Source organism: Choloepus didactylus, chromosome 18 (genome assembly GCF_015220235.1).
Source record: "Choloepus didactylus isolate mChoDid1 chromosome 18, mChoDid1.pri, whole genome shotgun sequence".
Lineage (NCBI taxonomy): Eukaryota > Metazoa > Chordata > Mammalia > Pilosa > Megalonychidae > Choloepus > Choloepus didactylus.
Window position 1 is genome coordinate 45,936,669 of NC_051324.1, and position 70,922 is coordinate 46,007,590.

Here is a 70,922-nt window from a genome sequence, read left to right on the forward strand (position 1 = left end):
CTTCCAGGTCGTTTAATTTAATGGAGACGAGGGAGGAAACCCCCAAATCCATCAGGTTGTTGAAGTTTAACCTCTTCGTTGCCTAGTTGGCTAAAGACGTGTCCGTTTAGCATATGAACTCAAAGTTGAGAAGGGGTATTTTGAACAGGAAACTGTTTTAAGAACCATCCTGTGTCTCGATAAGGGAGGGAATGCTTGTAAAAAGAACGAAAGGGTAGCCTCCATCCACAGGAAGTTTCCTGTTTGGTAGAGGAGACGTTGTCCTTGCCCTTGGCGAACAGCCCGTAAGTTCGTCTTTCGTGTCGCAGAAGGAGACACAGTTATTCTCCAGAAGCTGTAGCTCCAAATAATTCTCACTTTAGCTCTGTGGTCAACGGCGTCCTCCTTCCCCATTATATATGGGTTTGAGAATGTGGAGGCACAGTTCCAGGGTCGGAGAAGCATTGAACCCATTTAGCCCACGTGACCTTTGGAAATCCAGATGCATGAGCCGGGAGTTGGGAGAGGGCAGGAGAGGAAAGGATATTTTTGTTGAAGGTGGAGTTTAAAAAGGCATGGATATTTAAATACTAATGATGGTGATAGGGTCTGCTTTGAGAGAGCTTAGGAAGAAGTTGGTCAAGGGTATAACCTTGCTGGGGGAAAAGCCTTGAGAGGACCAAGACATGGCTAAGAGCAGCTGGGTAGAAAACAGTCAGGCCCAGTCATTAAGTTAGGTCCTGGACCCGGGTTCCAACCTGAGGCCGGCTAAAAATGGATTTCCTGCAAGGAGCAGAGCTCAAGAACAAAGCAGCAGAAGGCAACATCTGACTGGTGTGCTAAACAGAGGACTCTATATAGAGTTAAAGTTCCAGACCCTAGGCCAGTACTCTCGTTGGAGACATCCTGGGCCAGTGTCGACACAGGCAACTTTTAGTATTTATTAACTTAGTGTTTAGCTTTTAGTATTTAGTATAAATACTTTTGAATAATCTACTTAGGTTAACTGCATAGAAGAACTTATTTGAAAATAGCTCACATTTCTTCTTTTGTATCCTCTCAGCAATCGAGCCTTCTTTTTCACACTAGAACTCTGTTATTTTGCACTTAATATTATGTACTGAGTTCACTTTTGGATGTTCTGGCTTCCCAACTAATGGTAAAGACCTCTTGTGTTAAAAGCATACCTCAATTCTTTTGTAACATCCCCTCTAATAATGTCCAGAGTGTGCTCTGCCCACACTGAATGCTTGCTGATTGAAGTACCATCTCCGTTCTCCAGTCTCTGAATGTGCAGCACTTAGACAGTCAAGTCTCCCTCACTGGAAATTGGTATTTGAGAATAAGATCTTATCCCGACTTAACCACTCATAATACAAATACTAGCACTACAAATGTTAAACATTAGTTAAGCTCTTTCTAACACTGCAGCTGACACTAAAGAGATTACAGTTTCATTTAGACATGTGTCTTGTCCTTGGAAAGTGTACACTCTGGAAGAAAGATGAAAAACCTAACACCAGTAGGATAGAAATAATATTCCTAAGGGAAAAAAATGTATACTTAACATTTTCAATTAATATATACACAGCTAGGTATATTTAAAATGGGGGAGGAGGAATCTTAAAACATTTTTCTTTTTTTTTTTTAAACCACATTTAAACTTGACTTTGTGTGTCATTTTTATCATGACATAATTAGCTCTCGCTTGGTTTCAAATCCTTTGACCAGTTGCTCCCTGCCCATCTTCACCTGCCAGACTTCACTCTCCATGGTACTCTCCACGGTCCTGCCTTCCTTTACCCTTTCACACAGGCTTTTCTTCCTGCCTGGATGCATCTCCCAACCCTCTTTAAAACTCACTTTCTTCAGAAAGTTTTTCCTAATTTATTCTTTCTAAGGTAATAGGGCCTAGTGATATGTTGTTTTGCAGTTACTCCTATGTTTATACTTTTCCTATACAATTTGGTAGATGATCTATTCCTCACTGCCCCTCTCAAACATAATAAAAACATTAACTCCTATTTATTCATCAGCTTTACTAGTGTCCAGTACAGGGCTTTGATGTCAGCTCTGGATTTGAATTTCAGGTCTGCCGCTTTGTCTCTGCATTGATCTTGGACAAGTTTTTAAATTGATCTGTGCCTCATTTTCTCATCTGTGAAGCCGGAACATTAATCCCCACCTCACAGGGCTGTTGTGAGCATTAAAAGAGATGGTTGTTGTAAGGCACTTAGCACAGTTCCTGCTCAGTAAATGACTGTTGTTATTGATATTTATAATTCATGGCTATAACATCTTACTGTTTGTGAATATATCTTTTCGTGGTCTCAGTGGTTGTTTGCTTTTGTCTGTTCAACCTCAGTTCAGTTCAGCAGACCTGGAGTGATTACCCAGGCATTACACCATCTTTCCCCTAAAAGGACTTAGAATCCAGTAGGAAAGACAGATCAATAAACTCATAGTTCCAAAACACTATAGAGTATTACCTGGGAAAAGAGAAGGATGGGCAAAGTTTAGAAGTGCTACAGAGGAGGAAAATGGATGGGTTTGTCTGGAAGGTACAGGAAAAGATTCATAGATGAAACAAGAGTGGAATTTCATAGGATGAATAAGTTTACAAGTGGACAAAGAGAAGGTGGGCTTGCCAGTGCAAAAGTGCAGAGATGTGGAACAGCTTGGGGGATGAGGGTGACTAACTTGGCATGCTCGACTTGGGGTGGCTGCCAAAAGAAGCAAGAATGGTTTTGGAAACCAGTTCATGAAGAGCCTTGAACACTCTGCCAAGGAGCTTTGACTCTTTAGGAAGTGATGGGAACCTCTGAAGAACTCTAAGCACAGGAGTCACACGATCAGATTTGCATTTAAGAGATCTCTTCAGTCAGCTGTGAGGGGGGCTGATTAGTGTCAGAGAGGCAGAGGCAGGGCCACCAGTTAGAACACTACTGTAATAACCTTGGCCAGAGATGAGGAGAAAGTGAACAGGACAGAGGTCACGGAACTGTCTATTATGTATGTCCTAGTCTGTTGTCTTAGTTGTATCTGTGTTTTCTCTCCCCAATTAACATTTGTAAGGTCCATAAAAGATCCCCCAGTTTCCTTTAAAACACTCCCTTTGTAAGTAAAAAGATAGGTAACATATTTGAAATACAAACTTTTGTTCAGTTGTTTGTCTCAAAGGCCTGGGAACTCTTTAGAGGTTGGGAGCCTTGCTTGGCTGGCCACCACCGTCTCTAGCTTCTCTCTTGCTGCTTGGAACCTAAAAGGGCTCAATAAATGGGTGGTACTGCATTGAATATCCCTGACCCCACTGCTAAGTGATGGCTCAGTTAGAAAAGACTTGCACAGAACTAGCCATTCTCTCTACTCTGACTCTCTTTTTGCTCCGTGATGTGCCCAGGAGTGGTTAAGGGAAAGCAGTTTCCTCAGTGTACAAATAATTGGCCCGTGAGGTGAGAGAAGCATGCTTTGACCTTTTCAAGGCAATGCTTGTGTAGCCAGCTCAATCTCACCCATAATTTCTGACTAAAAGTATTGGCCTAGTCTCTATTCCTTTGGGAGAATCTAAGAGATTGCTGATGGGACCATAATTCATATTAAAATCGTTTCATTTACAGCTGCCTTAAAAATAGAGTCGACACAGCCTCCAATGACCCCTTGTTTCTTTTTCTTGCTGGAGATGGGCTGCAGCTTCTCATACCTTCCCAGCCACTTGTTGTTAATTTGGTTCTTGAAATCACCCTTATCACTCACCCCCAGCCCCACCTTGGGGGAAGTTATTGGAAAGATCCCAGCCAGCTCAGGCACAGCTCCCCGCCTCTGCAGCTGGGGTTATAAATAACCACCAAAGCTAAACAGTCAAATAACAGCATTTTGAAAATTGCTTAGAAAATCACTCTGATCCTGATTGTTCTTCTCCCACCCTGCCCTTTATCTCCCACTCTTCCCGCTTATCAACTTCCCTTCCCTGATCCAAGCTCCCCAGGGAAGTCAATCTGAGCACAAAGCCATCTTATGATGAAGACATCCTTTTCCATATGTGATGGGGTCAGAACCCTCCGGGGCTGTAGTTATAGTTGCATGATGTTGTTATGGCAGAAGAGGCCTCAGAGCAACATATGTTCCTCTGTAGTAATTGGGTTTGCTTTAACAGACTGTGTCTCCCTGGGTTCTCCAAGCCCACATTCACCTATGAAGAAGACCAGGAAATTGCCGTTTTGGATGGGGCTTCGTTTTCTGATTCCAGCAAAATCTTAATTTCTCCTTATTCCCTAGGATAGAATGTACCCAGTAGCCATGGGTTTAGACTTTTAGAATGAAGACATTTTCATTTATTTACTCAAGAAATATTTATTGAGCATCTGATATGTGCTAGGCAAGTGGGTGCTAGTAGCTGAGATGTGGACCTTCCGCTCCTGGAGCTGATGATTTAGTACAAGTGTGTACAGGAAAGGTAGGGGAGTATGACTTTCACCTACTTCCAACTCCCTCCACCTTTTCAAAAGCTATTAACCCAGTGTAATGACACTAGATAAATTTTTGAGGAAACAAAAGCTGTTCTTAATCTCATTGCTGCCACAAAGCTATTTTTATTTTTTGCTTATTGCCTTCCCATTTTCCTCCACATGCATCCATTTTACCATGTGTACACTTTTATTAAGATGCACTCATTGTTTACCTAAAGTTTTATATTTTTTACGTATTCTCAACATTTTCCATGTTCTCTATAGTCTTCATGGTTGTAATTAAATGGCTGTGTGACATTGCATTGCAGCACTGTGGTATAATGTGTTCTCATTCCCCTAGTGTGGGAAAATTGAGGGTTTTTTTTTTGTCAGATCTGTCAGATAATGCTGCATGAGTGTCTGCATGCATCCATAGCTCGCTCCTGTTGGATTTTATATCTGCCTCTTATTACATACTGCTTTATTTGTGCAAATTTACAGTGTCACCAGCAATGTGTGAGGGTGCCAGTTTTAAGACATTCTTTCTAGAGCTGTGTTACCATTTTTTATAATTTTGCAATTTAATAAAAGTGAAACCTGCGCCTCAAATGTGCGTTTGATTTTTATTTCTAGTGAGGATGTATGTCAGTCTTCCTTGCATTTATTTACTAATTTGGTTCCCTCTTCTGTGAAATCTTCATTACTAAATTTCTCTACTAGGGTCATGATGATTTTCTTTTAAGTTTGAATGAGCGATAGATAGATGCTTTGTCTGAGCTACATTCACTTACAGTGTCAGTGTTATAAAGAAGGCAGAAAATTTGCCTTTTATTTCTCTAGTATTTTATCCTCATGTTACCCTCTCACTCCAGTTTCCCAAGTAAATCTACTGGTGAATTCTGTCATGTATACATGCTATTGAGAAAGAGAGTGGACTCGTGAACAGAATGTCTGGATGACATGGATGAAAGCAGGGAGGAGGCAGGTCATGCCTCACCTCGGCAAGTGTTGAGAGGCCATTTTAAAAGCCATAGTAGGCCTCCTGGGATGACCTTTCCCGCCCCCTACGGAAAGTGCGGCCAGATACAATGGCACAAAGAACCAGAGAAGACAATTTTTACAAATAATGGCACAAAAAAACAAGAGAAGACAATCTGTCCAAGTTAACATAGCTACAAATAACAAAATATCTGTATGATTATTATTTAACTAAGCAGAGCATTACTTTGGGCTACACTTGAAAGTCTACCTGTTCAAGTATAACAATGAACCAGGAAGCCGGTGGGAGAGTATGTGCTAATACAACATACCTAAAACTCCGATCTGGAATATCATGAAAAGTGAGGCATGGAAGATAAAATGGATCACTGAATGGGAAGTCTTCCTGTATCCACTGGCCCAACATTGAAGGAGGAAATAGGGAATTGAAAGTGTGGACAAGAACATGGCCCACCAGGTCCAAACAACAATAGGAAATTTGCCAAAAGCATAAGACAAGAGACAGAACTCAAGTACCAGCCTGGGGGAAAAAAGCAGAGAGAAAGAATACAGAAGTGAATTTTATATATATATTGTATTCCCAAACTTTCAACGTTATCAAACATCATAACATTGAACCCAATGATGTAATGATTCTGCTAGATAGAGACCCACTTCTAACTCTTAAGGTTTAGCCTTCTGTTTCACAATTGCCCTCAACAACAAATTTTCTAAAAGCCCTAAGATTCTATGATCAAAGAGTCTGAACTTCTCAACTTTTCATATTAATAAAAATTTTAAAACTCTTAAAAAAAAAAAAAAAAAAGCCGTAGTAACTCTGGCCCACTATAGGAGCCATGAAGATTTCTCTGTAGACACTATTTTCCTGGTGACCTGAATGAAATTGAATACCAGAAAAAAAATGTTTCCCAAACTAATTGACCTCAGGAGGATGATAAATGACCCTGCATTCTGTCATCTGTAAAATGAGGACCATTTTATTTGTTGAAAGATGCATTCCCAGGAATAAGGGCTAGGAATGGGTCTACTCTGAATCACTTATCCATGGTTACCAATCTCCCTTGTGACTAACTGTACCCAAGTGTGAATCATCTGGCCAAGGAGAGGGATGCAAGCTACTACCAGGAAAGACATTTCCTCTATTTAAGGCAAATATACATGATCCAAACCTACAACGTTGGACTTCTTAGCACCATGCTCTATCTGACTGAGGTTCCTGACCTTAACCAAAGCACAGGGGTGAATGGTGAGTTTCTTGCTAGTCTGGAAATTTCATGGGGATGAATGGGCATTTGGTCATTTCCTTCCCTGCCTAGCCTTGCCAGCAGATGTCACTACACCAAATCCAAAGATATGACTAGAAGGAAAGAGAGGGCTTCAGGAAGGCCGCATTTGACCCTCATCTGTCCCTCATCTTTCTCTTTCCTCCCATGGCTTCCATTACTACCTGTGGAAAACAATCAGAAACATATGTATATACACATGGTTCCATTTAGTACTGAGGCTTGAGCTCAGCAAGTCAAGACCCAAGAGTCAGAGTTCTTATCCAGAGGACCTTCCTGGATTGGGTGGGGAGCACAGCTGTTGTAGAAAGGGTGGCAGGGTAAGCAGGCCATTGAAATGGGGGTATTTATGATAGAGTTATCTAAGAACAAGAGTCATAGTCTTGGGGCCATTCCAAATGTCACGGTGAAGCTGATACTTCACACAAAGCACTCCACCCACCCTCCACCCCTATCCCCACTGTCCACACTGGCAGGGACCATCCCTTCCCTGCAACAGGCTGGGACAGATCCATCAGTTTAGGGCCTCCCCAGGGCCAGCCAGGCATGGCAACACCAAGCCAGGTCACTAGGAAAAGTTCTTAGCAGTTCAGACCACTGTTGCTGATTTCCTTCAATACAAGTTTAAGCAGCATTAGTAACCTGGGGAAAAAAGCCATTGTCAGCTTCTCTGCAGACTTTAGTTTCATGTGCTGCTGTAGGATAAAGACTGAAATCCTTACCTGGCCTGCAGTGTCCTGCATGGTCTGTTCTCTGGCAAACTCTCCAGTCCCATCCCACACTGCCTCATTCTCTGTGCTGCAGCCTCATTGGTCTTCCTACAGTTCCTTAGGAGTGCACTGGTTCATTCAACTCCAGGACCTTTACACATGCTCTTTATTCTTCTTGGAATGTTCTTCCCCATCCTCTTTTTCACCTACTTCCATGAAACCTTCCAATCTCAGCTCAAATGCCATTTCCTTGGGGAAGCCTTCCCTGAGCCTCCTGGACTAGATTAGGATCTCCACTTATATACTCTTACAGCACCCTGTATTTTACATCATTGCACTTTTCTCGGTTTGTAATTATATGTTTATTTGTGTACTGTTTGGATTCTTTATCACCTGTCTCCCCAACGCATACCCAGACTGTAGGTTCCACAAGGGCAATGTCCATTTGACTTAACATTGCATCCTCAGCACCTAGCAGAGTAAGTGGCACTTAGTAGCCACTCAATAACTTGGAAGTATGAATAAATGAATGGTGGGTGGATAAATGGAAGAAGTTAGAAAACATAGTGCTACTCTTGTACACATTCATATAGCATTCACATTTGAAATATACTACCTAATTCTGATCATTTGACCCCCAAGAAGGCAAATCAGAGTCCAGAGAGAGAGTTATCTAAATTCACCAAGGGAAAAATGGAATGTTACCGTATGAGGCAAGATTAAAAAGACCGTGGGAAGATGGAGGTTGAGGATATGATCCATGTATATGAAAATATAAAGGGAATAGAGGTAGATTTGTTTACCAAACCCCAAACTGTTAGTGCTAAGAGAAATCTTTTGAAAACTAGACTCTGGACTGCCTAGAGAAGGGACCATGTGTTATTCAGTTCTATAGCCCCAGCATCTAGCATAATGCCTGGCACATAGGAGGGGCTCAAGAAATGTATATTGAACTGCCCTGTTGTTGAAGCTTAAAGGAGATATACTTGGGTGTTGGGATAGGTATTATGTAATTATTCACTTGGGAAACCCCAGAGACAAAACAAATAAAAAATAAAAAATAAATGAATAAGAAAAAAGCATGAATAGGGTCAAGAAAGTTTCCTTTATATGTATGGACAATAGCTATACAATGGACTGTTTCAGGGACATTAGGGCTATTCAAGGCCCATCCCTTGACCTTTGAGATCACCCTTGTGAAGGGCAATTACCATGTACTCTCCAAAAATGCATCTTCTTTCCACTCGCAGGGACCAAATTCCAAACTGCATAAAGCTTTGGTCTCACCCTACCTCACATTGTCATCTCCCTCAGTGCCTTCCTGACTCATGGACGCATGCCCTTTTAGTCCCCTGAGCATATTCCACTCTGTTTCCCACCAAAGAAGGGAAAATCCCAGAAGGTGGTGCCCTTCAATCAACAGTAAAAATGGCTGCATCTCTAAGGGCAACCAGGGCCTAAGCCTGGTATTCCTGAGCCCACAGCAGGGAGGCCATTAGCCCCAGGCCCAAGAATCCCTGCAACCAGCATCCCTTGCAGTTAGCCTTCCATCCCTGGCACTTAACCCCCTGGCCCCATAAGCAGCGACATTTCAAATAGTTTTTCTTGGAGACATGGAGGGTTCAAAAGAATTCTTGCACATTAAAAAAAATAATAAATCCTCCAAAAACTGCTATGGAACTGCTCGACCTCACTTATTTCTCCCCCCTCCTAGCATTGTGGAGCTTGAAGAAAGGTTGAGGTCTTGGACGTCATTTCCGTCAGCCTCATCCCAGGCTTATCTGAGCCAGCTCCAGGGTTTCACCATAGGTGGTATCAGAGTCTCCAGCCCCCAGAGATGTGAGAGCTGCATCTTGTCCCAAAGCTGGGCGTGAAGACACAAAGCATTAAGGAAATAGATACCTGGACGCTTGTCAATGGTGTGGTGATGCTTCGCGGAAACTAGGTTTCCTCCCTTAGGCTTCCCACCCCTCCCCTTCTAGCAGCCTATAAATCACTAAGTATTAAAGACTGTCTGAGGACCCTGCTCTCCCACTCCTCTCCTGGGGCGCCCTGCCAGGCAGAAGGCTGAAGACTGAACTGGGAGAAAAGAGAGAATGGGCAGCAGGCAGGGATGCCCATCATTCATCAGCCAAACACAGTGGCCAGTCACTCTTTCTAGCAGTGTTCTGGTGGGCTGGGTGGGCAACACAGCCAGCGTTTTCTGGCAGTGCAGAGCACAGTCCAGCAAGAGTTCCCCTTATTTGACTGCCCACCCCTAGAGGTAGAGAGACAGAGGCAAGGGGTAAGTCCCTTTCTCTTTTGATTTAGGTAGTTTCAGAGTTATAGCACATTTTCCGCTATGGGTGGATTCTTAGCTCCTCTCTCACCCTCTTCTGTCTAGTACCCCCTAAGGCTTCCTCTCATAGCTTCTCTTTTGACCCACAAAGGGCTTTATCCCTTTACCTGGCACACTTCAGAAGTTTCTTAAGAGTCCCTGTCTCCTGAGGGCTGGCAGGCTTTCTTAAAGGGCAGCACCACCCTTCTACCTCCATTAATCTTTCTCTGCTTTCTCTTTAATGGAAATCCCCAGCTCCCCCCCTCCCTTTCCCCTCCTCCCTCCGAGGTAGGGAAGCTTGGAGAAGGGGTATGGATTTGGTCCTAGGCTAGCCCACTGGAGACAGAGACATAAATAGTAATGCTTTCGCCCAGGGGAAGTTCCAAGAAATGTTCAGCTCCCACACCAGGAGCAGCTAGAACCCACCAGACTCAACTTCATAATTCTGAGTACCTGCTTCCCCTACAATATAAATAAAATCAGAGTTTAGGGAGTTTAGAGCTGGGAGAGGTGATAGAGGCAGAGGAGCAGGGTATGGCATGGCTGGTTTGGCCTGTATTCCTAACTCTGACCTTCAACCCCTGGGTCAGAAGTGGACTTCTAGGGCTGGGTCCTTCTGACCTAGTCCACTGAGTACCCTAGTAGTGGTTACAAACCCAGGCTTTGGAAGCAGGTGGACCAGAGCTCTGTTGCTTATAGCTATAAAACCTTCAACAGGTTTCCTAACCTCTCTGAGCTTCTGTTTCCTCACCTGTAAAATGAGGATAATTATATCTACTGTATCGGGCAGTTGTAAGGTATTAAATGAGATGATGTGTGCAAATTGCCTTAACCTGTAGAAAGCAGTCAATAAGTGGAAGCTTTCTTCTCTGTGTCCCATGTAGTGGGGACACATGGCTTGTAACATTCTGGCTAGGTTGCTTCCTTCCTGGGGCCCTGATATCTTCACCAGCGGTGGGGACTTCTTTGGCACTGATTCAGGGATCCCAAGGTCTCTAACTTGTTCAGGGAAGCATTCATAATTGGGTGTACGGGGTCAAGAAATTGACAGGGTTGGTATCTAAACCCTGACTCAACTTTCTGGGCAAACACCCAGGAGGCCAGAGAATTGGATGGAGTGTCTGGGTTGGGACTTCCAGGGAAGGTGCCAAATTGTGTGATATTATCAGAGTGGCATGGAGGAAGCAAGGCCAAGCTACTTCCTACCCCAGCAGAATACAGGCTACTTTGTACATTACCAGGCCTTTACCCAAACTGAATGGAAGCAGGGGTCACAGAGGTCACTGGTGGAATGTGCTGGAACATTCCAGGCCCTTCCACTGCATAACACAACTCCTGGAGGCATTGAGCCATCAGGGGCTTCCCAAAGTGGTTATAAGATCTTTACCCTCCACCATACACGGAAGGAGAAATCACCTGCTCTGAAAGTGCCACCAAGTTACTAAGAGGGAAGAATGTCAGTCCAGCCTTCAGGGACTTTTTCTTTAGAGAGACTTGGCTGCCAAGGCCATTTTGTTGAGCTGGAGCCATCATGTGGAATAGATGTGTTGGGTCCAGGAAATCCACAGGAAAGACCAGGAATAGATGCCTAATTTCAGGCAGGGCTGAAGAGTTGGATGGGATGTCACTGTGCTTTATTCTTTCGGTCGGAAGCAGATTTACAGTGCAGCAAACGAAACTGAAAAGTCAGAGCCCCTCACTTACACAGGCCCCTTCCGAGGCCCTGGAACTAATTCTATGTTTGTAACTTTTTACTCTTCTCCTAAAAGAGGCACCCTAAAATGATCTAAGCATCAGGCCTCACGAAACCTGGAGCCTTCCCCACTTTCAGTCTGCAGAGCTTTTAGCTGCAACACCCAGGAGTGGTCAGAAATATTAGTTGGAGAAACAGTTGAATTCTTAAGTAACCAACATTAGCTCAACTTTACTGGATGCACTGACAAGAAATAACAGAGCGAACGAGTCTGTTTGCTCAGAGAGTTGGGGAGAAAGGACAAATACAAAATGACTTAGGGGAAATTTAAAACCTACCTATAAGCATGTAAAAAATAGTGGGCTACAAACTGAATATCCAAGACCTAAGGGAATCATTCGTGTGTTACAAGTTCATTTGAGGACTGTCTGGAGGAAGTGAGCTAATTGGAAGTTGAAGAAGTTGATGGAGAGGAAGACAGAGTTGCAGGGAGGGGGAAATCTCATTTACCATGGTACAGACAATCAAATCAAATAAGAATCTATTACAAAAGCCCTTTATAGGTAATATTTTGGGCTCTGAAAATCAGATCTGGAGAGTATGCCCTGGGTCTAAAGGAAATCCAATATCTTTGGTTTGGATTTTCATGATACCTGATGCCTGAGTTACTGCATGGTGTGAGGGGAAGGGAAGAGGGGATGGATGTGGGATCAGGAGAATGTTAAGGGTAATGTCATGTATTTGCCAGAGGGGCGGTTGTATTTTTGAGGCAGAGAGACTAGAAGGCGGCAAGTTGGAATGACAGTGGAGAACAGAGGTCTAAAGGGTAATGAAACAATAGGCCTTTCAATTTATACACAGTCTACTCGGAATGAACTTAACTATATCTCCTTTGCAGAGACTTTCATCTCTGGAGGTCCTGGGAAAGTCAGGTATGGGGGATGCATACTGTTCCAAGGGGAGTGCTGCTCTGGAAACCAGCTGGTTCTCCAAGGTACCCACAATCACATGACGCCAGATCTGCACAGTAGAAATAGAGTGTATTTTAATTCATTGTCTGTGAAGCACCATCTGCCTCATGGTCACAGGGCTAGGTGTTAAAGAAAGTAGAAGATGACCAAGACACATCTGTTCCCCTTAGGAAGCTTATATTTCTCTATATAAGGAAAATATATAGATAGATATATGTCCTGGACATTTAAAAAATGAGAAATACCATCTTGGTTCCATAGGCCAGACCAATCTTGTGTCTTTCACAGTGACCCTTTAGGAATATCATGAGGGTAGTTATATTTGTTTCCTGGGACATTTTCTTAAAGAGTGGCAGGATATCCCATACATCATGGATCTCATATCCATAAATTTATCTAAATCCTTTTTTTATAAAACAACTTGAGTAAGATATAATTTACATACCACAAAATTTACCTACTATAAATGTATGATATTTACTAAGTTTATAGAGTTGTGTAACCATCGCCACAATCCATCACCCCAAAAAAATTCCCTTGTGCCTGTATTCAGGCAATTCCTGCTTTCACCCCCAGCCCTAGGCAACCACTGATCTTTCTGTCTCTATAAATTTGCCTTTTCTGGACATTTCATATAAATGGAATCATACAGTATGTAGTCTTTTGCTTCTGTCTTCTTTCACTTAGTATAGTGTTTTAGAAGTCTATCCGTGTTGCAGCATGTCTTGTTAGTTTATTCTTTTTTTTATTGCTGAATAGTATGCCAGCTAAATTCTGTAGAAGCCATTTATAGTTTGAGGCAACACTGGGCTGGCTGCAGGATGCTGGTGCCCCGCCCTGCCCTGCTTCTGATATGCTAAGTAGCCTCTAGAAAGTCATTCCCTCATCCAAGGATCCATTTCCCCATCTATAAATTGAGAGGCTGAATCAAATAAAGTCTCCAAGGTCTCTTCCAATGCCTCTTTTAAAAATCAACTTAATATTTTTTTGGAGTGCCACTAGATCCAATATTCCTGGATTTTTATATCTCTGATCCCACATTTATCCTTTACTTATTTTAAAACTGCTATCTTATCTTTTATGATTAAGGATGACAATCAACTTTTAAAAGGCTGCAGTTTAAATCCTCGTACATTGCTGGTGGAAATACAAAATGATTCAGCTGCTATGGCCAAGTTAAACAGAGATATTATGATAAAACCCTGCGATTCCACTCCTAGTTATATATCCTAATGAATTGGAAATAGGTACAACAAACTAATACATGCACATGCATATTCATAGCAGGACTATTCATTAACAGGTGAATGGATAAACACATTGTGGTATATCCATACAGTGGAATATTACTTTGCCACAAAAAGGAATGAAGTACTGGTGCATGCTACAAACAAAATGAACCTCCAAAACATTATCCTACAGTGAAAGAAAAGGTCACATATTGTAGATTCCATTTATATGAATATCCAGAATGGATAAATCCATAGAGACAGAAGCAGATTGTTGGCTGCTAGGGGCTGGTGGGAGGGAGAAGAATAGGAAATAAAACAGCTTAATGGGTAGGGGTTTATTATATTGGAGCGATGGAATTGTTTTCGAACCAGATAGAGGTGGTGGTTGTATAACATTGTGAATGTACTTAATGTCGCTGAATTGTTCACTTTAAAATGGAAACTTTTAAGTTATATGAATTTCACCTCAATAAACTATTTTTTTTTTTTAGGCTGCAGTTTAGCAAGAAAATTTGATTCCCACAGAGAGCACAAGAAGAGTTATGAAGTAAATGTCATTCAGTCTGAGTGAAGGAGAACGAGCAAGTGAGATAACTGGGAATGAAGACAGAAAGTTGTAGGCCGCAGCAAGGGATAAACTGTGTCAGAGAAAGAATCGAAGGTCAAAATCCAGGTCATCTGGTTACCCTGGGAGTAAGAGGGAAGGGGTACAGGGAAGGAGGCTACCACAGTAGGAAAAGGTGCTGAGGGATAGGACCCCCTCCCTACTCTGTTCCCATAACCTCATTCATTCCCTCAACCCTCCTTCCCAATCCCTCTCAGGCTGCTCTGCTCCTTCAGTTCTGACCCCATTTTCTCAAGATCTCATTCCCTGAGGAGCTGGGCCTGACATTTCAGACAGAGGCTGAGTTAAAGGAGGGAGGTCAGAAAGAGACATTGTGTGTCTGCGTCATCTTATTTTCTGTTTTACTATTTTGGAACTGGGGGAAGGGGGGCAAAGATGCAAGCACTTAAACATTTACCAGCAAGTTCAGAGATAATCCCCAGGTACCAAGAAATATCAAGACTTCTCTGTTCTCTGCTGAACAATTGCTACTGGGTATATGATATTTTGAGGGTTAAAAATGGTGATTTAGATCTCCCACTCTGGTTGGTTATTGTGGCATAAATGGGCACATAGGGTAGGGGATCAAGGTACCCGAGAAGTAGTGCCAGAGAGAGCCTTCAGAATTCGAAAGCTTGTCTTGGCTATGATAACCCCAGCCTTCTCTTCATCCAGTAGCCAGCAGGACAAGGCCTCTGTGCTGATTCTCTGATCTGCCAAAATTCCCCACAACCTTTTGTATTTGTAACCCCTTGGACTCTTGCAGCTTTTAAGGCCCCAAGCCTTACAAGGACTGCTTGGGGAGTAGCCATATCTCTGACTCACACTAGTAGGAAAAATAACTCAGATTCTGAGTCCTCACTTATTTGTTACAGTCAGGGACATCCCAAGAGCAGGCTGGATCAGGGGACTGAGTGCTTGCTATTGGGACTCTGTAAGGCAAATCATTCTCCAAAACTGAAACATAATTTTTTTATATACTTGGTATATGTAACCTTCCACTTTTGATGTTTTTTGAGTGCCTGCCTCAGACCTGAAGTCCCTGAAAGCAGGAACCAGGTCATGTGTCTCAATTGGAATAGGATCTTGCCCAGTGCTACTTCTGTCTATGGGTTTCAAGGTTTGCTAGGCATGAACCCTAGGGCAGGGGCCATGTTGCTGAATATTACTGCCACTCCCTCGTGCCTAGCTCAGGGTCTTGTACATAATGGTATTTCAACAAATTTGTGATGAGTGGATTAATTAACGACAATGATGTTGATAGGATAACAGTGGTGACAGTGACAAAAGTTTTCTTGCAGGTTAGAAGATGCTTTGTAAAGCAAGCACCTCCCTTTAGCAACATACAACCCCACAAAGCCATGGCTTCTTTCACTGGAGGAAACAGACATGGGTTGATCTTCAGATAAGGTCCTAATCCCCCATCATGTCCATGCCAGGAGAAGCTCTCAGTGACAGAGAAGGGAATAAGAGACAGCTTGTTGGGTATGATACCTGGTAAGGAGTGGACTGGGTTCCCTCAGGCATTCCTACCCTCTCACTCCTCCAGCTGGGGCCAACTTTACTATCTTTTGTCAGCAACTTATTTATCAGGAAAGACCATGACTCTCTGGACTCAGAAGATCCAATTCATCAGCTGTGTCACCTCTATTGGCTCTTCCTCCACTGTCCAGGTCCTTGATTCCTGGTATCTTGGCTTTGGAACGGAGCTTTGAACCCCACGTCCTTGGAACCACTGGTATTATACTTCTCTCATGGTACCATAATATCTCATTTTATCTTTAGAACAACTCTGTGAGATTGATGGAGCAGAGGAGATCTTGGCAAAGAGAGATGAAGCCACTCACCCAAAATGTTTCAAGATCCCTCATCCCAGGTCTTTTACCTCTTTCTACCTTTCATATGGCTCAACCAATAAAAATCATCCATCATCAACTAAGACTGCCTGAGAATTTACAGGTAGAGGAGTCCTAAAATGGTATAAGATGTCAGGCAAGAACAGACTTCAAGAGACCAACTGGCCGACCCTTTTGTCCTCAGGCAGGGCCAGTGATCTAAAAGTTGACTGTTGTTTGGGAAAGTACTTAAATCTTGAGTCAGAAGAATTGCATATAAGTCCTGGGTCTGCCATTTATGAACTGGATGATCTTGGGCAAGTCATCTAGCCTCTGTGACAGTCTTTCGGTAAAATGGATACTATAAAATCTGCGTTCTCACCATATGTACCTATTGGGAGAATTAAATGAGATGGTGTATTTGAAAGCTAGGAAGCACTAGACAAATGTTAACTAATTTTAACATCACAGCCAGATTTGCATCTTTGGAGACTCTTTGTGTAAAATATAAATAGTAATTCTTCTGTGTTTGTAATAAAGTTTTACTAGCATAGAGATTAGTAGTTCAGGTTCTGGAGTCAGGCTGTGTGGGTAACCTTGGAAATGTTATTTTCTCTCTGAAGCCTCAATGAAGAGAAGGTAATATACACCTCACACCATGGGCACGAGCATTACATGAGATAATGTACGCACCACACTGTGCTTAACACTTAGCTGGTATGGAGAAAGGAACTCAATGAATGTTAGCTGCTGCCCTTACTGATTTAATTAATGAAGATGCAGTGCAGAGTGATCCAATAGTGGATAGAGATCTGAGCTAGGAATCAAAAAGATACATCTATCTGGGCCTCAGTTGCCCCATCTGCATCAGGGCAAGAATTCATGTGTTTCCTCTTCCAGATTGTCATGAGGATTAAAAAAAAAAAAAAAAGTATATGAAGACTTTGAACTATGTGAAATTGAGGAACAATTTAAATGCAAGGTATTTTGAAAAAATGGAGTTAAGTTTACAAAGTCTGAGTTTTCATCAGTTCATCAGTTTTTGTTCATTCCTTCCTGCCTTTGGTCAGGTTGTCCCCTTCACAAAAAAGGAATACAGCATTTCCTCAGTCAAAAAAAACTTCAAATGTCAGATCTCAAAGTAAATCCTTGAAACCTCCAAGAGTGCACACTTTGCAAACAAAACCTTTCTTCAGGAGATTCCATTGCCTCCATTCATTCTGTGTATGTAGGCTGATTTTAATATTCAGCCACTTTTGAGTTTCCACTTTGTTTATTAACTGCTTTCAATATTTAATCCCAGAATGACTTCTCCTTGCCTCACAGTACGCCCCCAGATTACCTCCTTTTCTCTGATTAGTTAATATGTCTTCAGGGATACCTTCATTTTAACATTAAACTGGGCAAAAACAGAAATAGAAAGATAAATTGGTGGCAAGATCAAAAATAGAATTCACAGCTAAATATAAATCTGGAGGGAATTATCCAATTATTTGGATGGTCCCTTAACACAGACAACCCAGGGTTGATTGCCTTTGCTTTTTCCATATATAGAACAGAATGGTTGATAAATACAGAATAGTAATTTTTAATAGTACCTAATAAATGTTTTCTTTCCCAAATGCCTTCATATATATTATAGCAGGTGATTTTTCACAACTGCGTGCATTCTTTTTTGGGGACCAACCAGTCTCATTTTGACTTATATGACAGAATATTGAACTGGGAAGATTAGGATTTGCTAATGAGGTCTTTGTGGAAACCTGGGCAAGTTTCTCAGTCACTTTGTTCCTTCCACTCTGCTGAGTTAGACTTGGAATGGATGGCTCTGAAGGGAAAATCCCTGCTCTTTTTCAGAGTTCCAACTGAATTTGCAGGCTAGCAGCTGTTTCAGGTTGGACCAACACCAAGTAGGAACTTGGAAACGTGGAGAAAGACAAATGTGGGTGTCACATGAGGCACGGGAGCCATTAAGTGCGCGAATATTATGCAAATCGCATGCAAATGATATGCAAACTTTGTATTAATTTGTAGAATCTTGGTTTGGCGGTTGCAAGCAAGCACTGAGATCCTGTAAGGGATGACGACTAACATTTTTAGGCTAAACCAAAGGTAATGCGTTTTGAAGTTAGCGCTTTCTCGGTGCTGCCGGGACTCAACGACTGAAAGTTTGACGTCCCCCCCATACTTTATAAGGATTTCACTAGCTAGTGCCTGATAGCAGCCTACACCGACCCCCCACTCCCGCACAGCCTGACGTCACGCGACATCATATTTGCATACTACCTGGAGTTGGGTGTGACGCTCCCCCTTTCTGCGTCTTCTCATTGGCAGCGCCGGAGAACTAGCCCTCTTCCGGGCTGACCAATCAGCAGCCTTTTGGGCATAGGAAAGCAGGCTGGGGGTGGGGTGGGGGTGGAGTCTTGGGTTGGATCGCTAGGCTCATAAACCAATCATCCTCAGAAAAAGGAAGAATGATTCGTGGATTGGTCGAAAGAGGGGGGACTGGGGATCCGTAGGCCAATAGGAACTCTGAGCTGAGGGGGCTGGTCCCCGCCCCGTAGGACAGATAAGCAGAGGCAGAGGGGGTTGGGGGGCTGTGTGGGGCTCGCTGTGGGGCTGAGGCCGGCGGGCAGGCGGGCGGGCGGGCAATGGCGGGGGCCGCAGCGGGCGGCAGAGGCGGAGGTGCCTGGGGGCCGGGGCGTGGAGGGGCCGGGGGGCTCCGGCGGGGCTGTTCTCCCCCAGCCCCCGCCGGCTCTCCCCGGGCTGGGCTGCAGCCGCTCAGGGCCACGGTCCCCTTCCAGCTGCAGCACCCGCACCAGCGCCGGGACGGGGGTGGCCGCGCAGGTGAGCCGGGCCTGGAGCGGGTGCCGGGGGAGGAGCCGTTGGGGGAGGGGGACGCGTGACGAGGGGGGAGGGGTACGGGGGAAGTGTGAGGGGGAAGTGGATGGGGGCGAGGGAGGAGAAAAGGGGGTGCAAAGTTTGCGAGGGCCGAGGGAGCGAGAGCGAGGAGCCGTGAACGTGAGGCACACCGCCGAGACCCAGCGTGGAGGGAGTCGGGGCCGGGAGGTGAGGGGAGGGACCTGGCAGATGGAGGCTGGCTTTGGGGGCGTAACCGAAAAGTGGGCAGAAGTGTCGTGTGGGGGTGAGTGGAAGCTGCCGAGGGTGGGAGTGAGGTGAGGGAAGGAGTGGCGCGTGATGGGGGGCGCCCTGTGGGGAGGGCTGGCGCTGGGAGCCGGTGGGCGCTGGACGCCTGCACGGCGAGGGGGAGGGGCATGGAGGAGCGCCCCGCGGAGCCATGTGTTACTTCTCCGACTTCAGTTTGGCCCCAGCATCCCTCTCTACGGCTCTGGAGTTCTTCTCCCCACCACTTCACGTGCGCTTCCCTTTATGCCACCTCCTGGAGCCGATTTCATCTGAGCGGTTGGAATAAGTTAGTTTAAGGACTTTTACTGCTGTGTAAACCCTCCGCTCCCGATTCCCTACATTCCTCTCCTTATGGCCCAGAAGTTGTATGTTCCCAGATCATTGACCTGCCATCCCGTGTGTGTGTGTGTGTGTGTGTGTGTGTAGGACATGGACAGTTTTCCCCCTGCCCCCCACCTTCCCCGCCCCCAAGGTTGTATTGTCCTGGGCATTGCCAGCCAACGTGGCAGTGGGGTAAAAGCTACCAACAGTGCACTGTGGCAAATACCCCACTTTCTGAGCAGCCCTGAAACGGTGTCTTAATAGCAGCTTGATGTGGTGGGTGTGAGGAAACTAGGGAGGAGCCAGCTTAACCTTGCTTTCACACTCAAAGCTGTGACCAGTCCCACAAATGCAAGCAGTTAGGAAAGGGAAAAGAAACCTACTTGCATGAGGAGGTTGGCAGTAAGTTGAAAGTGAGGCTTGCATTTGATTCACACCAGATGTGAAAAGATCATTGCACACTTACAAAGCCCGAATCTGTACCAAATGTACAAAAGTCGTCATCCCTGCCATCTAATGGTTAATGACATTCTCTAAACCAGAGTCTCTTGAGATTTTTGAGATTACTAAATTTACTTGCTGCACATCCGCCTCCTAAAAATATAGCTACTGCAGTGCCTTGCTAGGTAGGTTTGGGATTAAGAGGGTTATTGAGGTGGAAAGTCCCCAAGTCTATCCTGACCTTTCTATAAATGTTAGCATCACATCTGGGAATGCAGAAACTTGGTCAAATCTGGTAGCAAGATGGTGACCGAGTAGTAAAAGTATGTGTAGAATCTGGCGGTGTAGAGCAAGGCAATGCCCAAACAAACTTATGCCTATCATGAGCTGTAAAGTAAACCACAAGACTACAAACCTGTTGGTTTTGTTTGGGCTCACTTGGAGCTCGGAAAAGTTAGTAGAACAGCAAGCACCAGAACCTTAATCACTTTTAGTAGAAGTCAACAGAAAGCTTGCCTATGTAGTATCTGGAAATCTGCATGCAATCCTATTTTAAGAGTAGTAATTTTGTGTCTACTATAGAACTGATATTAAAAGGGTAAATTTCAATGGATGCTGTGAAAGTGGGAAGAGTGTAGGTTCATTGCATGACCTGCTCCTTTTACAGAGAGCCAGGTGCCCTAAGATACTGGTAAAAACATAGGAAGCTTGAGCCCTGCATATCTTGTCAGGTGATTTAGGGCAAGCTGGGTCGATTCTTGCTTATGGATTGGACTGATCGATGATTTCTCCACCTATTAGTATCCCAGAGGTATTAATAAGGCACTTGCCTGGTGGATAGTGGGATTGTCTGTGGATTTTCAATGAGGCAGGAGAGAGGAAAAATAGAAGGAGAGAGTGGTCTGAGCCCATGGACTTCTTTGCGACAGACATTAGGGGAATGTTCTGGCCTTTGGTTTGGGGGCACATCAGGCCTTTAGCTTAAACTTTTGTGTGTATTTAGACTGTTTGCATTCCTTGGCCCAGAGAAGTGGCAGAGGTAGTTTCCTTCATGCCAGTAGGATACATGTCATAGAGGGAAACCCCTTGCTGTCATAAACTTTTGAGAGCATGGCGATAGGAATGAGAATGCCTGGGTTTCGAATCCAGGTTGTGCTGTTCACTAGCTATGTGGCCTTGAGGAAGTTACTTCTCTGCCTCATTTTCCTCCTTGTAAAATGTGGATAATACCTTCATCATAAGAATCAAACCTGTTAATAGATATATAGTGCTTAGAACAGTGCTTGTCACATAGAGGGTGCTATGAAAGTGTTTGCTGCTGCTTATATTGTTATTATTCCATTCCCCAAACCAAGGTGAGAGCACTGTTGGCCAGAGCCCGTTGTCTTTTCAGGCTTCAAAGAGCAAACCCAGATTGGTCTGAAACCAGTACTGCAGGTTTCAGAATTTCAGGGCCTCCCCTTGCACTTTTATTCCCTCATCTTTTAAAATTAGCTTTCTAAACAGGGCTCTGAAACCCAACTGTTTAAAAAGGCATATGAGCTGGGACTGGGTTTCAGGAACAATTAAGTTTCATCACTGTTTCTGTTTCCCATCTCAAAGTGATGTAACGCTCAGGGCTGTGCAGTTATCTCCCCGCCACACACCCTGTTGTGCACTTTACAAGATATATTAGACCTCATAAAAAGGATTATGTTGTAAAGAGCAGGATTTACCTTCTGTGGCCATTCACCCATAAGAGATGTCTACAAAAAGTGAGGAATGGCTTCATTTTTATGAGTCTGGCCTAGGGATGGGGAAGGCTGAAGAGAATGGAGAAGAAAATGAAGGTCAACTCTGAAAAAGCAAAGAGCCCCTAGTGATAGAAAACCCAGGATAAATGTCTTACTGTAATTTCCCCTTAAATTCTCTTGTCTTATGTTAATTGGAAGCTGCTAACTTTTATGTTCTTCCAGGGCCACTGATGATGGACAAAACGGGATTAGGTGGTGAACTGTTGGGGCTTCTAGCCTTGCCTATCCTGTTTACTGTCTCTGTCTCTGTCTCCCTAGAATGAAGATAATGTTTAATCCAGCTTTGCAAATTATTTCTCCAGTGGACCAGCCCCACTGGGGCGGGCTGGGGGCTGGGATGCTGCCTCTGCCCCTCCTTGGCCCAGTAGAACCTTCTTAAACTAGAGGTTGGCAGTCACAGCCTACAGGCCAAATCTGACCATCTGCCTGTTTTTATAAAGTTTTAATGGAACACAGCCACTCTCCTTCATTTAGGTATTGTCTATGGCTGCTTTTATGTTACAGTGGCAGAGTTGAGTAGTGGTGATAGAGCCTGTATGGCCCACAAAGTCTAAAATGTTTACTGTCTGGTACATTACAGAAAAAGTTTTCCCACCTTTGTCTTAAACAGTATATCTGACCGTTAATCTTATATAAAGATCCGTTTCAAATGTGTGTACCATTTGCCCATTGTCATAAAGTCTAATGAGGTCAAGAAAACTAACAAGAATGTATCCCAACTCAAATTTGAGGGGAAAAGGGTATCATCTGCTTCCAGCCAGTTCTTAGTTTTTGTGGAAGATCACATGTGAATCCAGGCAGGTGATGTGTTCAGTAGATGTAAACTAATTTGAATTTACCTAAAAGCTTAACTGTTAGGTAAATTTGCTCCCCCTCTGCTTATATGACACCAAACCCAACAACGCACAACTGCATAGATCACATTTCAAAATCAGACAGAAATTTCTTTAGACTTATCTCCTGTTTTGGATTTTTCTTGTTAGCTTTTCTTTTTCTGAACAGATCATTGAGAGCTGGCGAAAGTTGTGGTTGTCCTAAAAGTACTGGCTTCTCCACAGGGACATAGGAAAAGTAGTTTCTATCAAATGTTGTCTTGGTTCCCCAGGATGGCCATTTGAAGGAATATAAAGCAGCATTCTTATGCCATTGGTAATTATTAAGCTTTCTTTCTTTGCAGTGCTTTGAAAACTCAGTCCTTGGGGGCTGGGTGTTTAGATAGGCATGGAACCACATAAAGGAAGTTGCTCATTAGAGACTGGGAGAAAGCCCTTACCAAACCATGGTCCTTCTGGCTCCTAGTGCCTGAAACAACCTGAGTTAGCATCGAGTATAACCTTTCTATGCCAAGGACCTGCCTTGCTATAGTGAGGCTTAGGGATATAGTTAAAATCCTTTAAGATGTACAATTGTCCTTCAGAAATTGGTGATTGAGGCAGTTTCTGTTTGGGAAGCATTAAACTCAAGACACTTACCAGCCTGACACTGCCAACAGTTGCTTTTGACAGCTCTGCTAGCACCAGCCACATGATCGGCAAAAGATACTGCTGGAGTATCTGACTCTCAGATGTTATCACCAGTGATGGTATCCTTGAACTTGGGGGCTATGTTTATCCCTTTGATACCCAAAGGCATGTGGGTCCATGTGTTCTTTAGTGTTTTGAATAGCAAAGGATTATATAGTATGGGAAGTTTTTCACTTCTGTAACAGAGATAGGAGATTTAAACAATTTGAGGACAGTGGAGGAGGAGTGGCAACAACAGTGGAGTGTGGCGATAAGAGAACATCATTCTCTCTGGCTTCAAATGGATATCTCTAGAATATTTGGGGCAGGGTTGCAAAACTTTGTTGGGATGATGGCAATTTGAGTGTCACCAAGGGTGGCTGGTGGGCTTGGCCAGCCAGGGGACGTTTCACCTGCATTTTCTGCTAGTTTATACTGAAAGGTGTGCGGAGCAGCAGGGCCACACTATTGATCTTCATGGAACTGCTGGAAATAAGGTTCTGCCTCCAGATTCTTAGACCTCTCATGTAGAGCCTTTCTACCAAAAGATTCGGACGTTAGCACATGAAATGTTGGGTGGGAGGGTAGGTCTGCCTTTCAAGTTCTTTATTGGCACTGTCACATATACCAAATGCTATTTGATACCAACTCATAATATCAAGTCAAATGCTTTGAATAGACTTAACTGTGGTTACTCTTATGCCACAGGCAGTTTGGAGCTCTTTTAAGGAGCTGGAAAGGACAACCTTTTGTTTCCTTTCCAGTCCATAGTGAAGGTAGGTGCTCCACAATGAGTTACTTTAGTGAGAATGGACAGTCTCTTTGTAGGTTAAGTTCCACCCCACTTTGAGGTGGATGTTGCCCTTCCCAGACATAGATGAGAGAGCAGGGAAGAGTGGGAGCAGAGCCAGGATGAGTGGGAAATCTGGTCAACTTTCCACCTCTACCTTAGTTGAATCTTCACAGGATTACTCCATGATTTAGTTTGCAGGGTTATGAGTTAACCAAATGTTAGCCAAATCTATTCACATTGTTAGGTCAAAAACAAATCCTAACCACAGATATAAAAAGTTTTGGATTATGTTTGGAGTGTATACATGTAAGTGCTCCTAGTTCCTCTGTTAGTGTGGGGACTGTGAACAGGCAGTGGTTCTCGGGAACAGCTGTATGGTGGGAGGCTCTTGCAGCTGGCTGCATGGCTCATGGTGCATGCCTCATGGTTCCCACTGAACCTCCTTGTTTTTAAAACTCTTCTTGGCACTTTGCTTTCTGCTCTACACTGTTCTTCAGAATCACTACAACAAAGCCTAATGCCCAGCTTTAGAGTCATTTAAATGTTTATTCTTAGGCCCAAATAAGCCTCAATTGGCTTTTACAGTGTGGGAGCACAATAGCAAATCCAGGGTGGCTTTAATGAACTTAAAAGAACGCTATCAAAGTATTTCATAACAGAAGAACTTTTAACTCCAGCCCCTGGGGGATCTGGAACAGAAGGCGAGGCCATGTACAGACGCTTACTCTGCCCTGCTCAGGCACACAGGTTGTGGGTTTGCTCACGAGCTTCAGGCAGCTGATGCTGGGGGTGGATGGAGCTGAGCTCTGCCTGTGATTTAGCAGTTCATGCTTCTAGCCTCCTAATAAAAGGATGGAAGTTGGGGGAGACCTGGAAGACTCTTCTGAGGGACCAGAAGCAGCAGGCCTGTGGTCAAGGATTGGGGAGGCTTTTCTCGGAGGCTGCCTGAGTGTGGCTCCTTAGAGGATGGACAGGACTTGGCAGAGCACAGTTCTAAGTTTGGGATGCCTCTTCTCTGACCCTGAGTGCTCTTTCCTGCAAATGGTGTGTGGCTTTTCCAGAGGGACCACATTTATTAGGGGGCAGCTAAGTCCACCACCAGCTCTGCTACTTGAATCCCTTATCATCTGATTCTAAATGATGATACAAGACCATTGAGGAATTGCCTCCTTAAGGGGCAAACGTGGGATTAAATATACAACTTTTAAAGCAAGTGAATAAATCCACAGGTGAATAAGTTATAAACTCAAGCTGGAGGAAGCATACAAGGAAGGAATATTCAATGCTAGGTGAAGTTAATTAGAGAACTATTAGAATGAGATGTTTTGAGTAGGATTTTTTTTTTTTTTTAAATTGACCAATGTATTATTCTCTCTAAGGTTAAATTTAGTTTTTTCTCTCCTTCCCCTTCCCTTTCAAAAGTGACATTGATATGGTTTTGTCTGGTCAGCCATGTTCCTTAACTTCAAGCCTGTTTAGGCCCCTCTGCCTCATCCTGGAAATTGTGTCCCTGCCTTTTAAGAGGTAAGCACCTCATGTTTCAAGTTCAAGTGCAATGGAACTCACCCTGCAGCTTGAACAGATTTGAGTGTTTTTGCAGAGGGAGGGCCAGGGCAGATGGGGAGTGTCATGCTCAATAAATACTTGATGGATTGAGTTGCTGGAAAGGCAGTGGGGGTGGGGAGAGTGAACCACACCTCTCCCCCAGGTCACTTGTAATGGTCTTTCCCACTTCTGGTCCCCTCACACTGTTGCCCCTCTGTAATACCTCTCTTTAACTACTTACAAGGCAAAACCCCCGACGTGTTAGTGTTCTCTCTCACTTTAAATCGCTGGTCTCCTTTTCGTCCTGGTCATTGGGCTTGAAGCCCAGCTGGTGGCAAAGACGTGGCATTTCCATGGATGTCATTGCTAGGCCTGTAGGTTCTTTTCCCCACACGGAGGGTGAGCTTGTGCAGTTAACCAGGTTGATCCATGGAAACAGCCAATGTTTAGGATTTTGTTAAGATTTTGTAAAAAAGCCAGACAACCTGGTTTTAGGCTTAGAAGTAGATGTGGGTGAAAGGCTAAGGAGACCGAGATGAATGCTAGCTGTCTTTTCACTCCAGGTGGATTTGTCCCAAATTTCTAGTAGTGCTGTAGAGCCAAGGGGAAGCAGAAAAAGGAAATCTGAATTGGTGACTTTTCCAGTCTTTTGACCCAAGGGTGGCTTCGGATGTATGATCAGGCTGGAAGCTCCGCTCTCCTCAGCTAGGCACCATCTCAGGAGGTCAGGCGCTGCTGTTTTCCTTCTCCCCATCAAATGGGAAAATGCTGGAAAGACATGCTCATCATTATTCCCCAAACCCTGGACACATATACTGTTGTTCACAGAGCCTGTGTTCCCCTGCCTTTAAGATTGCCAGCCATGGGCCTTTGACTTGGTTGAAATGGTTTTATAAACCTGCCTGGCTGGGTGTAACTGAACAGAGTAAAATTGTGATTGGGAGGAAAGGCAGCTTCTCCATGCCTCTTCCTCCCTGCTCCTTTTGCCTAACCCCCCTCCCCCCCACACACTCTTTTTCCTTTAAGAGTTTTCTGTGCTCTGTGCGTGTTTGATCGCCCACACAACTTTTACAGAACCACTGCTGATACCACGTGCACTCTCAGCTCCACAGCTGCAGGCTGCCTGACAACCTGATGCATGGCCCTGTTTAGAGATTGTCTTTTTAACTGGGGCCCATCAAACACAGCATACAACCTGGGGTCGGGGGATGGGGGGATGGCTTTTGTCATGGTGGAAGCCACCAGGGGGGTTTCACAATATTAGGTAGTCTGATTTTGAGACTGGGGAGAGGAGGGCTCCAAGAGCCGCATACATGAGGTACATGCACTTTCCTGGTGGTGAGAGTAGCACCTGGACTTTTTCTTATTAGAAACGTAATCTTGGGTAGTTCTGTGTTGACAGAAAAAGACTAAAATGGCTGCTTCTTCAGAAAGAAAGAATCTGTGAATCCCAACTCTTGAAGGCCCAAAAATTCACCTGTATTTTTCCAGGAAGTTGAGAATATAGATAGCTTGAGTTTGAATGGTGTGTTCCATTTGTTTAGCTCTTTGACCCATAATCTATACTCTCAAGTGTTTCAAATTCATCCTCCCAACAGTCCTGCCAGATGCAGGTGGCATTTACTTATTTTTTGCAGGTAAGGAAACTGAGGCCCAGAAAGGAGGCAATTTGCCCAAGATCATGTGACTAAGAAAGCCCTTTTGCTCCTAGTCCAAGACTCTTCCCGTTTATGTCTGTTGTGAATTTCATCCCAGGCTGTTGTCCCCTGCTGCCGGTATGTCTCCAGCTTTATTTCCTCTCTGTTTGCATACCGATATTCTAGGAGCAAAGATTTGTTAAATTGACCAAAAGAGAATTGGAAGGGAAAATGGGCTGCATAGAAGTCTGTTTCTTCTTCCTCCAGCACCTTGTAAGTCCATACCATAGAAACTCAGTGTGGATAATTGGAAGGTGATGGTTATTACATTATATATGTGATATGGTGGTGGCTTTGTGAGTGTTTACAGCTGGTCTGAGATAAGCATTTTCCAGGTGGAATGATCAGCTCACCTGGGATAGATAGGGCACAGGAGGCAGGCAGGGTATTCCTGGTCATGGTTATTGAGCTTGTGGCTATGTCAGGGAGACACTGTTAAGATGGACCTTGTAGAAAAGGATGTCTTCCAAATGTGTGACTGTGTGGAACCCAAAAAAAGCACCTGGGAACCAACGCGGATGGCGCATCCTGTGGCAAGGGACAGGTACAGGTGGAATTGCATCATGATAACTTAGTCTGCCTCCTGCTCCAAGTGGTGCAAATCCCCTCCCTCTCCACCCACTTTCTGGTGGGGAAGAGGCCTGGAGGGCACATGATTTGCCTTAACATGTCTCCCTCCCGTTGCTTTAGGTTAACCGAGAGTGGGGCAGTTGTGATATATGATAGAGGTCCTTGTGAGACAGGCATGTGTCCAATACGGCACGTGGCAGGGGAACTCGGGAAGAAAGCTCCACCTAAGGACCTGGTGGCATGGAGAATTATTGCCTAGCCTGTTGCATAGAGGTTATCTAATCCTGCTGCGAGGGTGGTATGGCATTTCTTATCTTCGAACCAGATTTTGTGTAGAATTCTCTAATGTTCTAATACCCTTATGAAATGTGGAACCTTCCTTTCCCAGTTACTTCCCAGCCTCATAAGGCAAAATCCCATCATAACAAATATTACAAAAATGATTCTGTATAATAAAGCTGTTTCCATGGTTCATGTAAATGCTTTGTTGTTTTTTTGTTTTGTTTTGTTTTTGTGTGTGTGTGATTATTGTTGTTTAAAGAAAAGAGAAACCAACACTTTTATATAACAAGTACTTTTTCTGGTCCCTGTCCATGTAATAGTTCAACTCTAAACCAGAACACTTGAATATTTGCTATTTGCATTGTAGGCTGGGAGCTGAACTGCAGAACCATCACCAAGTAGCAGTGCTCCCTTAGCTTTCTCTTCACCTGGAACCTCCTACCCTTTGACACTTCCCAGTTCTTTTAATAGAGAACACTACCACACAGAACCTGACAAAGGAGAGTATGTGAGTATGTTTGTGTGTATCTGAATGTGACTGTGTGTATTTGATTGTGAGCGTGTGGCTGTCTTGAGTGTGAATGTTGGAGCATGAATGTGAGAGTGTATGTGGGAAAGAAAGTGCACGTGAGAGAAACCAAATGATAAAGCAGATGGGGCAAGTGTTAACAATAGGCAATTCTGGGTAAAGGTTATACGGGTGTTCTGTGTACTGTTCTTTTTCTTGCATCTGTAGGTTTGAAATTTTTTCCAAATAAAAAGTTTTAAAAAATGAATATATGGTACACTAATTTGACTGTACCAGAAGTTCTTTTGAATGAAAGTTTTCTTCTATCATCCTTATAACATCTCTTATTCTCCCCATTTAACAGATGGAACAACTGAAATCCAGAGAAGTTAAGTGACTCATCTGAGTCCACATAGCACGTTGGGGTGGAGGCAGGCTTTGGGCCCAGGTATTTATCACTATAGTAGGCACTGCGCAGAAGACTGCAGCTTGTCCTTACTACTCGAGCTGGACAAAGTTGGCATCAGATTCTGAGAACTGATGGGCGCCTGCTGCTGTGTGTCCAAGTCCAGTCCCTGCCCCCCTTTGACACAGCAGAAAAGTCAGCAGGGTTGTAGCAGTCTGCTGAAACTCCCTGAGCATATTCAGGATGTCCAGGTACCTTCTAGGGAAAACTGCTTCCTTATTCTAAGAAATACTCTCACTGTGCTCTTCACTTAACTCTCTTCATTTCTTAAAATACATGAAATCGGAAGGCTTTTTTGTGCCAGAGCTATGGAGTAATACTGAGGGGAAAAGGAGTGGAGTTTGGGGCCTGGTTGTGCGCCTGGGCCTGTTTGATTTTGCTCTGTACCAGTCAGGCCGTGGTGTCAGGCCGTGGTGTCAGACCTTCTTGTGAAGTTGCAGGAGCCTTGGGAAGGCTTTGGCAGGTTTTAGTGCAGCGCATCTTACCAAGTGGGTCAGGAGCTACAGCTTCCTGCACAAAGGGATGGTATAGTTTTTGTCAATGAAAACCTTCCATCAACCACAGGGCCCAAGGAGGAGTGGGTCTGGTAATCATTGTTAAGCAGTGAGAGATTCAGACACTCATTTGTTTCCCAGACTCTTTTCTCTCACACCAAACCGCATGATGGGCATCAAGTGCTCCTTGAAGGCACTTGAATTATTCTTGTCATTTTTGATTTCTGATACTTTTTCTCCTAGTGCCAGAACTGGGTAAGTTGAATGAGTCCTACTGTACTTCTTAAAATAGAAAAAACAGTCTTCTGAAAATCTTTAGTTTTAGTGTGTGTCCTTTAGCAGAAATGCCTACCTTGAACTACCCTAGACTTAATCCTAACAGTGATTATGTTCTCATCAAAGGACTTTTTTCATGGGCTCTAGACAGTTATGAGAGATAGACTCTTGAGCATTTACTATGTTATTACCACAGCTTATATACTTAGATTGTTTGTCCATAGGCAGTTGGCAAGTTATACAGGCTATCCCCACTATTCTCTGATTCTTCTTTCCAGGACTTTAGCTCTGTCCTACCTCAAAGTAAGTGCTGGGTAGATGGCAACCAGAAACAGGGCAAGATGCAGGAGGATGAGAAAAGGCTACCTTCGAATTCCTTTTGGGTTGTTTGCAGCTTAAAAATCTGTCGGAGCTGCTATGCAAATGGCCAAAGCATCTGCTTAGAATGGCTCATAATAACTGAGCCTTTACCTTCCAGTTCTTAGGGTTTGGGATAGAGGTGTTGGTTATTGACATCTCATACTGTTTTCCTGGATCAAATTAATTCTCCTTTTGCTTCAAGAGGATAAGCCTTTTCTTTACCTGACTTATGAAAGAAGGTGAAGTTACCATTAAACAGCTCCTGATTTAACAGCAGATACAAAGGTCATTGTACCCCGGGGAAGACGGTGTAACTTGCCTTCTGCCCCTGAAACTCCAAGAAGAACTGGATGTGTGTGTGTGGCTGTGCTTTCCTCTGCCTCTGAAAGCACGTGTGGAGAGGTGACATGACAAGCGTCCTTCTGCTGTGAAGCCAGCTGTGATCTCAGGCGTATGCTGAGACTAGGAAAAATATGTCAAAGTTCTTTCTGGAGAGGTCACCCAATCTTGCTTTTCAGAATAGGCTCACCCTGGAGGCACTATGTAAACTTTGAGCCTTCCTTAGGAAATCTGAACAATCGGTAATACCAAGGTTTTGGAGCAGGGGCTGCCCTGGAATGTTGTCCAGCACAGTTCGGGGTTTTTCCACAGCTAGGGCACAGCATGGGAATTTGCCACTGATTTGAGGCCAGTTCCGTTCCAGAATATCGGGCTAGGAAGGGAACCACTAGATGGGAGGTGGTGATCTCCTAGGTTGGGGAAACCGAGTAGAACTTGAGTAAGAAGGTGGAGATGATCAAGAAGACATTTTGCAAGTGGGGCAAGGTGGTTCACGCAAGGTTTTCAAGGGTGTGAGGGCTAAGCAGAGTAACCCTTATAGGATTTTAGACTCTGAAAGTGGAACAAATTCTGTGACTGAACTTCTAGTCTCTTTATGCCTGACTCCCTGCCCCCAGAGCAAACGAATCAGAGTCAGGGTTAAGAGCAGAGGGCCCTGACAGATTGTGGCCTGGCGCGGTGTGGCAGGTGAACCAGCCTGCCCTCTGTGAGCTCTGATGTCTGCTGGATGGTAACTCCCAGCTTGCCCAGTCATGTGACCAGACCTTCTGCTTGTGGCTAGCCACAGGTAAATTGAGCACTATTTATATCTCCTGTGTGGGGGAGGAAGTGGAAGACATCCTCTGGGAGCCTACAACACAGCTGTCTGATCAGCCTAGGTAAGACAAATCTCCCTTTGACTTTGTGCCTTTTTTTTTTTTTTTTTTTTGTAATTATCTTGCCCCAGATAATACCATGTGCTCTGAGCCTTCAGTTCAACTGAATTGGTCACTAGCCATCTCTTTTTAATAGTTGTCATCCCCTTTAATAGCTGGAGAGTTCTAGAACTAGACTTGACTCCTGGTTCAGTCTCCTACCTTCAGAGGGTAAATACTGAGACTGCTAGGGACAACTAGTGGAGACAGTTCTTCCTGGAGTTTTCAGGAGCAGAATGATAACTTCCCTCATTCAATTCTGATGGGTAAGAGGTTCTTTTATCTTGCTAGAATCTCTCCTAACTAAAGCTTTTTTATTGTCCTTCATTTTTATAACCACACAGAGGACAACTGATAAACTCTAATTTGTTTTCACCTTTCCTCCTGAGATCTAGCTACCATCCCTCTAGCCATTCTTAACCCTCTCTTCCCTGGCTTCTCCATTCCTTTTGAGGAACAATGGTGGCAAATGGATGCCGAAGGGTCACTTGGCTGAGTACATCTTGAAGTTTCAGCCGACCTCAACTGTGTTCTGGGACCTGTGGGAACCATTTAATTCTGCCTGCCATTTTGTCTTATTCCTGGGATGACCTGACTCTCTTCAATTTCGTTTAATGTCTCCTTCACATAGTGTCTTTATTCTAACCCTGTACTCACAATTTTTTGTGAGACTTCCATTTCCTTGCCTCAGATTAAGACTCATTCACTATTTCCTTTTTTCTTGTCCACCTTATCTTTCCCCAAATTAGAAGTTCAGAGCAGTGACCTAATTGAATTTGGCTACAGCCTGCAAAGGTCAGAATGCTAAAGGGTTTGGGTCCTTGCTGAGGAGCCAATTGAATTTCTTCCCAAATTAAACCAGTTCTTTTTTTTTCCCCTCCCAACTTTTTATTTTGGAAAAATTTCAAACCTACAGGAAAGTAGATAAGAATTCACATATCCCTCACCTAGAGTCATTAATTGCTCACCTTTGGCACAATTGTTTTCACTCTTCTCTCCTGTATATGTACATATATGTGTGTCAGAAATACACATGTGCATCCACAGGCACTTTTTTTATTGAACTGTTTGAGAGTAAGTTGTAGATATGATGCGCCACCCTTTACCACTTCAAGGGCACCTCTTGAGAATACGGATGTTCTTCTACATTATTACATCTGAGGACATTAACTATAATTCCATATCATCTAATGTCCAGTCCATATTCAGATTTCCCCTTTGGTAGCTCGTTTGTTTTTGTTTTTGACTGAGGAGCCCGTCAAGATTCTCATAGTACATTTTTAGTCTCTCTCTAGAACTCCACTCCCCACCAGACATACACTTTTTTTTTGAGTGACTTTGACTCTTGAAAAGTACAGACCAGTTGTCTTCTAGCTGTCACCACCACATTCTGGATTTTTTATTATTTCCTCATGGTGGCATTTAACTTGTTCTTCTATCCCCTGTGTTTCCTGTAAATGTGCAGTGAGGTCTAGGGCTTTGTTCAATTTAGGTTAAACCTTTTTGGCAAGAACATTTCATGAGTGAAGTGTACTTCATAATATATTGCTTTAGAGGCATAAAATGTCAGGATGTCCATTACTAGTAATGCAAAGTTTGATCATTTGAAGTGAGACCACCAGATTTCTTATTTTAAATGTGCATTATTCTCTTGGTAAGTAATTTATAGGGTGCTTCTTTGTCATTATATAAATATTTTGGGCCCCCAAAACTTTTTACCCAATGATACTAGCATCCATTGATGACTTCCTAATTGAGATATTACTTTGAGAGTTACATAAAGCCAGTTCTGAATGGAACACTAGTGGAGGTGAGTATTGACATGAACAGTTCAAAAAAGGAATAACAAAAAAAAAAAAAAGTTTTTCTTTTGAATTTTGGAATCTTTGGGAGGAAGGCAAGGGCCATCAAATTCTGTCAAAGTTTGTAGGTATTTTGCATGACTTGAGCTGATACTAAATTGAGTATTAAGTTGCTTAAACATTTACTACTTTCTGGCAGTTTGCTTGAGGTGGGAAGAAGGCAGGCTGGAGCTAAAAATCAGTCATGATTTGTTCACAAATTAGAAATTATAATGAATATTTGAAAGTTAGCCTTAATCCTATTCTTATTTCCTTTTCTTTCTTTCACTTTCCATCTTTCCCACTAGGAAAGGGAAGCCTCATTTTTAAATTGTCCTCTTCCTCGCCTCATGCCACCCAGCATGCCTGATGGGTAAAACAATGTTCCTGAGATCCGGGTACGGTTGTCGTGGTTGCTGGCAAGGGAGGGGACTAGAACCCTCCAACCCAAGAGTTAACAGCCAAGGCAGCCAGGCTGTTAAAACATTGTTGAGTCTGACAATGAAACACAAGAGTTGGGAATGTAATTTCAGTCTTCTATTTGGGGAAAAAAGGCCTGAATGAGTCTCAGTTTGCTCTGTAACCTGGGAGAAATCAGTTCACCTCTCAATACGGGTGTGTTGTGGACTCCTGACTGTAACAGCTTGGAAGCTCTGTCCTTCTTCCATAGGAGAATTCATGGGAGTGTAAGGGGTGCACGTATTCAGAACAGAAATCAGTTTCTATCAGTTTTCCTCTCATAGCATTTATTGTAGGTGAACCTCCCCAACATCTCACTTATCTTAAAACAGTCTACCTAAGAGTAATCTGGACATCATGATTTCATTTCTACTTGATCAGAATCAGATTGTTGTGGGAAGTAAAGATACTGAAGAGTTTTTGCTTGTCCTCTTAGTTTATAGGCCACCCAGAAATCCCTCACTCCCAAATAACTATGGGGTGAGAATTTTTTAGGGAGAGAGGACAAGTCCATGTGCTATTTATGCTATTCTTGTAACGGCCAACTACATCCCAAAGGAAAACATGCTCCAATCAGTAACTGCTAGTGTTTTGTTTTATTTTAAGAATGTTGAATCCTACAGAACTCCTCTTCAGAGAATTGAGATAAAAGGTGAAAAGTTCATACCACTTCCTTTTCTAACTGCAGCTTCTTGAGAATTGAACAAATCTTAGTAACTGCTATCTGCTCCTTTTATACACACATGTATACCTTGGTATCAACCTTTTCCTCCTTGCCTGATCCAAAGACTGAGTTAGTATGTTCCTTATTTTCCCCCCAACAATGACATCTCCAGATGGGTTTCTCCTGGCTCTTCTCTCCAGCTGCCTACAAATGTGGTCTGCATCCTGGAGAGTCAGACATGCAGCCAGAAATGCTTTCATTGGCCCTGACAGCCTAAGTTGCACACTTTAATATGGAACTGGTAATTAAGTGAGGGCCTGGCTGAGAAGTTTTTCATGGGTATACAAGTATCAGTGCTCTTCTTTTCTCTTTAGATAAGCCTTCTCGGTCAGGGAGACTTGATGTTACTCTTTTTTTTTTTTTCCTCTTCTTTTCAATCTAGTTTCTTTAGTTTCTTCTCCATGTTTCGGTTGAAATCAGCTATTGTTTGAATTTGAAAGAAGTGTTCAAAGCTCCAGGTTTAATTTTCCCAGCTGGGATGGATGGGGTCTCCTTGGGCTTTCCAAGGAGGGCTTCTAATTCTTGTGGAGTCATATCGGGGATTTCAGTGTGACCACAACTTCCTTCCAAAACCATGTGCCCCTGAGCTAAAACAGTTAAGCGGCACTGGACCACATGGAGCTCAGAAGACTGCCTGTACTGTTTAATCCCAACACACTACCAAAATAGAAAAATAATCCCTGGGAAGCTGCTAGGAGGAACTTCCCCTACTTACTGCAAGTCTATTATTGGGGAAATGTTTAGAAATTTTGAATCCCTATTTTTCTTTGCTCTTCTTCAAATTAACATTTGCCTCCACAAAAGTGCTGCATCATGGCTATGGGGCAGGGCAGGGTAGGGCCTGCTCCCTGGGTATCTAACCTTACTGCCCTGCCTCAGCCTCCTGAGCTGCCCAACCCCTGCCTGCTTTTTCTCTTTAGGTTCAGGAAGCAACCACAATGGCTCCTACTGGGTTTTCCATTCCGTTTCCACCACAGCTGTAAAATTAAGGTCAAACTTTGCAATAAAGAAATCAGGCTGCAGTCTTGAGGAAAACCTATCTTAGGCTCTAAATTTTTATCCCTTTTTGCTTTGTGTTTGAAGAGAGCAGTCACAGTGCAGGAGTGGTACATGTGTTTGTGTGTGTATGTGTGTGTGTTTGACCTGGGTGAAAAGAGGACCTGTTAAGAGAACTGTAGGGGAGGATCAGATCCAGAAGGTGGGACATTCTGCAGGACATCTGGCCAGATCTCTTCAAGTCAGTGTCATAAAAGAATAGGGCTAGATTAAAAGAAGCTTAAAAGATGTAACCAGTTGCAACGCATGATGGATAAGTCAACTGTAAAGGACAGTTTGGGGTTATTAGGGGAAACATATGAGCTGGGTGTTAGAAGAGATGAAAATTCATTGAAATAGGAAAGTAAAGTCATTGAGAAAAGCAGATCATGGAAAAGTATGTATAATATGATCTCATTTTGTTCAACACATACATGTCTACACATGCATGGAGAGATCAGGGAGGATGTGCATAATGGTGTTTTCAGAGTGGGGGGAATGCATAGTTTTAATTTTTTAGTTTTTACTTCTGCATTTTCTTATTTCCCCCAACATATGTACAGCTTCTGTGTAATGACTTATTTTCTCTTTAAGAGGGGAGGCAAGAAGACTTGGGCTCATAATGTTTCAAAGCCTAAAAACATGAAAAAATGACTCATAACTGGTTTGTTGAACCAGCTAGTTGTTGGGTGTTTGCCATGTATGAGGCCTGGTTGGCTGTCTCTCTCCCTGCTGTAGGCCGTGGATATTTTGGGATCACTAGGCCTCATGCTAAAGGAGGATGGGTGGAAATTATCCTTGTCTTTATTTCCAAGGCTTCTATCTCCCTCAGTGCTCCAAAGATAGTAAAATAAGGGAAATAGCTCCTCTAGATGTCCCACCAGACCCCTTGGTCCAGGGCTGGTTTCTCCTTGTAAGGCTCCGCCCTGACAGTCCATCACTGGCCACAAATTTAAGAAGAGCAGCCACAAGGCTCCTCACTTCCTGCATCATCTGCTGTCTTCCTTCTCCTCACCCCATTCTAGCACTTCTTACAAGAGCTGTCACTTTCTCCTTTGGGTGCCTGTGGTGTGGGTATGTTGGTGTGGTCATGTTGGTGTGGTCAGGCCTGAGCTGGATTTCCAGCCAGGTCTCTGAGGGAGTAGCAGAGCCAGTTCGGTGGTCCTTCTGAAGAGGCACTTGTGGAGGGAGTATCCACCAGGAACTCTGCCTGGCAGCCTAGCACTTAGGGATTGCATTCGCCTTCCCCATTTCAACCCCATCAGCAGCTACTTTTCTTACTCCTCATGGATCACCAGTGCTTATTACAGAAGCTGGCTTGGAGTAGGTGCTCAAAAATTGTTTGCTGCAGGAATCAATCTGCTGGTGTGCTGGACCCTTCTTCCACTCTTGATTCACTATCGTGGCTGCTGTTTGTGTACCACTGTACTGACTCTCCCCCAGTGGACAGACTCTTGACCTCTGTCCCTTTCTAGTCATACCCCCTTTTCCCAAAGCCATACTGCAGCAGTTGGGAAACAGGGCCAAGTGGCTCTGGGAGATAATACCTAAGGCTTCTTATCTTTGGTGTGTGCTCTTTTTCTTTTTCTTTTGCTGTTGCCCAGGAACCAAAGCATCTGCCATCGCTCAGCTGCATGGTGAAATGGCCTGGCCCCTTGCCAGGGTGCTTAACCAGGTGGTTGGGCTGTGAGGCTGCTGCATGCGATGGGCCGATAATACCGCACAGTGCTGTAAACAGGACACTCCACCCTCCTGCAGCCACCCAGCCGGTGCCCGGCAGCCTGCTGCTTTGTCATGGCCTATCATGATATGAGCTTCTCTTCTCTGATAGAGGAGCTGATTGTCCCATTTCCCTCCATGTTTCCCAAATCTGAGAGGGGTACTTTCCAGAAATGAAACCAGTTCATCTTCCAACCACAGGCAACTGTTGTGACTTCTCAAGGCTTCTTTAACTGTAATCACACAATTGCAGGGCAGAACCCAAAACCCAGATCTTTCCTGTAAGCCCAGGAGGGCTGGCGCGACCCTTGTTTCAACTATATTCACTTAGGGGGACGTTTCTTAGGGGACATTTTCAACTGAGGTAGATCTCATGGGCAGCAGAACTTGAGTGCTGATCTTTGGCTCTGATGCCCACAACTACAAGCAGATTAACCCCCCTCCCCGAACCATTTTGTCAAGGTGATATCCATGACTGGGTTAGACTGTCACTAGTAAAGGCAAGGGCTTGACATGGAAGGCATGCCTAACAGCTCCAGGGTGAGGGGACCAGAAAGCAGTAGGTCTGTTGATCTAGTGGCCCAAACTTGCTCTGAACATCTTTTCTGGCTGGTGTCCTCTTTCTAGGCTCCCTTGCCCCCACCATCAATCCTAAAAGATTTTGATTTGTTGGGGGGTAGGGAGGATCAAGTGACATGAATTGGGTTGACATAATCTTCCTAATGAAGACTTTAAAGCATATTTGCACCTCATCTTCTGTTCTTTATAGCCTCTCTAGGAGGCAGCTTAGGCAGGGATCATGTTCCTGTTTGCCAGATGGGCGAGCAGGCCCAGTGAGGTTGTGTGGTGTTGGCTGAGGTCACACACAGGGCAGAGCTGCGATCAGAATGACCCTGCTCCCATCTTAGCCCCCACCAGCTAATCTGGGGACACACTGCTCCACCTTCTCTGACTGATCCAGCCTGCAGCCCCTTCAAGGATGGCATGAAATGTGTCAGTGTCTGATTTTGGCTCTGGTTTGTGTTGCCCTTGTGAGGAACCTGACACCTGGGTTTAGCCCTTAATCAGTTTTGGTACCCAAATTAGCAGGTGATTACCCAACCATTTGGGGGAGGTTTTTGAAATAAGAGGTAGATTTCTTTTCCTATCAAAATCTCATCTTTTTTTTTTAAGTATTCCCTCCCTTATTTCCTAGGCATGAGGATATGTGGCATTTAGTCTCCTCAGTGTTTCCAGGATGTACCAAGAATTTGGGGGTTTGGGAGAGGAGGTAGAGCATTGCTGAGGGCTCTAGGACAGAAAGTAATTCTGTCCTCTTGTGGCTAACTGAGAGCTGTGCCAGCACCCTCTGTTAGCTGTGGTCATCTTAGAGATACTGCTGAGGCCAGGTGTCTCCTTATTTAAGTTAATGAAACTGAGGCAAGTCCTCCCATTTGACTTAGATGCAGTGAGATCCTTGCAAGATGACCAGTGGAGAGTGGTTCAGAGCCTGTTGGTTCTGGATTGGGGTTACCTTGGTTTCTACCCATTCCTTTCTTTCTGTCCCACCTCCCCCCCACCCCCCATTTGTGTTAATTTTTTTTTTTTTTTTTTGTAATATATATGGAAGAGCAAGTCAGGACCCATGGATGGTTGGATTCTCACACCAAATTCCAGCATTCTGGGTCCTCTTTAGTCCTGTGAGTACTGCCAGTGAAGTAACACCTGTGATTATTGTGTTTGAGATTGACCTCCTGCTGTAGCCCATTGAATGGGAAGGTATATGAAGGGTGATGAAAACTGATATAAATTGGATGTGGTTGAAATCATCCCTAGCAGAGATAACCCTTTACCCCAGGCTAGAAAGAAAAGTCATTGCGGAACACCAGGAGGTCAGGCTCTGTCTCTTTCCCTTAAAAGGAGCTAAGGAAGCAATCCATCTTCCAGGTCTCTAGGCAAGTGTCTCAGCAACCTCAAGGGGTGTTCGTGATGTGAGAGAGTTATGAGCCTCGGGAAATAGTTGAAAGAAGATCGATTTAGGAGGAAGTAGACTTGGATTTAGCTGTAGGACTGCTGCTGGCTTCCTTGGTGACTGAGTCCAGAGACTGAACTTCCTTGTGTCTAGATGAGTTTCCTCATCTAGAAATGCAACATTCTTTCTCTAGTCCTTTTCAGAGCTGACAGGAAAGCAAAAGGGGATTGCACCCATGAAAGTACTTTTGGGCCCTGGGCAAAACTTGAAAGTACTTTATAAACACAAGATAGTACTTAAGGGTCCTGGTAAAGAAAGAAATCAAAAGGAGATTTTTTGCAGTGACTCCTGCTGAGGGGAAGGGAGAGGTGGTTCTAAGAAACCTTTCTCCCCATTGCTTATTTCTCAGCCCTGGAGTCATAGTCCTCTTCCTTCTAAACAATGACGAAGCAGTCTTTAGGATTATGGCATTTTAGTCTTTATGCCAGGCTTTTGCTCACCTGTTTCCCACCTGCCTCTCTGGTTATCTGTCATGTAACCTATGTAAGTCTGCTTTCCAGAGCCTCTGCCTCATCAGTGGTCTCTTATCACAGTTTTGGAGGGCCACGTGGCGGTGTTTTGGTGTCTGACCTGGCTGCTGATGTTAGTCAGAAGCTCCCAGAAATATTCAGCTTGCCACCTTTTGATCTTAAACCAGGATGGAAAAATGAGTGGTTGAAATGCTAGCGTAGAAGATAAAGTTGGGGCTTGAACCCAGCATGTCTGTCACTAAGTTACTGGGCAACACAGGACAGGGATGGTAAGAAAGAGATTGGGCCTTTCTGAGCCTCAGAGGGGAAAATAAGACAAGCAGCTCTGGGACCTTTACTTGGGGAAGTAAGAAGAGGATGGATAACTACACAGACAACTTCAGAATACATGGTAAATTAGAGGAGGTTTACCTTTCTAGTAACAGTCTTTAGATTTTATTCAAATATTTGAGTGCTGGCCAGTTGCCAGCCTCATGCTGTAGGCCCTGTGGGTGATACAAAGATAGATCAGAGATGGTCCTTGGCCTCAGGTTGTTTATTGTCTGGAAGTTACAAATACTTGTAATCCAAGAGGGAGGGTGGTAAGAGAGCTAGAAGAGTACAAAGTACTGAGGAAACTCACAACATTCTGAGACATTCCTTCCAGGGCATCCAGAAGGCTTCCTGAAGGCGGTGGAAGTTTGGTTGGTCCTGACAGATGGGTTGCATTTCAACCCTGAGCACATGTGAAAAAGCTCAGAGGAGGGAGGGCCTGGGCCCGGGTGGGAAATGGTGTGTGGAGTGGTTTGTTCAGGATTTAGAAAGTAAAGTGTGAAGTAAAGGTAAATGGGACCAGTTTATCAGGGTTCACTGGTCAGATATTTATTGATTTAGAAAGATGTTTTTGATATAAGGTGAAAACACATTGCAAAATAATATGTGTAGTATGATCTCACATACATACATATGTATATGCAGAAGGTAAGAACGTATATATATAAATAGTATTATTAGTATATATATATTAAAAGCATTTACAGTGGTTATCTCTGGATATTGAAATTTGAGATTTTGTTTTCTTTTTGTTTATTTTTCCTGACTTTTCTATAATTCACACTTACTACCTTTGTAATTATAAGTCATTTTAAATTTGTTTTAAGTGAGCATATGTATCGTATGAATGCTGAGGGAGATGAACTTGAAATATGCCAGGGATTTTATAAAACTGACAATAAAGGTTGGCTATGCAGTAGCATTTATGATTTCCAAATTGGGTCAGGGAGACCTCTCAAATGTCCAAAAATATGAAAATGGCTAAGCATACTACTGTATAGCAACCATGTAGTCATTATTGATTCCTGGAAATGGGTAGAATGAAGCAAAGAAAATAATGTAGTACATTTTTGATTACAACTATGTCAAAATGTATATAAATAGTTAGATGAATTTGGAGAACATAGACAGTATTGTTAGTGTCTTTTTAACATAAAGTCCTTCAAGTTTCTTTATATCTACAATCCCAGTTCTTTTTGCTGTGCTTAACGCACACGTGAAATATCAAGGGATTACTATAGATGTTCTGTTTAAAGAAAAGAGCCTCTATACATATTAAGAGAGAGTGTTTTGAATGTGGTCATGGAAAACAAGGTCAACCCAGACGATTGAAACTCATGGATGATTCAAAACCCTTATATTTTATCAGCAGTGTCAACTTTTACCTTCTTCCAGAAAGCTTTAACCAAGGTAAAAATAAACTAATGGATTTATGATTGCTTTATTTTTGTCCCATTTAGATAGAAGTCAGAGGCAGAGGAGAGAACCAAAATGTGGATATTTTTCTAAACTGGATTCCTCATCCTGGAGAGTTGAAAGTAGTTATGGTCATTCTACTTGCCTCAGTCACCTGGGTGTCCTAGAGCAAACCAGTCCTGAAGGAAGTGAGAAATGTCCTTCAGTTAATTGAATTGAATTTGTGCAGTGTGTAGGAGCCCTACACACTACAACAGGTGCTGAGGAGAGGAAGAAGGGCAGGAGATAAAAGCTGGAAGAAAACTTGGTGTCCTCTTCAAATTTCCCTCTTTAATGCTCTCAGGAACCAGTACAGAGACCTAGGAACAGGAAAAAGGTGGAGGACATTTATAAAGTAACACCCAAGACCAAAGTAAAATGGTATAAATTGTTTCCAGTGTTAAAGGCTAGTTGGTTAAGTCAGGAAAGTTTTTGTGCTTTTGTAGGTGGCTTCAAATTCTTTTAGGAGGGAGGTGGGTATAAGTAATTGTGTGACTGTCAGATGAGCCTTCCTGGAAGAGAGAAGGTTAGATAACCATGTCTCCTTCCTCCACGCTGATGTCAAGATGTGTGGGCTGTGTGCTCTCTTCCAGCCAGTGTCCCGTGTTCAGTGGCCCCAGAAAAGTCAGTGTGTAGGCCTCAGCCACCCCAGGTCCGACGTACATTCTCCCTGGACACCATCCTCAGCTCCTACCTTCTGGGCCAGTGGCCACGAGATGCTGATGGGGCCTTCACCTGCTGTACCAATGACAAGGCCACCCAGGTAATGAAATTCTCTCCTTTTGAGATAGGGAATAAGGATGGGATGGGAGGGCTAACAGAAAATGGAAGGCTTTTGATCTGCTTACCAATTCTCAGTCATTGAAATGATTTGTCCTGTACATATGCACCATGCAGCTTTTTTATCATCTATCTAACATTTGCCAGCTTGTTTTCCTTTGTAAACCTACATGAAGAGGAGTTTTCCATTTTACTTGTCTGGCGGAAGAGAGAAGTTAACCTGGGTTTTTCAATTTGGCTTTGAGTATTTGTTCATGAGTAATTGAGAGTTGCTTTGTAATTTATTCTTAGTTTTAAAGAATGAGATTTATCTTGCTAAACTTAAACTGTGGCCAACATTCAGTTGAGTTTACATTCCCTGGATAACTGGAACAAGTGACCTAAAAGTGTACTAAGCCAGGACAGAGTCCCACTGGAACATTAGGAGTGAAGAGTTCTCAGAAAATGGGCTGGCAGATGCTGGTCTGGGATTTCAGTGGACCCATTTGAGTCCTCTGGAACCCCGGTTCTTCTCCTTTGGTATTTTTCTTCAGGACAGCCTTTTCATTAAGAATTCTATACTTGGAAGGAATTGCTGCAGATCATCCAGTCCATTTGTCAGTTATTGGGTAAGGTGGTGATAGCCTGAACAAAAAGTCATCTCATGTGAAATTATACAAAGATGTTTTCTTACTTAGGACTCACGACTTCAACATTCTTAGCAGTTAACTTTTTAAGAGTCAATTTTTCTCCCTTTAAGCTCATCCCTGTTTAACTTTAGAACAAATTAGTTGTTCCCACCTGCCATCCCAGATAAGAGGAAACCAAGTGTGGAAAGAACACAAGGCTCGGAGACAGACCTTCAGTCTGGGTGATAGTGGGCAAATCAGTTCTTCCCTTACAAAACAAGTGGAGCATGCCTGTTCTGTCTGCTCACAGCTGGCGTGACGACCAAAGGACATTACGCGTGTGAAAGTGCTTCATATGGTTTACTTTGTGCTACCTCCTCTTCTGAGCAGATCTTTTATTTATTTTTTTAATGAGATCCATTTCCAAATGTTATTCATGAATGTTTGAATGCCCAGTACTGTTCTTGGAATGTTGGAGTGAAGAATAAGGAAATGAGCAAAGATTTTGGCCTCTCTGAGACTGGGTTCCATTTCCGTGAAGGCCAGAAAACAGACAGCCAAGGGATTAGATGGGGCCAAAAATCTGACACATTTGGAGAAGGAGGAGAATTCTCATGGGAATACCCCACCTTGAACCAGCAAGGATTTGCTGCAGTTAAAATCAATAGCCCTCTTCAGCTGTACGAACAGAATGTGTAGGGAGAATACACTCCAGGTAGCAGAGTAGGCCTACTGCTTTCTGGGAGCCTGGGGCATTGTTGTTACCTGGATCCTTTGAAAAGGGCAAGTAGGATATGCTTTCCCCCATCCCCAATAAGCCTGGGAGTGCACACCCATTTCTCTTTGGAGGGGAATGCTCAGTCCAAATAACATATTATATCTCATCAAGCGGGCTTCCTGGAGAAGCAGGACTTGAGGTTACTTCAGGCTTGTTAGCTCATGATTGCATCGCCTTTGTCAGGCCAAAGGCTTCCGTGGAGCCCACTGGTTCCCGTCCTGTCCTTTCATGCTACCAGCTTTCGAGGAAGTCTTCAACCCACTCCTCACATAGCTCTCTCTCTTTGTCAAACCTAGGGCAGGGTTGGCCTCAGATATTCCCTGGCTGGGCTGAAAGGCATGGGCTCTAGGCTGTGTGTTTTTGCTCAGGCTCCAGCTGCAGGCCAGATCTTTTATATAACAAGTCTGGGCTTCTTGCCACAGCAAGACAGAGGTCAGTGATGCTCCTCCGTGGGTCTGGCAAGGCCAAGCCATGCAGCTTTCCTCTTTCCCTGGGATGGACTCCAGCCCTCGAGGAACTCTTAGCAACCTGTCAATATTGTGGCTGCTGTCAGGAGGTGGGAGACGTCTGATCAACACAGGCATCTGAACCAAAATAAGCACTCTGCCCATCTTTCATTCCTGTCCTGGAAATTTTCTGCTTTTAGGTTTCAGGCACCATTCAGATTCCTGCTTGAGCCCCCTCGCCTGGCACAAGCTACCTTCTTTGACACTGGTATTACCTTGTGAATGCCTGAAGCTCTCCTTACATCTCTCTAAATAGCTGTTGTTCCATCCCTGCTGAGCACTGGTATATCACCCAGAAAGGACTGGACTGAGGGAGAGGTTTTCTTGTAGAGATACAAGGGTGGAGGTAAGAGAGGGAAGTAGGATCTAACAAAACCCTCGAGAGCTTTTCAGCTGTTAAAGTGGTTTGCTGCCAGAACCTTTCCCCAGTTGCTTTGAGCTAAAGTGTGGCTCTTGCCACTGCTCACCCCCCTCTTCTGCCCTTTCTCTTCTAGCCACGGCACTGTAGTCATGTATTTTCTGCTACATCCACCAATAGTGGAAGGCAGGGCTCTCACTTCTGCTCTTTTACTCCCCTCTTCCCCACCCCAGCCCCGGATGAAGCAACCAGATTGTGCATTGGGTACCCCATCAGCCCAGGCATTCTGGGGGGCCTGCCCTGCCTTGAGAGCAGCGGCCATGTTTAGGGTTTGGGCGAGCAGCTCCATCTCTTTTCCCCTTAAAGCAGACAAGGGCCCTGCTCATTCCAGGTGAGTCTCAAACCTGGGCAGCAGGCACTGCTGAATCTCTAGCCATTTTGATCACCATGTGTGCAGTATACTCGAGACTTTTTCACAGAGCAGAGGATAAAGTTAAAAAACTCAGTTCTTGAATATGTCCAATTGCCAACAAGCCTAGTATTCCTTTCCTGGGCTTAGCTATGTTTTAAGCTATTAGGCAAAGAATGAAGGATTTTCTATCCATTATAGGTAGTCCTCAGGAAATTTACAGTCTGATATGGAGAAGTCAGAAGAAAGATGTGGATGGATCGTATTTGGAAAATAGGTAGAGTTAGCCCAAGAAGTGACCCTGGTTGTTCTAGGTAGGAGGAGAAGGTGTGACTGTGGTAAACAGGGAAGGAGTGCTTTGGCTATGCTGGATGTTTTAAGCCAGGATTAGCAATGGGAGAGGGACCAGAGTCTCCCAGGGGTCAGCCTGGTGAGCACAAAGAAGACTTTGGGTCCAGCAGTAGCTGAACACAGAGTGGACAGGAGGGAGAGGCTAGGAAGGCTCCTGTCCAGAATCACCATCGTCTGGAGGAGGTTTCTTTGTGTCTTGAAGGACTTTGTCAGGATTGTACAGGTCAAACTGAGCATGTTCCCCTCTTTGGACCACACTCTCCCCCAAGGTCACTTGGTAAACCATAGCTGCCCACCAAGTGCTTTGGGCTGGTCCCTCCCAGCAACTAGGCCCAGGCCCAGGTGGGTGATGACAGCACTTGCTGGTGGCTGTGGTCACCATTCTCCCTTCTTGCTGTGCAAAGCATTTGAGTCTTTTCGCTCTCTTCTGGAGGGAGGAAGTGGTCTCGCCACAGCTGGGATGACTGAGCAACACTCCCCTGCTGGTCTTCTCATCTGGCAAACAGACAGGGCCCTGGGTACCTGCCCTGCCCAGCCCCATTCTCTAGGTAAGGTGGGGAATCCACTACATTTTTTCCTTCAGATCTTACTTACTCTTTGGTAAAAACAAAAAAAAATAGCTTAAGTCCTCAAAAAACCTTATGGAGTGTGAGGAAGGCCAGAGGCGGAGGTGGGCTTGCTTGTTTGAGAAAACTCCCCTTTCTGTGTCTTTACCCTCCCTGCATACTGTCCTGTTCCTTTTCCCAAGTTAGTGCCTCAACATTTAGTGATGACATGCCATTCAGTCTGACCATCACAGGGACTTGTAAAAATATTTTCCTTTGTGAGTGTGGGGGCCTAGGCCTAGCACCTATTTTCCATACTGAGTTGTTCAGCATATGGTTTGACAACAGCAGAGAATATATGAAAGTGGGAACATGGTGGGAAATCTTAGGGTGATACAGTCATTGTAGGGCCAGAGAAAGTCACTTTGGTCACCTCAGCCAGAGTTTTGGCCAGAGCCCTCAGTACCTTCTCCTGCCTCTTTGGCTGGCTGGAGTCCTGAGGGCTGATTCCCTGCTGAATTTCAGTTGCACACATGGTCACCGACCATCTGCTTCTGCACAGTAGAGTGGGTTATGCCCCCAAGCCCAGCCTAGCTCTGCCCATGGAGCTTCCTCAGCTGCCAAGGCCACTGAGACAGCATGGGCCAGGCTCTTCCTGTCTCTGGCCATGAGGTCCAGGTAGAAACCTGGTTGGGTTGGGGGCAGAGAAACAGGCCCCCATTTGGAGGGTTTTCAGCTCCATCCCAGCCCCACCTTTTTGTTATATTAGGCTGCTCTCTGGGAAGCCGCCCTTTTCCCCCACCCCCAGTTATCCTTCCACATGTTGCTCTGGGATCTCAAAATCCCCGGCAAGGCTTCCTTGGTCTGACCCACATCCCATTTTGCATAATTCAAGCATCAGTTTTATAGTGCAGTGATACCAGTCAGGGTTAGTAAGCAAGCAGCTCTACTTCTCCCTCAGCTGCTCCCCCTGCTCCAGGGTGTTAAAAATAAGTGTGTCCCAGTGCCTGAGTCCCCTTGACAAACATGATTTTTTGATCTGCTGAGCTTGAGCTCTACCCTGCTCAAGGATCATTTGGAATGACTACTTCAGTGCCATTGGGCAGCATAGCTTGATCTTTGTGGCCAAAGTGTAGCTCTTCGAATGCCATCTTTTCCTTAGCTGTAAGTTTCCTGTGCTCTGAGGAGACCCTGGTTCAGGCCTCCGTGGTGAGATCTCTAGGAGGACAGGTCATGGTCCCCACTCTTGATGCTCCAGTTCCGGGAGGGGCTGAAAGCCCACATGCATGCACATGCCTGCCTAAAGAATAGTCAATGCCAGCATGTAAACAGGCTCAAACACAAGATAACCTGCTTGTATTAGGGTCCTGAGGCTGCTGTAACAAATTATCTCAAACTTAGTGGGTTAAATCAACAGAAATTTATTCTCTCATAGTTCTGGATGCAGTAGGCTGAATTCAGTTTTTCTGGGCCAATATCAAGGTGTCAGCAAGGCCATGCCTCCTCAGAGGCTCTGGGGAAGACTCCACTCCTTGCCTCCTCCAGCTTCTGGTGGCTGCCGGCGTTCCTTGGTTTATGGCCACATCACTCCAATCTCTGCCTCCGTGGCCATGTTACCTCCTCCTCTCCTCTCTGTCTAAACTCCCTTTGCCTTAGGGCCCACCCAGATAATCCAGGATGAGCCCCTATCTCAGGAGCTTTAACTTAATCGCAGCTGCAAAAATTTTACCATATAAGGTAACATTTACAGGTCTCAGATATTTAGGACCTGGTATCTCTAGGGGCCATTTTTCAACCTATCACATGTGCTAACCTCATGTCCTACTCCTCTGCCCTTGGTCACTCTGCTCCCGCCACACTGGTCTCCTTTTCACTGACTGGGTTCACTCCTGCTTCAGGGCACCTGCTGTCTCTCCTTCTGGAACACTCTTACCTTAGGTATCCCCATGGCTCACTGCCTCACTTCGTTCAAGTTTTTATTCAAGATGTTGTTACCTCTTCAGTGAGGACTTTGGCATTTAAAGTTATAATCCCCCACACCCAGCATTCCTATCTCCTTTCTCTTTTGCATTTTTCTTTTTAGCTCTTATCTCTGTTTAAACTGTCTCCTCCAGCTAGAATGTAAACTCAAAGGGGACAGGGTTTTTGTTGTTTGTGCCAAGCTGTATTCCTAGCACCTAGAATAGTACCTGGCACACAGTGTGCATTTGGTAATTATTTTTTAAAGGCATGAATGACGTACACCCTAAACTTGTGTTCAGATGAGACAAAGAGCAAAAGGGTAGTTAGCATTGGATAGATAAATTAAGGGAGCTTCCCTGATGGGAAGAGTTGAGGGGCAGCATATCTTAAATGGGGAGTCCAGCCTGTAGAAGGTCAGAGGTCAGGGAGTAAGGGAAGAAAAAGGAGATGGAGATGGCTTGGCCTGGGTAGGACAGAGAGTCAAGTGTGGAAAGCCCATAAGATGAAGGTAATCACAGCCTCTGTTAGACTTCCAGCCCCTCACATATCCCATAGGAAAGAAGGCAGTTGAAGAGGTTGTGCAAGAGATGTTAGGAGAGACTGAATGGGGCTGTTTTCCCCACCTCTCCCACTTAATGAGTACAGGATCTTCCTAGAGGAGAGGAAATGGGCAGCCTCACTTTCACCTTTGTCATCCCTCCTCTAGAGCCTCTGCCACCTTTTCAGGGACAATGGACTGCATGGAACTCAGAGGTTTGGTTAGCAGATTAGTTACCAATCTATAGTGATAGCTTTGGAGCTGGGAAGGGAGAACTGTTCATGTGTCTGCTAGGTGGAGGTGAGTGTGGGAGAGAACAGCTTCCTCCTCACTCTTCAGTACATGCAGCAGCCTTCTCTGAGTCTCTGTCTGATAACACCCTGGCTTAGAGGGACACGGACATTTAGAAGTGGGCCAGCTGCTTAGTTTTCGTATACTGTCAGCCAGATTCACCTAGAGGGCTTTGGGTATAGGTCTTAAGATATGGGCCTGAAGGATACACTGTCTGCCCTTTTCCTAAACAAAGGAACTGTGGGGGAATGGATCTCTGGAGAGCCTCCCTTGGGATGCTAGCATGAGGCCAAGGAAGTGAGGACAGTTGTCACATCATGGCTGTGTCTCACAGCCTATTACAGGTTCTGATCAGTGGGTACCTGGGAGAAGGAGTTGCCGGGGAGACTCTCTCCTCGTGGCCCTCTCCTCTGCAGCTGTCTCACAGGCAGTCTGATCTCACAAGCCTGCTCAGACTGCCTCCGCCAAGCTCTTCTTAACAGCTGTTGGGTGGTGAGTTGTCTTTTTTTTTTTTTCTTCCCTTATCCTCCCCCTTTTCTGTTTGCAACAACCTCTCGGAGGAGGTCAGCAGATCTGTTGGAGGAGATGGTTCCCAGGCCCTCATGTTTTTGGCAGCATGTGCAAAGAAGTTAAGAGAGGAGCTGGTTCCACTGGAGCGGTCCCCCTGGGGTCTCTGCCTTGGAATGGAAGTGGGGATAATTGGTGGTGGGGAGGGATCTAGTCCTCCTCCACTTGGTGCTAAGAGCCAACAGCCCAACCTTCGGTGGGGGCTCAGGAAGTGGGTCCACAACTCCCCCTGCCTTGATCGTTGGCCTTTTCTCTTTTGTGCAGCAGGAAAGAGAGTGGGGCAGACTGAGAGCCCTGTTCTCATGAGCAGCAGAGCAGGGCCGGGAGAAGGAGTAGTGATAAAACCAAGAGGGGTCAGGAGTCAGGGTTGGGTCCAGAGTTTGGAAGTGTCTTCTCCCTTGCTTGTTTAGGAGGACTTTGGGGGCCCTGGTACTTATTCTATGTGCAGGTTTGAGGCATTTCCCTACACAGGAGTCTTCTGGTTTGGTCAGGGCCTGAGGACAGGGGACCTCTGTTGACTTTCCTCCTGTTCTACCAGTTAATGATTCCTCAGTGGAGTGCCATCTGCCAACTTGTCTCCACTGGGCTCCCCAGAACCTGAGCCTGTGCAAGGCCCACAGAGGGTGTTCGTAATGGCTGCCAGTGGTTCCCAAAGCCCATGCTCTTGGAGTTGGTTGGGATAGGGAGGGGCAATACTTGTCCTCACCCTTGGGGAGCACCTGGTATAACTGGGTTGATGGTACATGTATAAAAGTCGTTAAGAGGGTAAAGAGCAGGTTGACCTCACTGGTTCATCAGAGGTTTCCTGGAGGATGTGGATTGGGGAAGAGGCAGTGCAGGGGAAGAAGCATGAAAGAATAAAACAGGCTGGCAGTGTTCAGGAGGTTGATGAGCAGAGCAGAGAGAAGACTTCAAGGCCCACCACCTCTGTCCAGGAAGTTGTGTCTCCTTCCCCAGCGCCTGCCTGAGAAGCTGCTCTGTCTCACTGTGTTTCTCTCCCTGCAGACCCCTCTGTCCTGGCAAGAGCAGGAAGGTGAGCAGGCCAACTCCTGTACACACAAGCGTTCAGCATCCTGGGGCAGCTCAGACCACCGAAGAGAGGTAACTGCTCCCTTGGACTCCCTGACTAGAGTAGCTGCCTCCACACTAATGCCCCAGCACCAGGTGATAGTTATGTCTGCTCCAAAGTGGAATCACATTTCCACTGTCTTGCCTCCACCTTGCTTTTTCCTGATGAGATGGCTCCTTGGTATCTGACTCCCAGCCCACTGGTGGCCAGGCCTTGAGACCAGCGTGGCCAGCACCGCCAGTGCCCTCCAGCAGCCAAGCACAGGGTCCAAGCTGCCTTGTTTGCACTTGACTTGGAGGTTGGTTCCAGATTCAGAGACTGGAGCAAGACAGGGAGTGAGTTCCTGGGAACTGACTGTGAAGCCCCCAGCCTCACTAAACTACTGTACTATCCACCCAACCTGATTTTTTTTCTTAGTTTCTTAAATTTTTTTTGTTCATCCAGCCTGATTTTCAAAGGAGAGAAAAATAGTTATGTGTTACAAACACTTTTTTCCTGGCCCTCCCTCTGCCTCAGGAATGCTCAAGTCATCAGGTTAAGTAGAGAAAGCCATAGGCTGGAATTCCAGGCTCCCAAACCAGCTCCGCCCTGACTGCTATGTGATGGCTCTTGAGTGGGTCAACTTGCTTGGATACAGGGAGAGTATCTTTGGCCCTCCTCATTGCTAAGAACAATGGTAAAATCAAATATGAAGTGAAAAATGCACTATTGACTTTAAGACTAGTGGGAAGTACAAAGGATTCAGAGTTTTCAGTTATCAAGGAAGCAAGTTATTCACACCAAGGACTGATGCATAGGAGCAATTCTATATGCCCTTTTTTCGTAGATGGTCATAGTTTCCATGGTGATAGGCAGTAGCTCTCGTCTCTGAATTCTATTGAATGTAGACCCACATCTAAATAGCTCGGGCCAGCAGAGCATTTGCCAGCAGAGCATTGGCCAGCAGAGAGCAAGAAGGTCCAGAATTACAAATGTGACAGGGATAATATTCCAAACAATTGTTGACAGTTCATAATTGTTATAAGATCAGGAAATCAGTACAAAATCTGATATTCCTTTTTGAGAGCCTACCCTTTGCGCTTTGTGGTCCACTTTAAAATGGGTCTCGGGGACTTTGAGATAGTTGTGAATTTGAGAAGTAAGTTGCTGTTACATTCAGAAACATCGCTTTCCATTTCTGTTAATAGAGTAGTACCCCATGCCTTTGGAATCTGAAAGGCAAAATGGTTTCAGTGTTGGGTATTTTTGATTTTTTGGAAACTGATCCATGTACAGAGTACACGATAATTAAAAAAATAAAATAATCTAGTTGCTTATTTATAGGGTAAGGTATCTAGCTTGTCTGGGAACCTGTCATCATAGATTTTACCACCACTGTGCTATTTTGAGACATACCTCAAAGATCTTCATGGGCCTCTGGTGGGGCCACACCTGGGAGGGGGGACCCAATGCATTTCTGCTTTGCCTCACGGGCCTCTCCTCTTCCCTCTCTGGGCTGCCAGATTTCCAAGTTGAAGCAACAGCTGCAGAGGACAAAGCTGAGCCGCAGTGGGAGAGAGAAGGAACGGGGCTCCCCACTCCAAGGGGACCACGCCGTGCGGGGAGCACTGAGGGTATGCTTCCCCCCCAGCGTCGCTCCCCCCACCCCCACCCCGAGTCAGGTTCCCCAGCACAGGCAGAGTTCTCTCAGGGCTCACAGCCACTGCCCACCACCACGTGGCCTGCTTTACGGCCAAGTCAAGTTCTGGTCCAAACTTGGACTTGTTGAATGACACGGGAAGATCTTCTTGTTCTTCCAAATGTCTCTTCCAGCCCCACTCCCAATAAGATTGAGGTACTGATGTTCCCGCCGAGGCTAAAAACACACTTCAGGCTTCTCACAGCTCCGACTTCTGGGCAAAGCCCCATTTAGTGGACCTATTGCAATCAGTAACTGTCCCCAAATCCTTCTCTATTCACTTGGTTCTGCTGTGTAGACATGACCCACAAAAGTGCTCACTTGCCAATAACTGTAGGTGGGACTTCATGTGATTGCTTCGTCTGTCTCCTCCTCAGGCATCCCCTCTCAGCTTCCACTCAGGGTCCCCTGTCCTGCGACTCAGCCCCTGCCTGCACAGGAGCCTGGAAGGGCTCAACCAAGAGCTGGAGGAAGTGTTTGTGAAGGAGCAGGGGGAAGAGGAGCTGCTGAGGGTGAGTGATAACCATGCCCTGGATGTTTGACAGTCACCTTCTTGCTGAGCCTCGGATGAGGTGGTGATGGGTGTCTTGGTTTCTCGGGACTCACAGGCCATGGAAAAGCAATATACTATCACCAGTCCACGAATGGAATGCAAATTGAGTTTATTAGTCCCAAATGCACTTAGCTACAGGGACAGCAGAGATGGGTGGATGTAATTGGGGAAGGCTTTGTGAGTAGAATGAGAAGGAGCAAGGATTGGCAGAGAGAAGGGTCCCCAGCGGGGAGGAATGGGCTAGGCATCATTCTTCTGCCAAACCACCAGCTCACTGCTCTGTGTCCTTGGCATTGTCACCCACCCATGCCTTAGCCCATGCTGCCCCCATTGCCTGCACTACCACCCCTCCCTCCATCTCTACCTGATAAAATGCATGCATCCTTCACTGCTCAGGTGCCCCTGTGCAGCCTTCTACCCCTCTTCACTCCCAGGCAGAATTACATCCTACCCTTTGTGCAATCTCATGGCACATTTTTATACTGACACAATACCACTGGGGAATGCCAATCGGGCAGTATTAATATAATTTTAGTGGTCATACCGCTCAGTTTATGATTTACTTACTGGCTGATTTTTAATTTGGATATATGTAGAATTTTATACACTCTGAAACGTGTGCATACAATCTGATAAGCTATAGGTGTAAGTACCAATGAATGTTAAAAGAGGAAGGGGGTGGGGTGGGGCACAGTATTTAATGCCAGATAATGATCGACACGCTTGTCCTGCACTGGCTTATAGCACTGACACCCTCCTGGTGGTTTGCCCCATTATGAAAGCTGCCTGCCTTGAGGGTGGCCACCATGCATTATTCACCTCTGTGTTCCCAGAGTCTAGCATACAGAAGGTCCCCGCCCTCCTGGGGACCTAGTATGTGTGAGGGTGTGTGTGTGACTGATGAAATCATACAAATAAACTTGGAATTACAAATTAGCTGCAAGTGCTATGAAGGAAAAGAACAGAGTGCTCGAGGAGAAACCAGAGGGGTCTATGTTAGATTGTGGGGGTGGCTGGGGAAATAAATGGCTTGAGAAAGTGGGGTTCTCGTCGTCATGTTATGAACAGAGGATGAGAATAATGGCAAGGAGAGTACGACAGGCTCACTGCAGTCCTGCTCAGAAACATTGCGAATTGAGTGCCTTTAACCCCCTTCTTCCCTGTCAGATCCTCGATGTCCCTGATGGGCACCGTGCCCCAGCTCCTCCCCAGAGCAGCAGCTGTGATCATTCCCTCCTTCCCCTGGAGCCTGGCAACCTTGCCAGCTCACCCTCTATGCCCTTGGCATCCCCCCAGCCTTCTGGCCGGGCTAGCCGTGAGGAGCACCGGGGTACAGCTGAGGAGCTGGTGTCCATCCCCAACGACAAAGGTAAGCTGAGGAGGCAAAGACAGCAAGGCCACTCAGGTATAGAAGAGTCTCCCTCCCTTTCCACCTCTAACCAATTTCAGCCCAGCATTTTAACCTGTTAAACAGTCAGAATATCTTTAGGTGTCATCTTTATTTCGTGTGTATGCCAATACTAATAATGGTCTTTTACATTATTTTCTAATTTATAGTTTATAAAGTCTCTGCATCTATATTTTTATTTAATCCTCACTGTAATCCAAAGAAGCAATCCTTCATGTCCCCATTTTTAGGCTCAGGTTCAACGGTAGTGGGAAGTCTGTGTTCAGGTTTCCACTCTACCCGTTTACTAGCAATGGGTTTCAATGATACGTTGAATGATCTAAAATAAGAGTATGTGGTCTCTTGCCCAGGGTCATACAGTCTGACCCAGACTGAGACACAAGTTTTCTGACTCCAAATCTCTACTTTCCTCTGTGCTTTGGCTGTTCACCGAGAGAATGAGATAGCATTCCTACCTTCTAATAATAAGGATCCTGACATTATAAAGCACTGTAGCCTGCACTAATTTGATTCTCACAGCAACCCCAGGAGGCAGGTTGGTCAAGGACAAGATCTAACAATACACACAGGTAAACTGAGCATAGAGTAATAAGGAATAAATGCGAGATAAATAAAGATAAAGTCAATATTTGCAGCCTAGCCAAAGTATATGCGCTGTGTGGTGAGGAATTTTATCCCAGCCTACAAGTGGGGTTGAGTAAAGATCACTTCTCTGAGTCAGTGCACGAGCTCTTCCTGGAAGAAGGGCTAGATTTTCAAGTCTGTGGAAAGGAAGAAGCTGTGGTATGTTGGCAGGCAGTGCACTGCAGTCTTGGAAGAAGGGAGGCAGGCAGAAGTTAGGGCTCCTTTCAGCCTGAGATTTGCTGTACCAACCTCAGTCTACCTCCTGCTAACACAGAATTGGTATTATACCTTATTTTTCCATCAATTCATCTGCATTTTTTTATCCTGTTATAGTCTGTGTTTCTGTTCACTGTCTCGAGTTTGTTTTTTCTTTTTTAAGATGGAACAGAGTATGAACAAGCAAACAAACTGGGTCAGCACAACCACCACCACCTACCTTACTCTGTCTCCCAACCTCACCCCCTTATGCCAATGGCCTGAGCCAAGGAAAGCAGACATCTTTCCTTCAGCTCCTCTGGACTCAGCCTTGCTTTGTTTGCAGCCTCCTCTCCTGGCCACCCGGCCTTCCTTGAAGATGGCAGCCCATCTCCAGTTCTTGCCTTTGCTGCCTCCCCTCGGCCCAATCACAGCTATGTCTTCAAACGGGAGCCCCCAGAAGGCTGTGAGAGAGTGCGTGTGTTTGAAGAGGCCATGTGAGTACATCAGATGGACAGGGAGTGGGAGGGAGGGGCAGGGAGAGAGTGTTAGCCCTACGTTACCCCACCTGACAGGCCCTTTTTCAATTTTGGACTTTCTCTGGTCATGGAGGTGTTGTCAACTTTAGATTATCGGTATTGCAGTTTTTCCATGATCAAACTTGTTGACATTACCTACCCTGAGCACTTAAATCTTTGCTTATCACCATCTCCATAGAAACCCGCTCTCTGCCCACATGCCAGCTACCAGCGCAGCAGGAGCTAGAAAGGAAAGATATCTGAAACCTAAGCCTTTTGTTTCTTCTATTTTTTTCCATCCCCAGGGAAGGTGTGAGAATTTGCTAGACCATAATCTGAGAGAGAGGGAGGGAGGGAGGAAGGGAGAGAGGGAGGGAGGAAAGAAGGAAGGACAAACTAGTTGTTCTCTTCAGGCAGAGATTAGAAGTGTTTCTTCCCCACTGTGGTGGAATGGGGAGCCTAGACAGCTTTCCAGTTGCTTCTGAGTCAAGTCTTCACCCTGTGGCTGCAGTGTGGTTCCAGTGTCATGAACTCCAAGACAGAAATTTCCAGTCCTTGCAACTTACTTATGACTATGGAATATTCCCAAACCAGAATGGATCATCAGAAGCCATTCTTATGTTGATTTATTTGCTGTAGTTACCTCATATTAGCAGGGAGGATGGAGAGCTGACCTTTCCTAATACTCCAGACAGTCCCCCTTAGTAGGCACTGTAAGAGCTAATTTCATTTCCCCCTGCCAACCTAATATCCATCGGGGCAGCCTCTCACTGAAAGTTGCGGTTTTGATGGCAGACAGGAAGTTTAGTCATAGTGTGTGAGTGGAGGTTTAGCTAAGACAGGGTTTTAGGTCTTGAGGGCATCATTTGTATCTCCAAAAAGGGAGGGGACATCTATGATAGCAGCAGAAGGCACATTTGTAACCCAGAGTAGGGGTGATGGAGAAAACCATCACCACCAGGTTTTTGCTACCATTATCACTGTTGCCCTTGTCACCGGTTTCCCTTCAGCACCTCTTGATCCTCTGAGAAGCTGTGGAGGAAAGAGGCCAGATGTTGTAGCTTAAGGTAGTCTTGGGGCTCTTATACCCTCTCCGCCAAGGCACATTGTAGCGGAGTATTCACAATCTGGAACTGCTTGTGGAAATCAGGCTGTTACTCATCTTGATTCTTGCATAGACTCATAATGCCAGAAGAGGACTTAAAGTCATCCGAACAAGTTTTCAGCCTCTGTGTTAATAATTTAAGAGAGGAGATGATCCATCAATTACTTTCTAAGATATCCTGAGGAAGTTCTTCAGCTCACTGGGGTCTCTTCATTGTATCAACTTTCCTATTAGGAAGTCTGACTTGTGTCAGAAGCCTCTTCTAACTCTGTGCTGGCTTCTGCCCTCTTTTTCTCACCTCACTCTTCTTCCTGGGCCTTGGAATTATTAGAATTCTAGAATTAAAATTTATCAAGCTGTAAACACAGTGCATTTTTCTGTATATATACTATACTTCAATAAAAAGTAAAAAACAAAAAGGTTATCAGTGGGAACCTTTGGTGACAGAGCTTCACCACCTTCCCCCCCATTTGCCTTCTCACCTGAAGTCCCTACAGCCAGCAGCTTCTCAGTGCTGTCTCATCCTCTAAGCATGGTCAGTCACTTTTTTTTCATCTTAAGGATTCCTTCTTCTAGAACTCTCTGACCTGGCCTCCTTTTATCCTTCCATTTTCCCTCAGTTGTTGGAAGGATAAGGATGATTCTTCCCATATTAGAGGTGAGACAGATAAGGCCAAGACCACACAGTAAGCTCAATCTCTTGATATAAGGCTAGGCTTTCACCTAAATGTCACTATCCTTTCCTCCCAGTAAGGGTTTTGAAAATCACAGCTTTCAACTGTGCTCAAGAATTAGATTCTTTTTTGCCCCCAGTGGACATCAGGCAATGCCTGGAGACAACTGTGGTGGAGAGGGAAGGTGCTAACGGCCAGGGATACTGCTAAACATCCTCTGATGCACAGAATGGTCCCCCACAGCAAAAAAATTACCTGGCCCCAAATGCCAATAGTGCTGAGGTTGAGAAACCCAGCTTTAGGCTGTAGTCTTGGAAATCACCTTGCTTGGATCTCTGCTTTCAGGAAAGTGGTCTGCCCTCAAGACACTCTTCCCTGATTAAATCTCTCTGGCTTTTAGCTAAAGTATATTTCCTGCTGTTAGCCATATTTCTAAAAAATGGAGAAATAAGGAACCTTAAGACTGTGTTGCCTTTCATTTTCTGGTCAAGTTACCATCCTGTTTGTACAAAGGCCCAGCTCCCCTACTCCCTGTAACATTTCTCATCCTTTCTCATTGATTGTTTCTCTGTGTGTATGTCTGTGTGTTTCTCTATATATATCCTCCAGGTCCCCAGGTCCTGACCTGACCTTCCTGACTTCCTGTCCTGACAAGAACAAAGTCCATTTCAACCCGACCGGCTCGGCCTTCTGCCCTGTCAGCTTGATGAAACCTCTCTTTCCCAGCATGGGCTTCATCTTCCGTAACTGCCCTTCAACCCCAGGGTCTCCCCTTCCCCCCTCCAGCCCCAGGCCACCACCTCGGAAGGATCCAGAGGCCTCCAAGGCCTCCCCACTGCCATTCGAGCCATGGCAGCGCACCCCACCATCAGAAGAGTCTGTGTTGTTCCAGAGCTCCCTGGTGGTCTGAGGGCCCCCTTTACCATGGAGACCAGTGCCTTGGTGGCAGGCCCCTCCCTAGCTCCCCCTGAGATGGGGGATAGAGGGGCCCTTCCCTCTTGGCCTTCAAGCACTTTCATTTCTTGTGTCAAAGTCCTGGGTCCTCTTTCTGATGGACACTGGCCCCTCCTAACATGCGGGGACCTGCATTCTCCACTAGTGGCCGGGCAGCTCACAACTCACACTTGTGTTCTTGCTGCCTCCCTCACTTGGTGGAAAACTCACCCAGAAGGTCTTGGGTCCCCCACCCCTAGGTGTGAGTCCAAAGGACTATATATGAGGCCCTTGTCCTTGTCATAGAGCAAGCTGGCCGTGATTGAAGGAGAGGGAATGCCTACAGCTTTCCTTTCCTCTCCTCCTCCTCCACACACACAGAAGAGGAGACCAGAAGATAGATGTTCTATCCTCTCGGCCCCCACCCCATGCCTCCCTCTCATTGGAGGAGCTGACCAAAGTAGCCCAACAGGGCCAGAACACTTGACCAGTTTAGCTGCTGGCAGAGTGGAGGAACCAAGGGTTTTCCCAAGTGGCATTTTCATCTCGCTTTCACCCTGACTAAAGATTGTCTTAAGCAGCAGCCCGGCCTGTCCAGCCCCAGGAGGGCAGTGGGGGAGGGGGAGAGCTGGCATTCCTCTGTGTGGCAAGTGACAACTACCCCCTCCACCAGCCCAGGTCCGGGTTGGATTAGAAAAATGCCTATTTTTCTGGTATTGATGTAGAAACTCTATTTTCGCCCAAAGACACTATTTTTGCAGCTGTTTGAAGTTTGTATATTTTCTGTACTGCAGAGCTTACACAAAAGTTGAAGAAGAATGTTAATGTTCGAGTTTTCTTATCCTGTGTTTAGAGGTTGTTTTTTGCAGATCTTGTTGTTAATAGACCAAATAAATAAATAAGTATTCCCAGCAGCTTGAGGTTCGGTTAAATCTTTTTTTTTTTTTTTTTTTTTGAGGGGAGGGTTGGTGAAGGTTGAAGAATGGTTCTGATCATTCATCCCTGTCTTCAAAGGAAGGAGCCTTTCCTTAACACATGATTGTGTGGATCTCAGTGTTGTATGGATGGACATGGAGTCCCTGGCCTAAGGCCTCCAGGCTTGGACTCTTTACAGAACAACCATAAAAAGGCTGACCAGAATGGAGAGTGTGGTATCTCTTGGAGGTGGGATGAAGGAAATCGGTGGGGAAGTCATTCAGTCTTGGGTGAGTCTGGAAGAGCTCCGACCAAAAGTGGATTTCAGAGAGAAAATGAGCAGCACCTAGGGGAGACAGTTTGGCATTGTAGATGCTCCTTTCACTAGCATGGGGTAGAAGACCAGGGAATGGCATTCAGCTTGAATCTCTTGACACAGAGTTTCCGGGAAGCTTTAGCTCCTTTTGGGTATTCTTCCTAGCTCAGCTTTCCCTGAGTACTACCCACAACTCAATGTGAAGCCGTGGAGGGCAGAAAGAAACTTGTCCTTTTGCAGTCTCTTCAGGTTTACGGTACCTACCTGTAAAGAGCTCTTAGGCTTTTGGGGAGAATGGCAATAAATATTCTTATATTCTAATAGTGCTTTGGAATTTACAAAGCATTTTCACAAAGACACTTTAAACCCATCTTATAGGTAAAAAGTTGACTTTCTCAAGGGCAGTTGTAACTACAATTGCATAGTATTCCATTGTTTGGAAGCACTTTATTCCTAAGCCAGGTAATCTTTACTTACTTTACTTACTTTACTTTATTCATTGGCTTGGTAAATATGAGATACTATGCTTAAGTGCTTTACATAAAATGTCACTGAAATATCAGAACAATCCAATGAGAGAAATGTAATTGGTCCTACTTTACTAATGAGGGAAGGACACTTAGAAAGATTGAATAATTTTCCTTAAGAGACACAGATATGAAATGGGGGAGCTGGAAGTGGAAATCAGGTCATTTGAATCCAGTGTCTATGCTTTTAACCACAGCACTCTCCTGTTTGCCCATTATACTATTCCCATTCAGATGAAGAAACTTGACTCAGAGCTCAAGTGAACTGTTCCCAGTTCCCAGTTGGTAAGAGGCAGAGCTGGACTTGCTACCCAGGTCTGTCCGTACCCTGCTGCTGCTCAGTGCCCTGGAATTGGGCTAGTTCACCAGAGTAAGCCATTGGGCAAGAAGCAAACTGGGGATTCCCCTCCCCCACTAATATAAAGGAGACAGGAGGATGGGGCAGATCCTTTGTACTATCTCTTTTTTTTGTGGTAACATGCAACATAAACATTTCCCATTTTAACCACTTTCAAGTATACACTTCAGTGGTGTCAATTACATTCACAGTTTCATGCTACCATTGCCACCAACCATCCGTTTATCTACTATCTCTTACCCTCCCCCTGCCCCAAAGCCTTAGTGAGTCAGGCCTGGAGTGACGGGTGTGGTGCTGCCCAGTGTTTCCTTCCTTTGCCTGAGACTGTGCCAGAGGAGCAGGCTGCCTGAAGAGAAGGAGCTTCCACCCAGTTAGCAGCCCAGAGTTTAACAGGTAGCTGGAGATTTGGGCCAGTTATTAAAGGGGAAAGCAGATGGTGACGGTAGTGGAAGAACATGGGGTCAGTCGTCCCCTAGCTCTATGCAGGTGCAGGCCCAACACTTGGATGGATGACGGGTCCGACAAGGAGCTCATTAATGGGAAAGAAGCTGGCGGGCAGCCAGAGCTTTTGCTCCATTGTTGGTGAGCTGTAAGGCCTCAGAGAAAATTCACTTCAATAAGCTTACATTTCCACCTCTAGGAAGTGAGGAAATTAGATCAGAGTTGAGAAAGAGTAATGACTAATAATACCTTAAACTTGCACAGCACACTTGACACTTTATAAAAGACTTTCACAAACCTTGGCTTATCCCATCCTCAGAACAGTCAAAAGGCAAAGTGACTATTACCAATTATTCCTAGTTTACAGACTGGGAAAACTGTGGCTCAGAATTCAGGTGACACGCGTAGGCTACCCTGCCTTTAAATTAGAGAAGTAGGACAACAGTCCTGATTTAGCAGAGGCTTACTGGGATGCTCTACCCCTTGGAAGCCTAGCTTTGTGCTGGTGAAGGCTGGACTGCCTTCTTAAAAGCCAGTCCTTAAACGATCTTGCGGGTGAAGTTGAAGGGATAGAGTCACTAACGTTGAGTGGCGGTAGAGGGCGCTGAGGCTCCATTTAAGATTTTCATGGCGTCAGAACCCAGCAACTCTGACTGCCGACTGGGAAAAAAAACTCACTCTGCGGACCGCACTTCCTTTTCCCCACCACCTGGCTGTCCACGCACTGCGGAACCAATTGGTTAACTCCACATCCATATACGTCATCACTTCACGCCTCGGCAACTCCTCGGCCACCCAGCCGGCTCCTGGTTGCAGGTGTCTTTGAAGATGCCTGATAAAAAAAACTTGGAGGACAAGGCATTTAACCTCGGGGCAGCTGGCGCCACCGGCCACCAAGGATATGGAGCCAAGTTCGAGGGCTGGCTTCCTTCCTTGGAAGCAGTCGCTGGGTTCTGAGGAGTTTCCCCCTTGACTGGCTTGAGCAGGCAGTTCTGGCGGCGGCTGCTGGGTCCTGCGGAGCGGCGGTCTCATGCAGCTCTTATGAGGCCCTTGCCGCCGGTCGGCGATGTCCGCTTGGAGCTGTCGCTGCCGCCGCTGCCGGCTGTGAGCGGGGCTCCGGTCGGTTCGTCCGGGCGCCTCATGGCAGCTAGCAGCTCCCTGGTGCCCGAGCGGCTGCGCCTGCCTCTCTGCTTCCTGGGCGTCTTTGTCTGTTATTTCTACTATGGGATCTTGCAGGAAAAGATGTAAGCAGAACCACGGGGCCGGAACGCAGACCACCCTTTCCCCCCATCCTGCTCCCTCTCCCCAACCTTGGTTCGGTTTACGGGCCCCCCTCCCCTGGCCTCGGGCTTTCCGCTTGTCTTCACGCTCTGCTCTTTCGCCCTCCAAGCATCCCTCGGCTGGACCTCACCAGAATTCCAAACCCAAGAGTTGGTCTCTGGATTCTCGGGTCCTGATTCTTTTTCTTCCCTTAGCTTCTTTTTTTCCTCTTGGTTCTGAGGACCGAGGTTTTACAGGTCGAGACTTCTGTCCCCAAACAGACTTCCCTGACTTGGGAGGGCTCCTTATTGGAACTTCCAGATACCTGCAGACAGCTAATTTTTCGGTCCTGGGCATTGCTGCCTTTACCCATATCCCTTCTGCCTGGGATTCTTGGCTTCACCATCTAATTTTCCATTTTTTCTCTTGTTCCATCCTTGATGGATATTCTTATCCCTGGGCTAAAGGGTTCAGCAGACAGAAATGTCTGATTTCTAGATCCGGTAAAATCAGCCCCTTTTGTAGATGAGGATGATCCTTTCCAAATTCTCCCTACATCCAGAAAGGCAAGATAAGTTCAAAGCTTTCAGTTGCTTGGGACATACTAGATGAAGGTGAAAGCAATACACTAATTTCTCTCTTTTTCTTTATGGTGCATTTTACTCTTAGAACAAGAGGAAAATATGGGGAAGGAGCCAAGCAGGAGACGTTCACCTTTGCCTTAACTTTGGTCTTCATCCAGTGTGTGATGAATGCTGTGTTTGCCAAGATCTGTGAGTACCCAGACAGTAATCTGTTGTGTCCCACGTTCCCCCACCTCCTACAATTACAATCCTGTGCATTAAGCAGTGATGGTGATTCAGCTTTAGAATTTAACTCCCACGGCCCCACCTCCTTTAGTATGCATACCTGGTGCTCATGCAGCCACTCCGCTGTGTGCTCTATAACGTTATTGGCTTTGAAATGGGGTAAAACTATTTCCTTAAACCAACTTCTGAGTCAGAAATGTGCGAGAGTAGGACTTCTGTGTTCCAAATTCCCTTTGAGAATACTTACAAAATTTTTTTCTTTGTCCCCTTGACTTTCTTCATGTGTCAGCTTCAAGCACATAATAAAGGGCTTTCTCTCTTTGTTCCCTGGGGGCTAAGAGCAGGGCTAATTAGTCCCTTGGACTGAATGAATGTCCTATAGGTGGTCTTGGGTTAGGTTTAGGTGGAATTGGTGAGTTGAATAATCCTCACTGATTCCCTAGTCTAAGAATACAAAAGTAGCTTGTGCTCTTTGGGAGCTTCTCTTCTTATTTGACAAGCAAGTTCCTTTCATTTGGCTTCTACTTTTGCTCAGGAGTCCATCCTAGCCCCACCAGGTTTCTCTTGTATGTTTTTTTGTCTTCTCCCAGTGATCCAGTTTTTTGACACTGCCAGGGTGGATCGTACCCGGAGCTGGCTCTATGCTGCTTGTTCTATCTCCTATCTGGGTGCCATGGTCTCCAGCAACTCAGCACTACAGTTTGTCAACTACCCAACTCAGGTGAAACCCCAGGATGGAATCAGGGTTGACTAAGAAGTTGTTTGGAAAGGACTAAGAGTTCTTCCCTGAGATCTGTAACTTATATAAAAAGGGAACAGCCTGGGAAGAATGTGTTTGAGAAATTCAGAGCATGTAGAACCACAGAGGGGTTTAATGGTGGGTCAGGCTGTGGTAGGGCTGTATTCTGAGGCTGAGGTCCTGGTGCAGGTCCCACCCTTACTCATCATCATTGCCTTAGCACCTAGTACAGTACTTGGCACATTACAGATGCTCAGAAATTATTTGCTGAATTTAATTCCAGGTCCTTGGTAAATCCTGCAAGCCAATCCCAGGTAAGCAGAAGAAGATGGTTTCCATCTTCCATCTTCACTCTTGCTGTAATAAGCACTCTCCTCCTGGGCTAGAGCTCCGTGTCCCTCCAGGCTTCACCACCCCGTCATAACTATCTCTAAGGACTGTCCTTCATCCCTTCCCCTTGCCCATCCTGTCATCTATATTACTTCCTGTGGTATTGGGTATGCAGAGGCTGGTAATACTTAATGGGTATTGGAAGCTGACCTAGTCTACTCCACATGGTCATTTCAGTGTCCTTGTGTTTACATTGTCAGTCATTAAACACCCTAAATCCCATTGTGATCTTCAGCTTCTTTCTCGACCTCTCACTCCTCCCCACCCTTCCCCACCCTTCCTTGTTGCTTCCCAGACTTTTTGCCTTTTTGTTCTCTACTTTTTTCATGCCTTATACTCTTTGCTCAACTCTGTTGCTCAAACATCTCTATCTAGCTTCCAGCCTAGCACCCTCCCCGTGTCCTCTATAGGTCTTCCTTCTCAGGCATTCTTTTTTCTCATGAGTCTCTTCTTGGCTTCTGGGAGGAAGGTGTTGTACTGATGGATAGACACCTATTGGTGCTTGAATTTTCCATTGTTTCTTCCCTGTAGTCATGCTCCTTGGGGTGACCCTTTTGAAGAAGAAGTACCCACTGGCCAAGTACTTCTGTGTGTTACTAATTGTGGCTGGAGTGGCCCTTTTCATGTACAAACCTAAGAAAGTGGTTGGGATGGAAGAACACACAGTCGGCTATGGAGAGCTGCTCCTGGTATGTGATCTTGGTGGCCTTTCCAGCAAACTTAACTGAGGGACATTCCCACCAGGGAAGGCAGAAGACTAGGGAAGTTGTGGATCCTTGCCACCCCCCGCCCCCCTGCCATGTCTGGTGTTTTTCTGTTGCTGCAGGATCCCTGGCTCTACTAAGGCCATAGTGGGAAGCCTGAAACGGTTCATTACAGCTTTCCTTCTGGAGAAGTAATGCCTCTGAGACTTGTGTCTAAATCCTGGTGTGAGGTCACAGACCTGAGAGCAAAGAGGGAAGGAGAAGTGTGTCTCCCACTCTGGCTCTCTGAGAAACTAGGAAGCTGGAGTTAAAAATTAATACAGCAGTAGCTATATATTAATATATAGTAGGCCCTGTTCCAAGTGCTTCACATATTAATTGGTTAGTTTTTATAACAACCTCATAACATAGATAGTATTATCTCTGTGTTACAGATGAAGAAACTGATACATAGGATAAGTTACTTGCCCGTGGTCATTTGACTGTTAAGTGGCAGAGTCAGGATGCCACTCCTTTTGGTCAGACCTCAGAATCCAGACTCTGGAGCAGTATACTTCAAGCCAGGAGGCTACCCTGCTGGAACTAGATTCCCTGCTTCAATTTTAATGGGAACATGTGTGGCTTACACAGCCTTTTTTTTTTTTTTAAACATATCGCCTTTTTTTTTAATTGGAGAAATTGTAGGTTCACAGAACAACCGTGCATAAAATACAGGATTCCCATACACCACCCGCTCCCGACACCTTGCATTGGTATGGAACATTTGTTAAAATTGATGATAGCACTTTTTTATAATATTACTATTTTTTTGTTGGTAGGAGCCAGGATTTATTGAGAGATTCTATGCTTTAGGCACTGTGAGGCAATTTGCATGTATTATCTCATTTAAAATCCCCATTACATAGGCCTGTGAAATATACCCTATTATTATTATTATTTTTAATTAGAGAAGTTGTAGGTTTACAGAAAAATCACATAAAAAATACATTGTTCCCATATACCCCCTATTGTTGGCACTTGGCATTAATGTTCACTAAAGCCTGTTTTAGGCCCCTACACCAGGCTCCATGGCATTGTGTTGGGAAGTGGTAGTCTTCCTGTTCCATACTGACTGCTTTATGACTTTGTGGTGTAGCATGGGGAGTAGCATGGTCTCCCCACCTGACCGTTATCCATGACCAAATGGCAACTTCTTACGCTGAGGACTTGTTTTGAAGCAATAGCTTTCTGAGATGCCCTAGAGTGAGAGTCCTGTGTCCTGGAATAGGGAAGAGTCCCTATTGTCCTTCTCACTTCAGGCTGCACCCTTTCTTTCCCAGCTATTGTCTCTGACCCTGGATGGACTGACAGGCGTTTCCCAGGACCACATGCGAGCTCATTACCAAACGGGCTCCAACCACATGATGTTGAATATCAACCTTTGGTCAACATTGCTGCTGGGAGCCGGTAAGAAAGAGTTCTGCCATTCTCCCCATGTGTCACCAGAGGGCATGCTGCCCTCACCCAATTGGTTCCAACCTGAACTGTCAGTTGCCAGCTTTGGACAGCCCAAGAGCCTGCCTTGGTTCCAAGATGCCCTTGTGCCTAAGCTCCTGTGTCCTGTAGAAACCTTCAGCAGCAGCATCTGCTTGTTATCTGTTATCAGCACAATCAGAGGGGTAGATATTGACTGAACCCTGGGCCTAGGTCTCATGGGAGGGCACACAGTAGTAAAATATAGTGGGTACTCAGGAACTTAGCTTCCTATGAGGGAGAAGAGACACTGGTAGGGTGCTTAAAGGAAACAGACATAGGTATATACTGAATATAGTTCAAAGATGGTACGGTATGGAATACATCTCAATAAAATTATGTTAAAAATATGAAGAAAAAAAAAAAAAAGAATTCTTTTTCTTTTAAATCAGTGTTCCCCAACATTTTCAAATCTTGGAACATGTAGAAACTATGTTTGTGTAGAATATTGAGGTAACTGGAGGAGGCTGCTCATGGCTGGAGGTGACCAGTGCCAGGAGCTGCTTTGACCTAGGGATGTATGGATCAGTTTCTCTACAACATCTAAAGATGTCTGCTTTAAATCTGTTTTAAATCACTTTGGCAAAAATAACCAAGTAACTTCTGATTCTTTCCCACAAAAGTAGGAGTCTCCGGTTAGTTTCTCTAATCAGAAAAAAAAACAGGAGAAAAATATACTATGGGATAATACAGACTCACTCCATATACTGCCACACACCACCCTCCTTAAGAATGACTTTGTTGGGCATGTGCAAAGATGTGTGTAGGTTTGGGTGCACAAGATGTGGTCTTTCATCTTTTGACATTCCTTCCTCTAGGAATCCTGTTCACTGGGGAGCTCTGGGAGTTCTTGAGCTTTGCTGAGAGATACCCTGCCATCATCTACAACATTCTACTCTTCGGCCTGACCAGTGCCCTGGGTCAGGTGAGTGCCTTGAGAGGGGACAGCTTGGCTTCCCCACACTGGTTGCTGGTTTCCTGGCTGGGAGTGGAGGGGTGGCAAGATTAGCCCTGATGTTCCGTTACAGTCTTTAGTCCTCAGAGCAGATACGCAAGAACCAGCCTGACCCCACCTTTCTCTCTGTCTTTCTAGAGCTTCATCTTTATGACAGTTGTGTATTTTGGTCCCCTGACCTGTTCCATCATCACCACAACTCGAAAATTCTTCACCATTTTGGCCTCTGTGATCCTCTTCGCCAACCCCATCAGCCCCTTGCAGTGGGTGGGCACCGTGCTTGTGTTCCTGGGTAAGTCGCGTGTAGAGCACACATCTCCCCAGGCCACACAGAGGGATAGTGACAGGATTATGTTTTTCTCCCAACATGTATTTGTATGTTTATGAAATTTATGTAGTTATAAGAAAGCTTTTTTAAAAGTGAGAATGAAGCAGTACTTCTAATCCAGCCTTCCTAATGAGCATTTCATCTTCAGGTATTTCCTCCCAGTGACTTGGATTTCCCCAGACACTGAGCAGAATAGAATTATTATGCTTATTCCTTACTGACTGATGCTGCTATGGATAAGCTGAAAGAAATAGCTTAGAATTTTTTTTTTTAAATTCACTTTATTGAGATATATTGATTTACCATACAGTCATCCACGGTATACAATCAGCTGTTCACAGTTCCATCATATAGTTGTACATTATCACCTCAATCAATTTTTGAACATATTCCTTACTCTAAAAAGAATGAAGAGAAGAATAAAAAAAAAAGTATAAAAGAACACCCAAAGCCTTCCTTCCCCCCATCCCACCCTATTTTTCATTTAGTTTTTGTCCCCATTTTTCTACTCATCTGTCCATACACTGGATAAAGGGAGTATGAAACACAAGGTTTTCACAATTACACAGTCACACCATGCAAGCTACATAGTTGTGCAGTCCTCTTCAAGAATCAAGGCTACTGGGTTGCAGTTCAACAGTTTCAGGTATTTCCTTCTAGCTATTCCAATACACTAAAAACTAGAAAGGGATATCTTTATAGTGCGTAAGAATGCCTTCCAGAGTGACCTCTCAACTCCATTTGTAATCTCTCAGCCACTGAAACTTTTTTTGTTTGTTTGTTTCATTTCACTTTCCCCATTTGGTTGAGAAGATTTTCTCAATCCTATGATGGTGGGTCCAGGCTCATCCCTGGGAGTTGTTTCCCACGTAGGGGGGAGGGCAGTGAGTTCGCCTGCCACATGGGCTTAGAGAGATCGGCCACATCTGAGCAACAAAGAAGTTCTCTGGGGGAGACTCTAGGCACAGTTATAAGTAGGCTTAGCCTCTCCTTTGCAGTAATAAGCTTCATAAGGGCAAGCCCCAAGATTGAGGGCTTGGCTACTAAATTGTTAGTCCTCAACGTTTGTGAGTAATAACCCAGGTGTGGAAGTCCAACCTTTCTGCATTTTCCCCCAGTTCCTCAGGGAGTCCCTATAAATATATTTTTATTCTCTGCCCAATTTATTTTGGGATGTTTTGGGATTTCACACTAATCTGTACAAGCCTACCAGATCTCACTTCTATTCAAAGTTCCATGTAATTATGGTGTTTGAATAAACTGACCGTACAAATTAAATTATTTAGTGTGCTGCAAAAAGTATACATCCAATAAACCTCTCTTCCCTTAGTCTCACATATAAGTTGAAATTTTAAAACACAGTCAATATCATCCTTTACCCTTTGGCATGATTTGCCTTAGTCCTAAGCAGATCTGCTTCATTAAATCTGAACTCTTTTTCAGCTTTTTGAACATTTGCTGTATGAGTAATACTGACATTCATGGCTGCCGAGCTCTGGTTCTGAGTTTCAGGTGTCACGCAGATACCCAAAGTTCTAGAGACTGACCAGGTTATACACAAAGGGATCAGCATCTCAGAATTTGGAGATAGCCATTACAACTCAGGAATAGATATGACTGCTGTAAGAGCTTACAGTCTAGGGACCATTACAGTAAGAGTTCCTATGATAAGCTGTGCTCTAAGATTCCATTCTTAGAGTTTACCCATTATAGTTAGTCCATATTAGTGAAGCATTATAATGTTTGTCTTTTCATTTCTGGTATACTTCACTGAAAATGCTGTCCTCAAGATCCATTCACCTAGTTGCGGGTCTCACAGCTTCATTGCTTCTTGTAGCTGCTCAATATTCTATTGTATGCATACAGAACAGTTCACCATTCTTTTCATCAGTCGATGTATCCTTAGGCCACTTCCATCCTTTGCAAATCGTGAATTCTACCGCCATAAACACCAGTGTGCAAAAGTCCATTAATGCCACTGCTCTCAGATCTTCCAAGTATATACCCCATAATGAGGTTGCAGGACCTTATGGCACCCACATACTTAGCTTCTTGTGGAACCACCACACAGTCCTCCAGGTAGGCTATACCATTCTACTTCCCCACCCACAGTAAATAGGTACATCTCTCTCTCCATATTTTCTCCAGCACTTGTATCCCTCTGTTTATATTTTTCCCTGCAATTTTGTAGAGATATATTCATCTACCATACAGTCATCCACAGTGTACAGTCGTTCACAGTATCATCACATAGTTGTGCATTCATCACAATCAGCACTTGAACATATTTATTACTCCCAAAAAAATTTTTTTAAAGAATAATAAAAATAGATAAAAAAATTAAAATACATGACAATAATGACAATAATAAGGTCAGACAATACCACCACTACCAAGAATCCCATACCTCTCCCTTATATCCTCCTCTCATAGACATTTAGCTTTGGTATATTGCCAATGTTACTGTAAACCGTAGAATCCAGTTTGCATTGATTATATTTTTTCCCCAATACCATACCTTTTTCTAACACTTTGCAAGGTTGACATTCATTTGTTCTTCCACACATAAAAACAGTTTTATATTTGTATGTTTAGTCACCACACTGACCACTCTAGGTTTCACTATAGCTTAGAATTTTTGACTCTAAAGTTTCAGTCTTACTGATAAATATATATATATATAAATATGTGTTTATAATTACTAGTATCTTGGTGATTTTTTTTTTTTTTTATTTGATGCCATTCTGTTTTCTCAGGGAAAATTATATAAAACCAGTATTCTGAAGTTACTTGTATTTAAAGCCCCGATTTTGGAGAACTAATGCTGACCCCATCCCCTCCAATCATTTGTAAGTTTGATTTCTCCCCATATAGCTAAGTCTCTTATCTCCTTTTTCATAGGTCTTGGTCTTGATGCCAAGTTTGGGAAAGGTACCAAGAAGACATCCCACTGAGAAGACACTACCTCTACTCCAAGAATATTTAACTTATTATCTCAAACAGTGGCATTTCTTGGAAAAATGGACTCGGTAGGGACAAGGGACTCCATCCCAATCTTTTTTTAAAAAACAAAGTGAAGCAAAATCACATATTCAAAAAAAGCACTTGGTTTTCACAAGACAGAGTTGGCGGTTTCTGTTCGTGATGACCTGGAGCGCAGACTGGCTCAAATAAAGAGAGGAGAGGCACAGCTTGATGCTCACTTGCCCAAGCTGCTTCTCTCTTGCGTGTAGTTAATATGATTGGGAGCGTATTTTCCCAAGAGCCTGGGCATTAGGGGAGGAACTTTAATAGATTGTACAGTTGGCACCAGCAGCCTCTGTTGAGGTAGGTGAGGGTCTCAGTATGCCAGGACACATGGCTGTCTGTTAGAGCCACAGAATATAAAAATCACTTTATCTTTCTTAAACCCCTGGTGGACAAATATTCATGAAAAGCTAAAGGTATGTTCTCTCAAGAAACTCTTTTGAGGTTGGGGTAAAATGAGCCCAGAGCCTCAGAGTCTGCTATTTTTTCACGTTTCCTCATGCCCACTGCCTCCCCATCTTCAGCCAAAGCTAGGCCGAGACCAGTGTGTATATAATGAAGAGCTTTGGAAGGTCTATGGGTGTACTTTTCCTGATTCCCTCCCTCCATCTCTCCATCTGTTCTCAGTCCACCTGTTTCCTTCCTGGGG

At 44.8% G+C, this 70,922-nt stretch overlaps 2 protein-coding genes across 3 annotated transcripts; both read left to right on the top strand.

Annotated features, from left to right (window-relative positions):
- Positions 1–18,719: 18,719 nt before the first annotated feature.
- On the top strand, positions 18,720–58,912 carry FAM117A (family with sequence similarity 117 member A). Its single transcript, XM_037809122.1, has 8 exons — positions 18,720–18,915; positions 42,136–42,305; positions 50,241–50,336; positions 51,807–51,917; positions 52,360–52,494; positions 53,703–53,904; positions 55,109–55,259; positions 57,669–58,912. Exons 1-8 carry the CDS (start codon positions 18,720–18,722, stop codon positions 57,967–57,969), a joined length of 1,362 nt encoding a protein of 453 aa, XP_037665050.1. The 3' UTR covers positions 57,970–58,912.
- Positions 58,913–61,571: 2,659 nt separating this feature from the next.
- SLC35B1 (solute carrier family 35 member B1) lies at positions 61,572–70,483 on the top strand. 2 transcript variants are annotated; one of them, XM_037809994.1, is made up of 9 exons: positions 61,572–61,793; positions 62,479–62,582; positions 63,209–63,339; positions 63,641–63,671; positions 64,279–64,436; positions 65,771–65,897; positions 66,782–66,888; positions 67,057–67,210; positions 70,148–70,483. In XM_037809994.1, exons 1-9 carry the CDS (start codon positions 61,591–61,593, stop codon positions 70,198–70,200), a joined length of 1,068 nt encoding a protein of 355 aa, XP_037665922.1. In that variant the 5' UTR covers positions 61,572–61,590; the 3' UTR covers positions 70,201–70,483. The 2 variants fall into 2 exon arrangements, with proteins under 2 accessions (XP_037665922.1, XP_037665924.1); XM_037809996.1 differs by lacking the exon at positions 61,572–61,793 and having other exon boundaries at positions 62,494–62,582; positions 63,234–63,339.
- Positions 70,484–70,922: the final 439 nt, after the last annotated feature.

Excerpts from the sequence above, each read along its gene's own strand:
- FAM117A (XM_037809122.1), top strand. The coding sequence starts at position 18,720 with ATGGCGGGGGCCGCAGCGGGCGGCAGAGGCGGAGGTGCCTGGGGGCCG. Across the intron at positions 53,905-55,108 it reads GTCCATCCCCAACGACAAAG|CCTCCTCTCCTGGCCACCCG; the intron begins GTAAGCTGAGGA and ends CTTTGTTTGCAG. Across the intron at positions 55,260-57,668 it reads CGTGTGTTTGAAGAGGCCAT|GTCCCCAGGTCCTGACCTGA; the intron begins GTGAGTACATCA and ends TATATCCTCCAG.
- SLC35B1 (XM_037809994.1), top strand. The coding sequence starts at position 61,591 with ATGAGGCCCTTGCCGCCGGTCGGCGATGTCCGCTTGGAGCTGTCGCTG. Across the intron at positions 66,889-67,056 it reads TGACCAGTGCCCTGGGTCAG|AGCTTCATCTTTATGACAGT; the intron begins GTGAGTGCCTTG and ends CTGTCTTTCTAG. Across the intron at positions 67,211-70,147 it reads CACCGTGCTTGTGTTCCTGG|GTCTTGGTCTTGATGCCAAG; the intron begins GTAAGTCGCGTG and ends CCTTTTTCATAG.